The sequence below is a fragment of the Mesocricetus auratus genome, unplaced genomic scaffold (assembly GCF_017639785.1).
Source record: "Mesocricetus auratus isolate SY011 unplaced genomic scaffold, BCM_Maur_2.0 Super-Scaffold_100014, whole genome shotgun sequence".
Taxonomy (NCBI): domain Eukaryota; kingdom Metazoa; phylum Chordata; class Mammalia; order Rodentia; family Cricetidae; genus Mesocricetus; species Mesocricetus auratus.
The window spans coordinates 74,242,719-74,314,807 of NW_024429197.1; the positions used below are offsets into that span (position 1 = coordinate 74,242,719).

Here is a 72,089-nt window from a genome sequence, read left to right on the forward strand (position 1 = left end):
GACCAAAGAAAACCTTAAGTCCAACAAATCCTTAACACAAAATATCCAGGAAATATGGGACACCATAAAAAGACCAAACCTTAGAATAATAGGTATAGAAGGTGAAGAAAACCACCTCAAAAGGGCAGAAAGTATATTCAACAAAATCATAGAAGAAAACTTTCCCAACCTAAAGAAAGACATACCAATGAAGGTACAAGAAGCTTACAGAACACCAAATAGAGTGGACCACAAAAAAAGACCCCTTGGCACATAATAATCCAGACCCCAAATACACAGAATAAAGAAAGAATATTAAGAGCAGCTAAGGAAAAAGGTAAAGTAACATACAAAGGCAAACCTATCAGAATTACACCTGACTTCTCCATGGAAACTCTGAAAGCCAGAAGGTCCTGGATAGATATTCTACCAACACTAAGAGACCATGGATGCCAGACAAGACTACTATACCCAGGAAAGCTTTCAATCACTATAGATGGAGAAAACAAGATATTCCATGACAAAACTAGATTCAAACAATAGATATCCACTAAACCAGCCCTACTGAAAGTTCTGGAAGGAAAACTCCAATCCAAGGAAGGTTACTACAACCAGAAAAACATAGGAAATAGATAATCCCACCTTACCAACAGACAAAATAAAAAACAGGTGGAATTCCACGTATAATTCCAACAACAACAACCATTACAAATCAAAGAAGAATAAGCAATCAATGGTCATTAACATCCCTCAATATTAATGGTCTTAACTCACCCATAAAAAGACACAGGCTAACAGAATGGATTGGAAGACAGAATCCATCCTTCTGCTGCATATAAGAAACACACCACAGCCTCAAAGACAGACATTACCTCAGAGTTAAAGGTTGGCTTATGATTGTCCAATCAAATGGACCCAAGAAACAAGTGGGGGTAGCAATCCTAATATCTAACAAATTAGAATTCAAAATAAAATCAATCAAAAGAGATGAAGGAGGTCATTTCATACTCATCACAGGAGAAATCCACCAAGATGAAATTTCAATTGTGAACGACTCTGCCACAAATACAAAGGCATCCATGTTCATAAAATAAACATTACTAAAACTCAAATCACATATAAAACCCCACACACTTATAATGGGAAACTTCAAGACCCAACTTTCACCACTAGACAGGAATACCAGACAGAAACTTAACAATGAAGCAAAGGAGCTAATAGAAGTTATGACCCAACTGGGATTAACAGACATCTGTAGAACATCCATACAAATAAAAAAGAATATACCTTCTACTCAGCGCCACATGGAAACTTCTCAAAAAATTGACCACATACTTGGCAGCATATCAAAACTCAACAGGTACAAAAAATGGAATAACTCCATGCAGCTTATCAGACCACCATGCATTATAATTAGAATTTAACAACAACAAAAACTGCAGAAACTCTACAAACTCATGGAAATTGAGTAATGCACAATTGCACCATTCCTGGGTCAAAGAAGAAATAAAAAAGAAATTAAAGACTTCCTGGAATTCAATGAGAATGAAGACACAACATACCCAAACCTATGGGACACTTTGAAAGCAGTGCTAAGAAGAATTTTTATAGCACTAAGTGCCCACATGAAGAAACTGGAAAATAGTTATACTAAAGAAGTAACAGCACAACTGAAAGCTCTAGAACACAAAGAAGCAAACTAATCCAGGAGGAGTAGAAGCCAGGAAATAATCAAACTGAGGGCTGAAATCAATAAAGTAGAAACTAGGAAAACAACACAAAGAATCAATGAAATAAAGAGTTGGTTCTTTGAGAAAGTCAACAAGATAGACAAACCTTTGTCCAAACTTACCAAACGGCAGTGTGAACATGCAAATTAACAAAACCAGAAATGAAAAGGGGGATATAACAATGGACTCAGAGGAAATTCAGAGAATCATCAGATCATACTTTGAAAATCTGTACTCCACAAAATTGAAAATTTTAAAGGAAATAGACAATTTCCTGGACAACTATCACTTGCCAAAATTAAATCAAGAACAGATAAGCAATTTAAATAGACCTATAACCCCAAAGGAAATAGAAGCAGTCATCAAAAGTCTCCCAACCAAAAAAAGTCCAAGTCCAGATGGCCTCAGTGCAGAATTCTACCAGAAATTGAAAGAACAGCTTATACCAATTTTTCTCAAAGTATTCCACGCAATAGAAGCAGAAGGGTCTTTGCCAAACTCTTTCTACAAGGCTTCAATAACCTTGATACCGAAGCCACAGAAAGACACAATTAATAAAGAGAACTTCAGACCAATATTCCTCATGAACATTGATGCAAAAATACTCAATAAAATACTGGCAAATCAGATCCAAGAACACATCAAAACAATCACCCACCATGATCAAGTAGGCTTCTTCCCAGATATGCAGGGATAGTTAATCATAGGAAAATCCATCAATGTAATCCACCATATAAACAAGCTGAGAAACAAAAATCATATGATCATCTCACTAGATACAGAAATAGCCTTTGACAAAATCCAACACTCCTTCATGATAAAGGTCTTGGAAAGATCTGGGATAACAGGAACATACATAAACATAATGAAAGCTATACACAGCAAACCAACAGCCAACATCAAATTAAATGGACAGAAACTCAATGCGATTCAGCTAAAATCAAGAAGAAGACCAGACTGTCCACTCTCTCCATATCTTTTCAATATTGTACTTGAAGTTCTAGCTAGAGCAATATGACAACAAAAGGAGATCAAGGGGATACAAGTTGGAAAGGAAGAAGTCAAACTTTCACTATTTACAGATGATATGATAGTTTACATAAGTAACCCAAAAAACTCTACCAGTGAACTCCTACAGCTGATAAACACTTCCAGCAAAGTGGCAGGATACAAGATCAACTCAAGGAAATCAGTAGCCCTACTATATACAGATGCTAAAAGGGCTGAGAGAGAAATCAGAGAAACACTTTTTACAATTGCCACAAACAACATAAAATACCTTGGGATAATGCTAACTAAACAAGTGAAATACCTGTATCACAAGAACTTTGGGTCTTTAAAGAGAGAAATTAAAGAAGACATCAGAAAATGGAAAGGTCTCCCATGCTCTTGGATAAGTAGGATCAATGTAGTAAAAATGGCAATCCTGCCAAAAGCAATCTACAGATTCAATGCAATCCCCATTAAATTCCCAGCACAATTCTTCACAGATCTTGAAAGAACAATAATCAATTTTGTATGGAAAAACAAAAGACCCAGGATAGCCAAAACAACCTTATTCAACAAAGAAACATCTGGAGGCATCACCATCCCTAACTTCAAGCTCTATTATAGAGCTGTAGTCCTGAAAACACCTTGGTATTGGCACAAAAATAGACATGTAGACCAATGGAATCGAATAGAACACCCTGATATTAACCCATACATGTATGAACATCTGATCTTCAACAAAGAAGCTAAAAATATCCAATGGAAAAAAGAAAGCATCTTCAACAAATGCTGCTGGCATAACTGGATGCTGGCATGTGGAAGACTGCAGATAGATCCGTGTCTATTGCCATGCACAAAACTTAAGTCCAAATGGATCAAAGACCTCAACACAAATCCAGCCACACTGAAACACTTAGAAGAGAAAGTGGGTGCTACTCTTGAATGAACTGGTACAGGAGACTGCTTCCTAAACATAACACCTGTAGCACAGACAATGAGTTAATTAATTAATTAATTAATTAATTAATTAATACATGGGGCCTCCTGAAACTGAGAGGCTTCTGTAAGGCAAAGGACACAGTCAACAAGACAAAAAGGGAGCCCACAGAATGGGAAAAGATATTCACTAACCCCACATCTGATACAGGGCTGATCTTCAAAACTTACAAAGGACTCAAGAAGCAAGTCTCCAAAACACCAAAGGATCCAATTAAAAAGTGGACTACAGTACTAAATAGAGAATTCTCTATAGAGGAGTCTAAAATGTCTTAGAGGCACTTGAAAAAAATGCTCATCCATCCCTAGCCATCAGGGAAATGCAAATCAAAACAACTCTGAGATACCATCTTACTCCTGTCAGAATGGCTAAAATAAAAGACACCAATGACAGTTTATCCTGGATAGATTGTGGAGAAAGGGAAACACTCCTCTACTGCTGGTGGGAGTGCCAACTCATACAGCCACTTTGGAAATCAGTACAGAGATTCCTCAGAAAAATGGGAATAAGCCTACCACAAGACCCAGCAATTCCACTCTTAGGCATATATCCAAATGATGCATATTCATACAAACAAAGAGATCTGTTCCACTATGTTCAAAACAGCATTATTTGTAATAACCAGAACTTGGAAGCAACATAGATGCCCCTCAACTGAAGAGTGGATAGAGAAATTGTGGTACATTTACACAATGGAGTACTATTCAGCAGAAAAAAAAACAATGGTATCCTGAAATTTGCAGGCAACTGGATGGCACTAGAAGAAACCATCCTGAGTGAGGTAACCCAGTCACAAAAAGACAAACATGGTATGTACTCTCTCATATATGGATTTTAGACAATCCCACAGCCAGAGAATCTGTGGAACAGAATCTTCATCCAATGGCTGATGGAAGCAGAGGCAGACTCCCACAGCTAAACACTGAGCTGAACTCAAGGAGCCCAGTGACAGACAGGGAGGACTGATGAGCAAAGGGGTTATGACTGGGATGGTTTAACCCCCAGAAACAGCTGACCTGACAAGGGTTAGCTCTTGAATCCCAGACTGATGGCTGGAATCCAACATGGGACTGATCAAGCCCCCTGAATGTGGGTGTCAGTGAGGAGGCCTAGGCAATCTATTGGGCCTTGGGTAGTAGATCAGTATTTATCCCTGGTATACAAATGGACTTTGGACTCCCATCCAACAGTGAGAGATGCACTCTCTGCCTGGACTCTTTGGGGAGGGTCTAGGCCCTGCCCTGAATGAAATGACAGACTATGGACACCTCCTTGGAGGACCTCACCCTCCCTGGGGAAATGAGGGAGGTATTGGGGGGGGTTGGTAAGAGGGCATCGGGGGAGGGGAGGGAAAGGGAGAGGGACCTGGGATTGACATGTGAAGAAACCTAAATTTCTAATTTAAATTTAAAAATTAAAAAAAAAGAAAAAGAAAAGGAAAACAATGACTCTGGCGACACATTGGATAATAGAAAAAAAGTCTGCTGAATTAAATCAGCCTATATACTTTAAAGATGTGTTGACCTCAGAATGGAAACCAGGACATGTGTTACATTGGAGAAGAGGTTTTGATTTTGTTTCCACAGGAGAAAAAAAAGCTATGGATATCATCAAACCTGATAAAGACAAGATTTGAACAGGTGCGACCTCTTGATAGATAAAGCAATAGTTCCAACATGTGGCATTCAATCTAAACTTACTTGTAAGACTAACAAATTCCTTTCATTTGATCAGATATACCCTGCCAAGAAGGGAGACTCCACAAAGCAAGGATGGGGCAGGCTTTTGTTTTTGTCTTTCCAGGAAAATAAAGGCATCCAGCTAAGGAATGTGAAGACCACTGGACACATCTGAAGAAGGAAGGAATCATCCAGAGAAAATGTCCCAAGAAAAAGAGTAAATTGACCTATTGGTGTATCATTTCCAACCGGATAAATTTTAATAAATCTTCCCTAATGTTTTTTATACTGTTCTCTAGAGAAATAAAAGACAACTGATATTTTATAATCCCACTTCAATTAAAAATTAAAGGTGGTTATGTAGTTGGAGCATAACTCTCTCCTCTAAACCCAAGCCTGCTAGTTAGAGGAAAATCCAAAATATCTCTCATGTCAGAAAAGCCACCTGATATGGGACAGAAGAAAAACCAAAATTAAGGGACTATTCTGGTGTCACTTATCTCATAATCCTTTGGTTTTACTTTGACTCTTTAAGACTTTTCTTAAGGTATAAATATTATCTCAAATACTGTAAAATTAATGTATGAGAATGTATATATTTAAACTTTTTTGTGATATTAATGTACATATAGCATACCAACTAATTCTAGAAAAAAAGCTTCATCTAACTTCCTGTACATGACTTCTAACTTGAGTCTAAATCAGTAACTGGGAACTGAGTTTGTGTACCCTGGATGTACTTAACAGGTTATAGTCCTTTAACCTCTCTGAAATCTGCTGCATATGACATTTAAAATATCTAAGCTTTCTGCAGTGAACCATGACCATTCCTAACAGTGACCTTTGAAGTCTCCAAAAGAATGACTGGGCCCTGCAATGACAATTCCACCTGATTTGTGGTAATGCCACTGTGCCAACAAACACCACCAAAAGGCCAGCTTTGGACTCTAAACTTTTCAAGGCAGTTTCAAGGCTGAGACGGTGCAGCCTCTATGACTGCACACAGAGACTGGACAACAGCTGGCTCTCCAGACCTTAACCACCACCTTAGTTTTCTCAGGGTCCCCTAAAGGTGCTGCTGCACCCAGAAAGCAGGTAGCAGTCTAGAAAACATGACACCCACATTCCCAATAGTGGGGATGGATGGTCTGTGGTTGTTCAGTGGATTATGGACACATCATTGTTTAGGTGTGTTGATTGCAAGTTGCTATTGGTTATAGGCAGGTAAAAAAACCAAGCAACCGAGATTAGATTTAGGGATCTGATTCTGAAAAGAAAAAGGATGATATAGGAATCACAGGATAAAAGGGAAGGTTATTGAATCTACTTTCAAACTTAAAAAGCAACTGGTAATCTTAAATATTTTACACTGGTATGGATTTTTATATAGGGATACAAATTTAAGGTTGTTTTTGTCATATTGTATACATGTTTCTACTCTTGTTTAAGGTATTTTTGTATATTGATATAAATTTAGGGTTATTTTTGTTAGAACATACGTTTTTACTATTGGTTAAGATATTATACCTATTCAGCTCATTTAACAATGTAATGTAAATTTCTAGTCCTTGAAAGTTATTATTACAAATTATTTAGGATAATAAAGAAATGAGTGTTACTAGTTAGGCACCTATTACCATCAAACTTGTAGTCATGTTAAGTATGTTTTCAAAGTCAAGCAGATATATTTTAGATAGATAAATAGTCTTCAAACACTTCAGAGACTTACAGAATATGGCATTTAAGATGTTATAATGGCATAAGGCTTTTCATGACAATGACACATGTCTGCTCCTGGCAGCAACAGTCTACCTCAGAGAAGAAGATGGGCATTGAAGAACTACCATATGGAGTTTGCTTTCTTTGTGGCAAAAGTTAGACACTGGTAAGAAACTGACCTTGCCTCAACTACTGGCAGTATGCTGTCCAAACAGTATAAGCAGAACACACACACACACACACACACACACACACACACACACACACACACACACAAAAGTGGTTCCCAAACTTTTCCAAGGCAAGGCAGGACAGCTCTTCAAAATTCCTGCATCACATAAAAGTCTGTCAGATATTCTAGGCCTGTAGGCCGAAGATGGACACCCCAACGTTACAGACGGGATGTCAAAGCAGCCATCTGTTTCTGTCCTTTCTATAGCTTTGGAAGGTGTTTGCTTTGCATTTCCTTTTTACTCAGGTAATATTGTATCCTTCTCAGGTCTCTGATGGAGTTAAAGACTAGATAGTTTAGTTAAGTTCTCCTTGTTACTAAACTAAGAAAAGACACTCACAAAAGAGGTATAAATGTGTAAGGTTGAAAGACATAAAAGCTTAAATTATTTATCTAAGAAAATGTTTTACTGTCTTAAAAAATAGTTTTGGGTTGGTAATACAAGTTAGGATAAAAAAGTGAATTAGGTACGCAACTTTGGACCCGCCAAGATAGGATAAATATTGGAGTATTTTCTCTGAATTTGCCAAATCCAAATGCTTTGGACATTGTGAATGTGAGTCTTACCTGGTAATTGTTCTTGTTGTGTATTGCTTTATGTGTTAGAGTTAAACTTCCCTTTTCATTTAGACTAAAAGGGGAAATGATGTGGTATGTTTTGACCACATTCTGTATGCTCTTGAGACTGACAATAAAGGGTGTTTTGAATCAGAGGGCAAAGCTAGCAGCTACCTGACCAAAATTGTCATAGAGGTTCTGCAAGGCCAAGGATAGGTAGAGAGTCACACACTGGAAGGCAAAAACAAATGAAAACTGTCTTCTGGTGATCAACAAACAGACTTTAAAACCAAAGAAGAGGTATGAAACCCTGGGTTAAACTGCTTGCAAACATTAATGCTCCAAACAATTAACAGATCGTCTGTCAAGAGAACTCAAGGCAAATAAGCTTATCTGCTAGCTGAGGCAAGCCTGAGCGTCAGGTGGAGAGGGGATGCTGGGCTGAGATACAGGGCCATGAAAATCAAAAAAGGCAGGAATGTCCAGTGGGTAAAGCTCTTGTTGCATAAACTTGAGGACCCATGTGTGGATTTCCAGCAACCACATAAAATGCCAAGTAGGGGTGGTGGTTGTCTGCGATCCCAGTGCTCAAGAGTCAGGAATGTGATGCTGGGCAATCTAGTCACCTGGACTATCTGAATCAGGAGTTCAAATTTCAGCAAAAACCTTTGCCTTGGTAAATGAAGAACAGCTGTCAAGGAAGACAGCTTCCAGTCTCCATGCACACATGCACCCACACCTGTGCACACACCACACAAACACACAAACACACACCTGTGCACACACCACACAAACATGCACACACCTGTGCACACACCATACAAGCACACACACACCTGTGCACACACCACACAAACACACACACACCTATACACACACCACCCCCACACACACACCTGTGCACACACCACACACACACACACATACCTGTGCACACACCACACAAACACACACACACCGGTGCACACACCACACAAACACACACCTGTGCCCACACCACACAAACATGCACACACCTGTGCACACACCACACAAACATGCACACACCTGTGCACACACCACACAAAAACATACACACACATGCAAAATAAAAGAAAGAAAAAATAGACACAACCCTCAACAAATGCCTTATTTCCTGCCTAAAATGTCCACTGCGTGGACTTCACTGAGATCAGGCAGAATAGTGAGGATCATCACGACTTTTCCAAAGCCAAATGAGGAAAGATGTCTGTAGTTGGTCCCTGTACCTCTCCTCCAGCCAATCACTACTGAAGAAACAATGACTTGGTAAGAGATTCCTGGCACCCAAATTCTGAACCCCCAAAATCACAAAGAGACCCATTCCAATGCAAAAGCAAAGTCTTTTATTGTTTAATGAGCTAACCCCACTAGCTTGGGGCCCTTTATCCCATTCATTGCAGAGGGTGACTGGAGAAGGACCCAGGGGAACCATGAGGTGGGGGTGGGGAGGGACTATATTGGATAGAGCAAGGGGAGTGTCTAGGGATATGCAACTGTCTCAGGATTGGTGTGCTTCCTGGGCTTGGACGACCTGTGTTGTGTTGATTGGTCAACTGGTTGTTATGGCTTGTAGGCCCTCCCAGGGTGGTTGCTATGCTCTGTACCTCACTGTTGTGCACTTATAGCATAAAGCACACCCAGAGCCATAAAGCACAGCCCTGCCAGCTAACTTCTGATTGGTTCCTTGCCACGTGGGTATCTGACCTCCTAGTGACTGGGAGGAGGGGCAAGGTCAGGCAAGCACACGTTGAGTCTTTTCTGTAGCCTGTCACACTGCTAAAGTAGGGGTCCCTTCTTTCAGAGTCAGTCTGGATTCTAAAAACACCATGGAAGAAAGGACTGTCTGAAATTCCATATTGAGGGATGTTTGTTTACACTGCGTGAAGCTGTATCTATGTTTTGCCTTACCAGCCTAAGACACCTGATTGGTTTAATAAAGAGCTGAATGGCCAATAGCTAGGCAGGAGAGGAGAGGTGGGACTTCTGGGCAGAGAGGAACTCAGGGTTAGAATCTAGGTGTAAGGGAGACGCCAATAAGACATAGGGGAAGTCGGACATACAGAATGGGGGAGAGGTTAAAAAAAATCACATGACAGAGCATAGATTAATAGAAATGGGTTAATTTAAGTTATAAGAGCTAGTATATAAGCAAAGGCCAAGCTTTCTTAATTAATAATAAGTCTTCCATGCTGTTATTTGGGGACTAGAAGTCCAAAATGAAGTCCTACAAGAGTACCAGCCAGATGCAGCGTCTTCACTCTGTATCTCTTCCTTGCTGTGAGACGCAGGCTGCCCAGGAGACTGAGTCTGCAAACGGAGTTCCTTCAGTTTAATTTAGAATTCTATGTTGCCATTTCCTAAGCATGTGACTATTACTTAGAGTCGAAGTAGAATAACATCTGACAGCTACTTGGTGTGTTTGTTGGTAGCTCAGCGTCAGCAAGAAGGCAAGGGTGGATTGCCACATAACAGAGAAAGAGAACAGACCTCCACGCGAATGCCATGGCACTCCTGAACAAGTGTGCAGACAAACAAATGTAAAGAAATTCCAGCATCAAGAACAAGACTTCAAAGCCACTTTCACTTGAGTAAACACGAGGTGGGGTGGGGGGTGCTATGGGGGTGGGGGGCACTATGGGGGTGGGGGGAAACTATGGGGGTTGCACTCCCAGCAGCAAGAAGGAGGGTGCAGAGGGTCAGGTTCTTGCTCTCTTCTACCAATGAGGCAAGAAGCAGAGAGGTAGGAAAGTCAAGATTTCCAGCCTTTAGGTCCCCCTGAAACCTAGGGCCTTCTCCATCCTGCAAGTAGATTCTTCTGTACTCCTGCCCCCATCAGCTCTGGTCAGCTGCTCCCAAATCTGCAGGGTCAAAAGTGATTCTTTGATCAACATCCACCAAATGTTTGACTCCATCTGCCTGAGAGTTTGAACCGCACCCCACCGCCACCCTGCCTGGAAACATTCGTTTATTTGCTGCAAATAAGCAAAGCACACTCCTTCCTTACATTCTGCATGCTCAGCAGGATATTTTGGGCACTGAGGTGGATTGTAATGCAAATGGCCTTGATTTTCTTGGGATTCTCTTTTTCCTGTGAATCTCAGTGACTGGCAGGCCTCCATGAAATAAAGGCACTCCTGACTGAGGACCATTCCTCTCTGGTCAGATGTGCTCAGTGGCGGGATTTGTTTAATAAGCCCGCCTGCTGCAGTGCTCTGAAGAGCAGGGCACCTGGGCAGGATTCAGACCAGGCCAGGGTCAGGCTCAAGATGCAGAGAGTGGAAACTAGGGCCACCAAACAGAGGACCAAAGGTCTCCAGGCTGGACTGGTGTCGCTCCAGAGCTGGTGATGAAAAGAACGGAGGCTGCTTCAGGCGGGAGGAAGAGCATGAGTGCTCTGCTCCCCAGAGGGACCTGGGCACACAGGCTGTCTGGGACAATGAGCCCCTCTCGCCTCCAGCAGGGCTTCTTGTGCAGAGTGGAGTTGAACCCACCGGGTCACTGGTGAGGTCCCCCCTGAACGCTATGACTCAGTGCTTGCCCCCGGCACTCCGCAGGGAAGTACTCCTTCGTGATACCTAGGTGTCAGGGCTCCACTCCTGGCCCAGCCTCATTGGCCCAGCTCTTGCCGCCTCTTGTGCCATCCCAGCATACTGCCCTCTCTCCCAGAGTACTGCCCTCTCTCCCAGAGTACTGCCCTCTCTCCCAGAGTACTGCCCTCTCTCCCAGAGTACTGCCCTCTCTCCCAGCGTACTGCCAGCTCTCAGGTTCCGATTGGAGCTCTGTAGCATCTTACTATGCTCTGCTCCCTTCTTTGACCCCAGGCCTGTTACCTGACCTTCATTTGTTCAACTCCTGCCCATCTTTCCAGGGGACCAACTGTTGTTGTTTTGTTTACGGTTGCTACGGCGAGATGGAACATGAGAGATGTGAGAGATACATCAACCATAGAGTTTACTACAGGGGGGAGGGGGAGGGGGGAGAGACAAGAAGAGAAGAAGAGGGGAAGAGGAGAGGAGAGGAGGGAAGGGAAGGGGAGGGGAGGGGATGAGAGGAGAGGAGAGGAAGGGAAGGGGAGGGGAAGGGATGAGAGGAGAGGAGAGGAAGGGAGGGGAGGGGAGGGAAGGAGAGGAGAAGAGAAGAGAGAGTATAAGTGGACGGGGTCTGTCCTTTGCACCTGCATGCAGACGAGTACTCATGGAACCCTGGGTTGACCACAGTGCTGCCTGAGTGCATTCTGCCAGGTGAGGGGGGGGGGAGTGGGGGAAAGGCCAGCCTAATGCCTGAACCTTTCATTCTCACCTTTACTTATTGTTAAAAAGGTGGGGAGTTAGGCATGACGAGTTAGGGAATAAGGGCAATGAGTTCTCAAGACTGCTTCCTGCTGACCTGGGGGCGTCAACTGTCTTTGGGGGACCTGAGAAAGCTGGGGTGTGGCCACATCCTGGGGTAGCTGATTGCTCCATCTCAGTCCTGACTGTTTGGAACTGGGGCATCTCTGTAGATCTGGCAAGATGTGAGCAGAACAGAGGACAAGGCTAAGGTTAAATTTTTTTCCGTAGATCCTGGTACGTGAGGGGAGGATTGTAAGGTGAGGGAGGGGTTCCTGAGGGATCCCAAGATGAGGAAAGGGAGTCTGGGACCAGGGAAAAGTTGAATAATATCTGGAGTGAATCTGACCTGTTTGGGTGGGTCCAATTTGGCTCCCTGGAACTTACAAGAATCCTGTGAGGTTGTTTAAACATAAATATTAGACACATTAGCAGCATATTTATATTAGAAGCAACTTGGCTGAAGGCATTAACATTTTTAAACTGACAGATATTTTGTAGCATAATAAGAAGTACCTTAATCTTGACCTTGCATTTATGATCGTATAGTGGTATAGTTTGGTGTTTTTTACTCTGTGAGAGTTTTGGCTGAAAGCATTAACATTTTTAAAACTGACAGACACTTTTAGGACAATAAAAGTTACCTTAATTTTGGCTTTGCCGTTATCATATAGTGGTATATGTTGTTTAGGACTCTGTCGGAATTGGATTAGTATCTTATCAGAACTTTATTGACTATGAACAGTAGCATAATGAAAGAGAGAAATCTAGAACATGTTTCATTCTTTTTAATGTATCAACTCACTTTATTTGTCATAATTTGAGTCTTTTTATCCTCAGACCTTCATAACTTAATTCATATACCTTACATTACCATCTTATATGGATAACCCTTACAGTACCTGTTCCTGAAATCCGTTTTGTGACAGTTGGAGCTTTGCCTGTGGCTTTAAGCTGGCAAAAGTACCAGTCATCAAAAGCATCAAAGTCCTTGAGAAGGATAAAATTTTATCTGAGTTAATGATTAGAGAATGAGAGAGACTTGCAAGCTGGCTACATGGACAGCCACCCAGCTGACCGCGTGGACAGCCACCCCCAAGGTCCTCCACAGTTGAGGCAGCAGCTTTAGGGACACCCGCCCTCTGCTGATAGTATAGGTCCTGTGGATCAGGAACTCTAGGAAGACTTGCCTGCCGCTGGCCCACGCAACATGGAGAAAAGTCGATTCCATGGTCCTTGTCCACAGTCTGAAGTGTCCTTTGCAGCAGTTGAGGTGAAGGGCAGGATTGCTAAGTGGTTAGTATTGTCACTCTTGTGGGTGGAGTTTCTTCAGTGCCCACCAGTCTTCCTGAAGGAAATGCGGTGGGGTCAGCAGCTGGTCTGTCTCTCTGTTATAAATGCTATAATGTTTTAATAAAACATTTTAAATGTCATATCCTTTAGATCTCTGAGCATTTGAGGGCTGTCTGTCTGTTTAGTATATCTCAGCAGACAAAATTTGTCTTTAGTTGTTTGCTCTAAGCACATAGGTGGCTACAGATTGGTGTAGGATCTGCCTGGAGAACTGGATTGAAACTGAGAGACTGAAGGGATGTAAGGGATGTTTTACTCAGAATCCTTTGCCTGACTGTGACTGGCTCTAATTTAGGAGATTAGACCTATACCTATAAAGGACAAAGTAGAGAAAAATTCCCTTTGGTAATAGAAGCTTTACCTTTGTAAACAGTTTACAGGAAGGACTGGGTGATATAAATATTTTGTTAATTTAAAATAGACCTTTATGACTTTAAATGTTTACCATCATTGAAAGATACATAACAATTTAGAAGTATTTGAGACAACAGAGTTGAATTTAAGTTGCATGGAGTTAGCTTACATTCACATATATAAAGCTAAATTTAAATCACATATACAGAGACAGGCAGATATATCAAACAGGACTGGATAAAAGTAAAAGGGAGAACCAGAGTGTAATCTCTGACTCGCATGTTGTAGCGGACAGGAGATTTAAAGAGACAGAGTAGACTTAAAACTCCCAGTGACAAGAAAGCAGATTTGATGAAGAAATTAGAGACAAAAAATAGAAGGCAATAAAAGTAAATGAATTGTATCAGTCAGCAAGGTTTGTCGGCAGCAGCTGGCTAGACTGAATGGGCATGCCTACAGCCAGGTCATGGGGTCAAGATGGCTGTTTCTATAAACACGTTCCCAAGCTAGGCCACATGGCCAAGATGGCAGCTGCCATAAGCACATTCCTGTCTGCCGGCAGAAGTGGCTCTTTTTCTCCACAACTGAGGCAGAGAGATGTGTGACCACTGCAGGTCTAAGAAATGAATGCACCAGTCTACGCATCCAAAAAAGACCACCGCAGGTCTGAGAAACGGATGCACCGGTCTACAGACAATGCTAGGGTACAGAGCTAGAGAGACCCCTCGGGGTCTGGGAAACAAATGCACAAAACCCGAAAACCTCATTCGGGGGGGGGGGGAATGAAAACTCTCAGCATCCCTAACAGACGCTGCCCAGGCCAGCTCACTGGGAGCCCCAGTGCCTGCATGGAGAAGACACATGCAGAAGAGAGGTAGAAACTCAGGAAAACAGTGACTCCTTTCATTTACCTGTCCCCTGGCAGTGACCGGAAAAGTCCCGTAAAATGCACTCCCAGTCTGAAGTGGCTTAGTCAGGTCAAAGATGGCTCAGTAAGATCTCAGAACTGAGAACTCGGCCAAGGGCTGGAAACGTGCCAAAGGCTTAAAGATGAAACACACTGCTCAGTGAATGCGGGGATGGGCCTCATCTGGGGAAAATGTATCCACCAGGAGAAGGGGTGTCTTATAGGGTCACAGCGAACTGGTGGATGGAAAAAAAGTGGGTTGTCGGTTCGAGAGAAGGATCCCGTGTGTCCGGCCGGTGATGACGTGATGATGGGAGAGACCATGGGGAGAGCCTCCCGGATTTCACAGCATCCAAGTTGTTCTTTTGTTTAAGATTATGACACAAGAGGGATCACGAGAGATATGAGAGATACATTAAGCATAGAGTTTATTACAGGGAGGGAGAGTGAGAGGGGAGAGATGAAGAGACAAAGAGGGGAAGAGGAGAGGAGAGGAGAGGAGAGGAGAGGAGAGGAGAGGAGAGGAGAGGAGAGGAGAGGAGAGGAGAGGAGAGGAGAGGAGAGGACAGGGGAGGAGAGGAGAGGAGAGGAGAGGAGAGGAGAGGAGAGGAGAGGAGAGGAGAGGAGAGGAGAGGAGAGGAGAGGAGAGGAGAGGAGAGGAGAGGAGAGGAGAGGAGAGGAGAGAAGAGAGCAAAGAGAGAGAGTAAGTAGGCAGGGTCTGTCTTCTAAAGGGTCCTTTGTACCTGCATGCAGAGGAGTACTCATGGAACCCTGGGCTGACCAGAGTGCTGCCTGAGTGCATTCTGCCAGGTAGCAGGGGCAGGTCAACATAATGCCAGTGTTGTGCCCAAATTCTGAACCCCAAAATCACTAAGAAGCCCATTTTGATACAAAAGCAAAGAGTCTTATTGCCGTTGTTTAACGAGCTAACCCCATTAGCTCGGGCCTCTCACTCCGGCACCATGGGGGATGGCTGGAGAAAGGCCCTGAGAAACCGTGAGGCGAGGATCTTAAAGGGCTGCGTAAGGTGTCTAGGGGTATTAAACAGTCTCAGGATTGGTGTGCTTCTAAGTTTTGATGACCTGCCCTGTGTTGATTGGTCAACTGTTGTTATGGCCCATAGGCCCTCCCAGGGCAATTGCTATGCTCTGCACATCACTGTTGTCCACTGTCTGTAAAGCACAGCCCTGCCAGCTAACTTCTGATTGGTTTCTTGATATGAGGAGGGCATCTGACCTTAGTGACCAGGACAGGAATGGTAAGGTCAGGCTGCCAAAATGGGGGACTGGTCACTACATCTGAACCTTTCACCAATTTCAGAAGGCCATGAAATAACAGACGCTTCAATGTTAGTCTCTTACATAAATTGGCACAGTGTCTACTTAATCTTCCTGTACACTTCAACTATCTCTAGGCTACTTGTAATACCCAATGCACTGTAGATGTAAAGGTACATGGAGCTAGGGATGTGTGTGAATTAGAATGTCTGCCCAGCATGTAGTGGGCCTTGCCTCGGGTGTGGTGATGCATGCCTGCATCCTGATACCTGGAAGACGGAGGGCCAGGGGATCAGAAGTTCAAGGTGATCTTTGGCTACGCATTTGAGTTTGAGGCCATCCTAGGCTACATGAGATCCTGTCCAAAAATAAAATAAAAAGGAGAAAAGGGAAACAACGGCACAAAAATCGGGTCTTTACATGTTTAGCATAGTCCCAATTCTTTTCCAATTAGAGTCCGTAGTTGCTTGAATCTAAAATGTAACTCTGTGGATTTGGAAGCCCACTCCACAACTGAGAACATGAAAAATTATGAGCCAAGAAAATAAAATCTAAGAAAAAGGTTGAGATGATTAAACAATAAATGACAGCAAGTGTTAATGACAAATGGCAGAGCTAAGGCTAGGCTTAAATTACACCAATACAGGTATACAGGATTGCCTTCTGGAAAAAGACTTTCTGATTGATTGACTCAGTCAACATAATCCAACTCCATTGTGTTTTAAAGACACATATTGAAAACTAGCAAACATTTATAAATATAAGACAGAGCTAAAGTATGGCAGGCAGAAAACTGACAGCTCGACCGATATATAACAAGGTAAAATTTGGGCCAGTGAACTTGAGACAAAATGATGGACTTGATGATCACAAGGTACAATTCATCTTAAAGGTGACAAAGACATAAATACCATTTGGGCTAGAGAGATGGCTCAGTGGCTAAGTGCTCACCATAGATCGTGAGGGCCTGAGTTGTAACCCTCCAAGTAAAGCTGGATGCAGTAGTTTGCATCTGCAATCCCAGTGCGCCAACAAAGGTAGGGGTGGCAGAGATAGAAGAATCCCTAGGAGGAGAGCTAGCCTGGCATACACAGCAGAGAAAAACCAAAGAGATCCTGTTGTCCCCTAACTTCCGTCTGTCTGACTCTCTCTCTCTCTCTCTCTCTCTCTCTCTCTCTCTCTCTCTCTCTCTCTCTGTCTTACACACACACACAAACATATCACATACACACACACACACACACACACTCAGACCCCACAATCTTTATGAAGCAGAAATAGCAACCAAGGCAAAAATTCAAGCCTCTAATCAAAGGTGGTAAGCTTTATATAATGCCCTCACTCCATGGAAAGTAGGGGAACTCAGGAAGCTGAGACAGAGGGACTGGGCCATGCTATGAAGTGAGATTGTCTCAATATCATCAATAATAACAAAAGGGATAAACCTTATGTATCCATCTAAATAGATGCCCTGATTATTGAAAATACATCTTTTTCTCAGTCATACATGAAACATTCACAAAAGTCAACAACATGTTAGGCCATACTGGAAACCTTAATAAATCTCAGGGAAAAAAATCAATAAAGCATACAAATAGAATAATATGAAAATAAGGATTACTGGGAGTATTCAAAGTCAGCCTCAGCTGGGCCTTCAAGTCCAACCTGGACTACTTCTCAAAGTCAAAGGCCAGTAAATGGCTTCAGAGCAAAAGCAGGAGCTGACAACCATGACAACTTGATTCAAACTCCAAATTTTTCAGCTTTGGGGCGGGTGGAAAGAGAAAACTGACTCCTGTAAGTTGTCCTCTGACCTAGCATGCCTCTCCCGCAGGCCCCATGGCTGCATCCTTCACAGCATGGTCCTGGGAACCTGACAAGGGCAACGAAGGAATGAAGAAAGACCGGGCACAGACCAAGCTGGGCTGGGAGGGCTGTGTACCCTCTCACGGAGATACAGGTATCACTCACAACCCTGAACCTCAGCACGCGGGTTACATGTAGGACAGGAACGGGAGAGCAGGCCAGTGCAGGCACCCAAGAGGAGGGAGCCGCGGCTGCTAGGTTTGCACACACCGTCAACAGCTGCGCACAGCTGCACACAGACCGGAGGAGGATTTCCCTGCCGTTGCCGTGGGTCTGAGGCACTGAGGCCCTTGTCGATAATATACACTCACTCAGAACCTCATCTACTCTTACACGTTCATTCAGGCCGCCTTCTGTTTCCCACACCCCGCAAAAAGAGAAGTAAAATGTTTTAAACGTAATTTTAAAAATTAAAAAATAGGGGGGAGGGCACGGGAGGAAGGGAGGGAATGGGAGAGGGACCTGGAACTGACTTGCGAAGCAACCTTGTTTCTTATCTAAATTTAAACTGGAAAATAAAATTTAAAAAAAAAATAAAGGTATTATGCACTTTTTAAAAAAATTAAAAAATAGTAATAAAAAGAGGAAACATAAAAGTGACAGGAAGGAAGTGTCCAGTGAAACAGAAGAAATGTGGAAAAATCCTTTGCATAATTATGAGCACAAATAATTTGAAAGCTTAGATAATGTGGCAGTTTGAATGTTAACTCCCCGCCCCCATAAGTTCATAGGGAGTGTCTCTACCGGGAGGCGTGGCCTTGTTGGAGGAAGTGGGGGCGGGCTTTGAGGTCTTAAGCTTTGCTCAGTGTCACAGGCCACTTCCTGTTGCCTGCAGCATGTGGGACACTCTGCTGCTTCTCCATCACCCTGTCTTCCCGTGTGCCACTATAGGCCACATGCTCCCTACCGTGATGATTATGGACTGAACCTCTGAAACTGTGAGCCACCAGGACTAAATGTGTCTCCCTTTGTAAGAGTTGCCATCTCGCCATGGTGCTTCTTCACAACAATAGAAATCCTAACAGACGGGTAGACAGTGTCCAAGGAGAAATACAACCAATGAGAACTGACACTATGGAAAGATCCATTTCCACAACAGAAAAAGTTATAGAACCTGCCATAAAAACCCAGAACCATATGACCTCAAAGGGTAATTAATCCTATGGTTTCAAAATCAGATAACTTCAGGGTTGCTTAATCTGTTTGAAGTAACAGAAAATAATATAGGCTTAGGAATCTGGAGGTAAAGCTATCATAAAATTGGTAGATAAGCCTACAAATATTGTGTAAAAAATAAAGTTCTTGGCCAATCTCCTGTCTTCTTAATTATACAAAAATCATAATGATATTTTATTAAGAAATCTAGTAGCATATTTAAAACATAACAATTCAAGGATGGTTCAATATTATGAAATTTATGCACCCTTAAATATTAATAAAATTAATAGTTAAATTTGTAATTACTTAATAATAAAAATGATATGATACTCTCCATAGGCATTTTTACATGACCTTTCTCAATATAGTTCTCAAATAATAAATTTAGTTTGATCACAGTAAAAATGCTCAGTTCTAATATAGAAACATGCGGGGACATTCAAGAAAAAGCAAAGGAAAACTTAAACCAATGCCCGGGAAAGCTAGTTCTCTTGGATATAAAAGAGATTAACATCACATAACTTGACAGATATACATCAATAGTCTGGAGTAAAGAGATCAGAAGCAGATTTGCTATACATGGAAATTTGGAAATATTCCATGTGTGCAAAAATATTAAAGTGGAAATGGCAAATTCTTGAAGAATTGTGAATTTGAAGATAAGCATATGTGCTATCTAGATAGTATACTAGGGATGGGGGTGGATCACCGGACCCTTCTGTCATCCCCTGACACTCTAGGGGTGGGGGTGGATCACTGGACCCTTCTGTCATCCCCTGACACTCTAGGGATGGGGGTGGATCACTGGACCCTTCTGTCATCCCCTGACACTCTAGGGATGGAGGTGGATCACTGGACCCTTCTGTCATCCCCTGACACTCTAGGGATGGGGGTGGATCACTGGACCCTTCTGTCATCCCCTGACACTCTAGGGGTGGGGGTGGATCACTGGACCCTTCTGTCATCCCCTGACACTCTAGGGGTGGGGGTGGATCACCGGACCCTTCTGTCATCCCCTGACACTCTAGGGATGGGGGTGGATCACCGGACCCTTCTGTCATCCCCTGACACTCTAGGGGTGGGGGTGGATCACTGGACCCTTCTGTCATCCCCTGACACTCTAGGGGTGGGGGTGGATCACTGGACCCTTCTGTCATCCCCTGACACTCTAGGGGTGGGGGTGGATCACTGGACCCTTCTGTCATCCCATGACACTCTAGGGGTGGGGGTGGATCACTGGACCCTTCTGTCATCCCCTGACACTCTAGAGGTGGGGGTGGATCACTGGATCGTTCTATAACCCCCTGACAATTCACGACTAAGTGAAACGATGGATGAATGGAATGACTTCAAAGCATGATTCATTAAAGATTTCCATTTTTATTTATTTTTAAATAAATTCATTTATTTTATATACTGACCACAAATAAAATTCCCCTCCCTCTTCTCCTCCTAGTCCCTCCTCTCCCTCATCTCAACTCTGTTCCCACCCTCCACCCCCCAATTCACTCCTTCTCTGTTTCTGTTCAGGAAAGGGCAGGTCTCCCATGAGCGTCAACAAAACATGGATATCAAGTTGCAGTAAGACTAAGCACCTCACCATATGCTAAGGCTGGGCAATGTGATCCATTATGAGGAGTAGGGTCCCAAAAGCCTGTAAAAGAGTCAGAGATAGCCCCTGCTCCCACTGTTAGGAATCCCACAAGGGGACCAAGCTACACAACTGTCACATACATGCAGAGGGCCTAGGTCAGGTCCATGCAGGCTTCCTGGTTGTCAGGTCAGTCTCTGTCAGCCCCTAAAAGCCCAGGTTAGTTGATTCTTTGATTTTTCTTGTGGTGTCCTTTATCCTTCTGGCTCCTACAATCCTTTCTCTTCCTCTTCTGCAGGATTCCCTGAACTTCACCTAATGTTTGGCTGTGGGTCTGCATCTGTTTCCATCAGTCACTGGATGATGTCTCTCTGAGGACAATTGGGCTTGGTGCCAATCTGGTCACAGGAAATGGCCAGGTCAGGCTACATATCTGCTATCGCTAGGAGTCTTAGCTGTGATCATCCTTGTAGATTATTCCTGGGAATCGTGTGTGTGTGTGTGTGTGTGTGTGTGTGTGTGTGTGTGTGTGTGTGTGTGTGTCTGTGTGTCTCTGTGTGTCTCTGTGTGTGTCTGTGTCTGTGTGTGTTCATATGCACTTGAGTACAGGTGCCAGAGGAGGCCAGAAGAGGGTGTTGGATCCCCTAGAGCTGAGGTTACAGGCAGCTGTGACCCACGGGACATGGATGCTGGGAACTAAACTTGGATTCCATGCAAGTGCAATGTGTGCTCTTAACCCCTGATCCGTTTCTCCAGACCCTAGAAGCAAAATTCATAATGGAGAGAGAAAGAGAATCCAGTCAGAAGACAACTTGAAAGAGTCACAGCTTCAACACTTTACTCTTAAACTTGGCGCTGAAGGGTAAAGCCTATACTTACCACTGTAGTGGGGTGTATCCTGTGCTAAGCATTTGATAAAAAATATAAAGAATAAAGGAAAATGTAATAATACAAAGAAATAATAAGAAACCACAAAATGTAAAGCATTTCATAAGACAGTAGCCTAGAATGTCCCCAAGTCAATAAAGATAAGGGATGTTCTAGATTTAAAAAGAGGCAGCAAACATGAAGTAGCTGAAACTTGATTGGATCTTGGTTGGGGTTAATGAAGGATAAATATTAGATGACTACAGTCGCAGTCAGATTTTCAGTATTATAGCAAAATGCTGGAGATAATCAACTTATAAAGGAAAAGGGTTTATTCTGTGGTTCACAGTCTCAGATGGTTCAGCCGTGAACGCAGGACCAATCGTCTTCATGGTTTTGGGTCCATATGACAGCACGTCTCTGTAGGAGTGAAGTCATCCAATAAATAGTCAAGATGTGATAGGAAAAGGGAGAGCCCAGGCCCCTCAATCCCTTTAAGGGTATATTCCTATTTGCTGAGGATTCTGCGACCTCTCAGCTTCACTAAGCCTTTAGGTCACAGGCCTTTGGGGACACTGCCAGCACAAACTGTACAATGATTACATGGAATCCTGGCTAATGTTCTTGGCAATTCTATTTGGTCATGTAAGAGAATGTTCTGATCCTCAGACACCAAGAGCTGAATCATTGTATCTGTTAACATCTTCCAAATGCCCTGGACAGAGACACACATACACACACACACACACACACACACACACACACACACATCCAAAGACTGTTAACACTGGCCATCTAGCTAATTCTCTCTGCCTAGCCAACTCTCTGTTGACCATTGGTCAGCCTGTGTATCTAAACCCAAATAATTCTTTCTCTTTCTTTCTCTCCCTGTCCCTCCCTCACTTTGGTGGATAAATGCATGGAACTTTTTTGAACAGTGATATGGAGTGTGATTCTCACACATCTATCTGATCTCAAGTCTAGCATTGACTAATGCAGCCACATCTACAAAGAAGCAATACACAATTTGTGACTCAGAAACTTAAACATAGCTCAGAAAGCACGCTAACTGAAGCAAAATCACCCTTCACCTTTCCTAAGTTCCCCAAATAGAGGTCATAGGCAAGCGGAGAGGGCAAGAGCAGGGAGCAGAGGAGGTGCTGGAGCAGGGTTGGCTCTGCCTTCCCAGGTGTACTAGAGAGAGTGCAGACACAGCTACGCTGAGAACAGGGGCTTCCTCTGCTTGGCCACGCCCAGCCATTAAAGTCTGTACATGAGGGAAGGACCAGCAGACAGTGACGTGTTTGCCACTTTCTTTCTTCCCAATAGGAGGCCATTTAAAAATAAACACAAATAAACAAAACCTTTGGGAAGAATTGGAGCAAAGTTTGATGTGTTATTTATGAACTGAGCATTGGTCAAGTGGAAAAATAAAACCTTAACAAGATTAAAAATTGATGTACAAAGAACCACTCGGTGGCTTGTAAAAGCCCTTAGTTGAGAGGGGAAAATGAAAAGCTGTTTCATAAAAGATTGAAGCTCCGGGGTAAACGGGCTTGGAGACCAAGCAGCAGGTTCTCTGGGCACTGAGACTGTTCAACACATTGGAGTGTGGTGGGAAGGCCTCGTGGGGAGCAGGCCCTTTTTCTGCTAAGTGGGAGCATTGGCTGACACCCAATAGCCTAGAGGCCACCAAAGTGGGCCCCTCCTCCAGCACATCACTGATCAAGACGCCAGAGCTGAGAAGGACACAGGACCCGAGTCTCTCACATAGGAAGAAGCTGGCTACTGTGGCCTCCTCCACACCTTCAGAACCCTTGTCTTTCTCAACAAGGACTCACCTGTCTTCCTTCTAAAAAAATAAAGTAATGGCAGCATTTATTATTCTTTTATTTCTGACCAAAAAAAAGCAAAAACAAAAACAAAAACCATGCCACCATGCCGCGCCCGCTGCAAACAACTCCAAGGTATCAGGGAAAGAAAGACCAGACGTCTACTTGTTTGTACTAAGAGAATGAATGTGTTGCCTTTATTGCCAGGAGAAAGTGTGTGTGTATCTTCATTGCAAGTGCTAAGAGGTCTCTCCCTTGTAGGAGGGAGGAGATTTATATACAGGTTTACAGCATAGTGGAAAAACCCCAGGTAGAAGAGAGGTGTTTTCCTCCTGCTGAATGTTGATGTCAGAGGGTCAAGGCCAGGGCAGTAAGCCAGGACTAGAAAACAGAAAGCACTTGGACTGGAAAACAGGTTGCACTTGTAGGCTGACCAGCAACTCACAGAGACCCCATGGGGCTGGGGCCTAACACCACCACATCTAACCACATCCACTAGAATCTGGGAAATATTACAAAGAACAAAGGAGAAATAAAAAAATCCCTTGTCAGGTCAGCAGGCTGGTGGTGGAACACACTTTTAATCCCAGCACTGGGGAGGCAGAGGCAGGCAGATCCCTGAATTCAAAGCCAGCCTGGTCTACAGGACAGCTGGGGCTAAACAGAGAAACCCTGTCTTGAAAAACAAAATTAGTCATTTTGCCACATGGAAGTACTTATATACTTTTATAAAATGTAATAGTATTTCATACCGTATTTATACTGAGCTTTCCTTGTCTGATATGTGATAAAATTTTGCCTGTGTAAATTAACAATGTTCTATAGTATCATTTAAGAACAAACTTTGATCCCCTTTCATTAGATATTAAATTTGTTGCTGATTTTATTTCAGTTCTAGATAATATAATAAACAGCTTTGCATATTCTGGTTATTATATATATTTTCTCCTTGCCTTGTGGCTTCCCATTTATGAAACCAATACTCCTTTTTCCTTCTGAGAGACACATGGGTATCACTTAAGAGTCTAGTTCAAAAGGTTGTCATCCCACCTCTGATCAGACCAGAATTGTGGGACAAAGATGGTAGCAAAATGACAGCCTTGACAGAGGGGTTCTGTTGGGAGAGAGGCTCGCATGTCTTCAGATGCTGAACGACTCTTTACTTGCATTGGGAAGTTGTTTCATAATGCCCTGCTGCAGCCAGCCGTAATGAGTACTGATAAGGCACACTCTCAAGAAAGCCATGAGGAAAAACTACACAGAGCAAAGATGACAGTGTCCTGTTCGGGGTGCTGCGAAGGAACCGTGGGCAGAAGAGAGTGTGGATAACTATGTCAAGTACCGTCACATGCTTCTTCCAAGTCAAGGTCAGACACCTTCCTGGTGTCTGTGCCAACATGGGAAACCGAGATGTTTAGGTATATGTTAGGTATATGGAGGTTCCTATTGCTTCGATGAAACACCACAGCCAAAATATCATAGCCAAAAGCTCCTTGGGGACAAAGGGTTTACTTGGCTTACATATCCTAAATCACACTCCACTCAGGAAGGGCTGGAACTTGGAGACAGAAGCTGATGCAGAGGCTTTGGAGGGGTGCTGCTTACTGGCTGCCCCCCCAAGCTTGCTTAGCCTGCTGTCTCATAGAACCTAGGACCACCAGGCCAGAGGTGACTCTACCCACAGTGGGCTGGGCCCTTCCACATCACTAATTAAGAAAATGCCCTATAGGATTGCCTTTAGCCGGATCCTTTGGAGGCGTTTTCTCAGATGACTCTACCTTGTGTCAAGCTAACATAAAAAGTATCCAGTTCAGGTACTGAGTGTATGGTCATGTCAAAGCCCACAGTGAGGCAAAGGGGTCCCCTAGAACACGGAGGCTGTCAGAGGAAACACCGAATTAAAAGAGTAAATGGTTTCTTAATAATAAAAAAGCAACATAATGTCAATGAGACTTTGAGAAGCAGGAACCTAGTTTGCTGAAGAAAATGGCCAAACTTCCTGGCCCCACGCACAAACGTTCAGGTGTTGTATGCTGGGCTGATCAGTCAGTCAGCGTGCCTGTCCCTTCTCTTGAGAACCACTCACCCGCCCTAGCTGTTGAGGTGCCTGGTCAGATACAACTGTGGGTCCGAACTGTCAAGCTCAACACAACCAGTGTGGACTCGGGGGCTTTCCTTGTTCCTGGCCACCGTAAGAGAGGAGGGGACAGCAGCTTCCTCTTGAGCAGCCCCTATGCCAACTAGAAACTCGGGTCATTCTCACTTCCAATTAATATTTTGCTGTTCAGTTTTGAGACAAGTTCTGTGTATGCAGCCTAGGACAACCTCAATCCCATCAATCTCCAGGTTGTGTTCCCACCACACTTGATTATAAATTATTTCTTAATGCTCGTGGCTTTCAATCCATTATCTATTCCTGTGTTCTAGGGAAAGCCTGGTAATTCCATTTCTTCCATGAGGTTTCCTCCAGCAGGGGTGGAAAGTTGGGTTGTGTTGAATAGTATTCTGAGGTTTGGTCTGACATGGCAGGACCAGTCAGTGGCACTAACTGCTGGTCTGGAGTGAGGGAATGGGATGCCATCCCAGCTCTAAAGCCGCAGAGCAGTAAAAGGCATCCAGCAGATGCACACCAGTCCCGTGCATATGAAAGACTGGCCTGAGCTTATTCCTGCCTTCTGTGAACTTGGTGTGAGTATTCCCATTGTCCCTTGAGAGGTGTGATTTCTAGACTCCCTCCTGTGAGTGTACTTATTCATTCCTGGTCACCCGTCCCCCACACTGGGTTCCTCCCTTCATGCCAGTTCTGCATTCCTCAAATGCTGCATGTCCACCATGTGCCTGGCATGTAGATGGACCGTCACCATGCTAAGCCCATGGGGAGCTTACATTGGGGGGGGGAATGGAGGAGACAGAAGGACAAGACATTCAACATCATGCGGTGAATGATAAGATGTGGAGAGAGAAAGAGTGGCCTTGAGTGATGACGGAGAGGCTGCAGTTCTCAGTGTGGTGATCTGGGGTAGGGCAGGATTGAGGTTGTGACAGGTGAGGAAAGACTAAGAGAAGGTGGCAAGAAAGACAGAAAAAAAATGCAGAGTGGGTCTGAGGGACAGTCCAGCAGTGAGTGGTGACAACAGGCGCACGTGTGTGTGTGTGTGTGTGTGTGTGTGTGTGTGTGTGTGTGTTCAAATAGCAGTAAAGGTTCGTGCTATAGCGGTGAAACAGCCTGGAGGATGAAGGAAGCCGTGTGTGGTCCACGGACGGCACCGGGTACTTCTCTGGGGAGATGGGCAGCCGCTGCTGGGAGTGAGGTGAGCCGCCCTTTCTTCTGGACTGACGACAGAGACTAGGCTCTATAAATGGATGAGAATGGAAGCAGGGGACAAGTCAAGCAAATGGAGCCCAGGTATGACTAGGACAACAGCACCCAGGAAGTAGGGGACCGAAGCAGGAAGAGCCCAGTGTTGCTGCTGCCCTCCCCCAACCTGCCCTCAACACAGCCTGCAGTCCATTGGGTCAGAGGAAACTAAAGCCAATCTCCAAGCCCCCAAGTGAGGTTTCTCTGAAGAAACAACGAGAGCACCTCAATGATTACAGCCTTAATTTTGCTCTGATTCAACATAGGTCTCCCCTCTGGCGTGATTAGTCAGGTACCATTACCATTTTGTAATGAGATTAATGAGAGAATTCATTCAGAAGTCATTATCTTACCTAATAATGACCTTACTGATTACTGTATCTCCTTCAACTAGGTTACTGATTTTGATGAAAATATAATAAATATAGCTTGCTGCACCTGGAAATTTGTTCTCTGCCTGGAATAGTTCTGGGGTGAGGACTTATTTTTAAGAATTTCTTGAAAGTGATTAAATATTTTGGTTCTCCTGAGGCGGTATTTCTGTGTTTTCACAGATGACATTTTTGAAATGTATGAAATATTTGATGATAAAATATTTAATAAGCCCGGCGTTCATGTTTTCCAGACATCTGTTTCTACTTTGAATCTGTCTGAATGTGATTTTACATGAAATTTCTATTTGCATGTTGTGTTGGTTTAAGAAAGGGGCTTGTGCTTGGCATGACACATGCGGCTCATAAAATAATGAATGCCTGTGCCTCGCCATCCAGAAGACAGTGTACCGGCACTGCGGTCTGCATATTAAAATGCATCTAAGCAAGTCATTAAATAAAAGCAGAGCTGATTCCACAGGACTGGGCTGTGCAACTCGACTAATTGAATGCCTACTAGGTCCCACAGTGCTGCGACAACTATCCTGCAGCTTTGCCTTCAGAGAGCCTCACAAAGCACCTACTCTGTGCCTGATGCACTGGACTCACGTCTCATTTGGGAGATAAAGTGGCATGAAGACATCTGACACTACCTCAGCCTTCGGCAGCAATGCCACCTTGAGCAAACACCTTCACCTTTCTGGGCCTCAGTTTCCCTATCTGTAAAATGAGACAAAACCTGATCCTTCAGTTCGTTGGGAGAATGAAAAATGAAATCAGAAAACGGGATGGAGACTCAGTGGTATGTGTTGCTCTTGCAGAGGACCTGAGCTCAGTTTCCCAAAGCTCAGGGTATCCGATGCCCTCTTCTGGACTCTGTGGACAACTGTACTCACATGTGTCACTCCGCCCCATTCATAATTAAAATACATGTTTAGTTTCAGAATGACAAAAGGAATCCTGCAGGTAAAAGGACTTGTCTGCCAACACAAGCTGTGGAGGCAGTCGGTGAAGGGGGAGTCCCAGCCCCTTTGACTTCAAGCCCAAGGCTGTTGTATTGTGACAACCTGGTTCTTATCAGTGCCATTTCAACTGTCTGTACTAAGAACACAGAGTCAGCTTCCATTTGGGGACTTGATATAAACTCTTAAGCAATTTTCATAAATCTAAATAGCTTTTCTACAGTTATTCTTCTCTCCAAGTTCATCTTAATCCATGTGTCACCTGCAAAGATGGATGAGTAATTTAGGGTCTTGATTGATGTGGGTTTTGCCTTATGCCTTTCCTGGAAGTTAATGGGAGCCATGCGGCCCCAGATCCATGAATCAGCCCAGCTGGAAGCATGCCACTGGAGGGAACGGAGAACAAAAGCCCGGCGGGGTGCCGGGAGGCTGTCCCACTCACTGTTGGCAAGGGTAATAAAACCCCAGTGCAGGGCTGGCAGCACTGAGGTTGGAGTCACAGCTGCTTCCCGTTGGGCCACCTTTCTACTGGGGGCTCTAGACAGCTCACTTCTCTGGCCTTAGAGTCTTCATCTTTAAAATAGGGCTGAGGAGCCTAGGAGATGGTTGCCTGGAAAACGTGAGAGCCTGAGTTCAGATCCCCAAACCTATGACACACCCAGAATCCCAGAGTTGTGAGATGGGAGCCCAGACAGAAGGAGCTCACCGGCCAGCCCACGGCTCACGGGCCAGTCCACGGTTCACGGGCCAGCCCACGGGCCAGCTAGCCTGGATTTCATGAAGAAGCTCCCAGCCAGCAAGAGGCCCTTGCTCAAAACAAAGAGGACGGAAGAGACAAGAAGGAAGCTCGACCCCCTAAGCTTGTCCTCTGACCGCCCCGTGGGTCTCGTGTGTGTACACCCACACCCACTCGTGTACCCATCTGTATTGTCACAAGAAGCTCGGGCCGTTCTTGGTGCTAAATCCATGTGCTGACAGCATGGGAGAAAGTACAGTAATGGATCCAAGCAAAAGTGAGGATGGAGGAAGCCAGCCTGTGGGAAAGACACCCGATACCCGGCTCATCTATATCAACGGGCAACGCGAGCAGTGGTGGAATGACGTCACAGACGGCATGGACAGTGTAGAAGAGGCGCACATACGGGAGAGGCCAGGCAGAGCCTAGTGCTGGAAGTGAAAAAAATAACTAAAAACCAATGAAGGGTGGCAAGAACCCTCTAAAGGTGTGGGCTTAGCCCAGTAGAAATTAGACTGAGCAGAGTCTTGTCTGAACCCTGGCACAAATGCATTGTGGGACTTGGAGAAAAGCCAAGTACCAGCAGACAGTGGGTCAACTGCCCAGGGCACGGGTTCATGTGGGAAGCTGAGAGGTTGCTGGAATTGGTGAAATGAACATAGTTTTGCTTCCTTCAAAGCAGACAGCGCCCCCCAGTGGAAACTAAAAAGTACACACTTGGATTCGGTTTTCTGCACAATATCTATTAACCCAGTCGCTCTCCACTCTCTTGAAATGCTTTGGACACAATGATTTAAGGACAATCATTTGAAAGGTTACTAATTAAAACAGCACCCAGAACCAAAGAGAAAAAGAGAGAGGAAGGGAGGGAGGGAGGGAGGGAGGGAGGGAGGGAGGGAGGGAGGGAGGGAGGGAGGGAGGGAGGGCACTAAGTATCTCACATGCACACCAAATAATGGCATGTCCTGCAGCATGTGGGAAGTCTCTGGCAGTACCTATCGCTCCTGCTGTCAGGTACACCGTCTAAATAAGGAAATGAGCTTATGGCCCTGTGTGATGGTACACCCCTATAATCCAAGCACTGGGGAAGCTGAGGCAGGAGGATCACGAGTTGAAGGTCAACTTGCATGACCTAGTGAGAGCAAGCCTCAAAAACGAACGAGACAGAGTTGGGGATGAAGGTAAATGTGGAAGGGATGGCGGGCAGACTTAGGGGTGGGGAGGTAGGAGAGAGGGAAACTGATTGTCAACAGGAGACAATGACAAGGCAAGGTCAGTGGCCCAGAGCCTGGGGCCTCTGCGCTGCAGTCCTCTGCGGATGAATGGGCCACTGCTAGTGCTGCCGTCTAAGGAGTCTAGAGCTAGCGATGAGAGGCAAGCTTTCAGCGCTAAATAGATTCAGTTCTGGAATTCCCTGCCACCGGCTATCTGAGTGACCTCTCTAGGGATGTCTCAGAGGCTGTCTTCCTCTGTTATCGCACAGCCAAAATAATTCCCTTCATCATGGCTTGCTGGCAGAGTCTCAGTTCCTCTTGCCTTTTGTTCCTGCCTAGCCGGCACTTGAAGAGCAAACACTCCTGGGTCTCCAGCCACATCACTTCCTCTTCCTCTTGAAAGACCCCGAATTTATAGAAATAAAATGTAAGCTTAAACAGGGAGGGCACCCCACTAGAGAACTTGGGAAGTGAACAAAGGACCCCATCCCAGGAACTGGCCAAACCACAGAATGGAATGTATGGTTTAGCAACCTTAATTGCAGAAGGGCTGTAAACCCACAAAAGGCCAATTCCGGGCTGCTGACCACCTGTGAAGAACTGACCAGGGCGTCAGAGATGGGCAAACAAGATTCGTGGGAAACAAGATGATAACCACCATTTACTTAGGGAGAGATGATTAACTCATACCAAGGTTTGAGGAATTTACAACATGTAGGTCAGGAAGACATCTACTTCCCCTGGTCAGTAATCACGTACCCCCCCCAACCCCCCACCCCCGTAACAAGATAGGGACCCCTCACAAAGCTTGTGGTTTTTGTCTTTAAAAGCTGATTGTAACTGAACCTCGGGGCCAATTGGTCTAAAAGCTGACCGAGAGGCCCATCTGCAGATGCCTAATTAAAGCCTCTTGCGTGTTGCATCAATTGGCGCGTGGACTCTTGATTCTTGGGGTGACGAATCCAGCTTGGGGACCCCTCCTCAATTTGGGGTACCCCAACACTCTGAGGTCTGGAGGGAGGGAAATTAACTTAACCTCATTAACCTTGGTTACCAGTAAGAGAGGAAGTATTTAACTGACGATTACCTAAAAGTCTGTGAGGCTTGGGATATCCCACCTTGCCTCTCTGATTCAGATGAGGGGACTCTGAAAAAGGAGATTCCTCCGGTGGGCTGTCCCAGGTCGTCACTCACTCAGGAAGTATAGAAAGGATTGTTAGCTTGGTGCTTGACCACAAATAGAGAGCTGGTCTCTCCAAATGTTTTATCAATAAAAAGTGGATGCCCATCTCTATTCACTAGTCTCCTGGGTCTTATTTCTCAGCTGGTCCTCATTTTAGATGAGAGAAAGACAGACTTTTGTCAAACCCTTAAAACTCCAGTATGGGCAGGGCTGGAAGAAAATTGTTGTCCTGGTTCTCGTTGGGATACCCAAATATGCAGCTGATCAAGTCCCTTATACAAAACTATGCTGCATTTGCATATATCCTACACATATCCTCCAGTAAACTTTAAATCGTCTCTAGGTTACTTATCATCCCTAATACAATGTAAATGCTATGCAAATCATTGTTCTACTGTATTACTCAGGGACTAATGACAGGAAGTCTATTCACACTCAACACAGGAGTAATTTTCTTTTTAGAGGAATTTCAATCCTTGATTGGTTGAATTTTCAAATGCATAACTCCCAGATAGGGAAGGTGTCCTGCATATGTGTTAGCTGCCTGCTTTACATCAAAACTGGACGTGGTGTTGGTGGTACACATACATCTAAAACTTCAGTCTTGAGAGGCAAGAGCATCAAGACATGCTCGGCTACATGGTGAGCTCAAGTCCTACCCAGGCTTCATGACACACTGTCTCAAACAAACATAATGGCCACCAACAAAAGACTGTGGTAGTACTCAGGAGGCAAAGGAGGGCAGATCTCTGAGTTTGGGGCCAGCCTGGTTCACATAGTGTGTTCCAAGCCAGGGCTGCACAGTATCTCAAAAGAAGAGTTGAGATGAGGAAAGAGACGGGAGGGTGTTCCAAACAGGAGCATGTTCAGGGGTGAAGCTGGCCTGGGGATGGTTCCTAGCCCCTTGCACCCTGATTCCTGCTCCACGCCCTTAGCACAACTTGTCGTGCATCCATCTTTGATGTCACTTCCTGTCATCAGGGTGTTTAAGTCTTCCCCTTCATGTGTCTGGACTGCTCTTTCTGAGGTCCCAGCTGGATCCACACCCGTATCCCCATGTAGTCCCCTCTCTCCCATCGTCAGGAAAGAGTCTACTGTTCCTCCTCCTCTGTGGGTGCCACCAGGTGAGTCTGTCGTGTGCCACAGCAAGGAAGTACAGGGGTTCCTCCATCTGTATTCAGGCTGAGGTCACTTTCAGTTTAAGTAGAATTTGATGTCGTTGGTGGAGAATCCCATGGAAAACATCTCTCAGGTCAAGATTCCCCAGCTAACTTAGCTTCTGCCAAACTGCTTACTTGTGTGGTCCTTCCCCATTGCCCACAGTCGCTGAGAGAGAGATGCCAGGATGCTCTTACCTTCAAAGAACCTTTCCTCTGGACACTCAGTGCTACGATTGGGTCGCTGAATCCCTGAGTGTAGTCCCAGCTGACTGGGTGAGACTTTCAATTGGCTGCTAACTGTCTGAGTGGTCATCTGGGGGACTCCCTGGTGCTGGGTTTGACTACAAAAAACAGAACAAAACACAAATAAAGTTTTAAAAAGTAAGTTTGCATGCAAGTTTGTTCTCCCCTCCCCCAATCTAGATCTCAACGCTAAAATAATGGACTTCCTGGAAAGTTCAGATCACTGACCCTAGATGATTGGCCAATAGCATTTCTGCTTCTAGAATACTTACCTAATCCATAAAGATCCAAAGAGAACTTTTTAAATGCAGACACTAATTATGTTATGATCTCTGGGTCTTCAACATCATGGTGAAGTTTGTGTCTAACCATCCAGGTGCCCTGATCTTCAGCCTGGCGCTCAGAAAAATTCACTGGAAGACATCAGGCCAAGTGGACTATACCGTCTACTCCCAATCTCTGTTAATCCCCTCGCCACTCTTAGAGGACAGAATGGTTGAGATTTGCTAATCCTCAATGCCTAGCGTTATGTTGTGTCTTCTAAAGGTTCAGTTAATCCTAATCATACTGGATCAAGCCAGTTTAGTCCATAAACTTCTTGTTAGGAGAGTTTTACTCAGCTGGGAATTACAGCTTTTCATCCCAGATCATAATATGCATTCAAGTATTGTAATTCAGTGGAATTGTGGGTTTTCTGGGAATTGTGTCTATCCTCCACAGAGCCACTTCTCCCTCATAAAACATGCTTGACAAAAGAAAAGGGGAAATTCCTTGTTACAGTGATTGGTGCCTTATATCTGTGTTTTCCAGGGAAGCCAAATCATGATAAATGTTTGGTGTGTTTATATAAATTTGAAAGCAGCAGAAATCTCTTGAAAGAGAAATACACTCAGGAGTGCAGCCCCCAGAGCACCCATGAGTTGCAGATATGCAGCCTTCAGAGTTCCCTTCAGCCATAGACATGGGTTGTCACTTTTTAATCACCTCAGTAAATCCGCATCTATCAGAGCAGAGCATCAACAGATACCATCTCCAGTTAAGAACCAGTTTCAATCTGAGTGATGTCAGAGCTTACCCAGTGTGTAGTCAAGACGGCATTGTTTCTCTGTGTTGCCTACTCCTAAGACCCCATTCCTCTTCATCCAAACATCAACAGTAAATAATAGACTCTGAGTGTCTGTTAGTTTTCCTGTTGCTGTGACAAAATGCTTAGCATCCTGTGCTAGAGAAGGTTTATTTAGGCTCACAATTTGAGGGTACAGTCTGTCGTGGCCAGGAAGTTGTAGAATTAAGTTTTAAGAATTCTTGCAGCGGTCTAGAAGTTTAAATTCAAAAGAAAGAGCAAGTGTTGTGTTTTTGTCTGCCCCAACCCTGTCTCATGTTCTCCAGCTTCATGGCCTTGAAAATCAACAGCACATATCCACATCAAACAAACAAAGAAAAAACCAGCCACGGGTGAGACACAACAGGATTGCACTTCCTCTAGAGTCTCACTCCCAGAGAACCGTCACCATTGTCCTGTCTAGTACCCCGCCAGAAGACCCCTTGCAAAGGCCATCACTATCTGACTCAGCTCAAAATGCCAAAGCCTTTGCCCTAGATCAGCAATTCTCAACCTGTGCATCGAGACCCTGATGGGGGGAGTGTCGAATGACCCTTTCACAGGAGTATCATATCAGGTACCTTATGTATCAAATATTTACATTATGATTCGTAACATGAATTTAGGTATGAAGTAGCTACAAAAATAATTTTATGGTTAGGAGGTCACCACAACATGAAGAACTGTATGAAAGGGTTGCAGCATTAGGAAGGTTGAGAACCACTGACCTAGATGTTTGTTGGAAACATTTAGAGGCAACTAGTTAAACCTGTGGCTGTCTGGGGGTGGTTGGTCACTGGAGCAAACAAGAGGCTGAACAAAGGCTTGAAAGAAAAGACGGTACACAAGGCCACAGGGGTTTACAGGTCTGAGATCATCTTGGGAATGTAGAGGCTGTGCCTGTGTCTGGGCTGCACCATTGCTCAGACTCCACACAAGTGAGGAGTGAAGGCTTAAGGTATGCTTGTCAGCCCCTGTCTGAGTCTGGAAAGCGTGTTCCAACACACACAGCTGAGTCCCACGAAGAACAAACTTACTAAAGTGACCGAGCTGAGACTTTAAAACCACACACAGTGAGGGACACAAGCCTTAAAGAAGTTCCACAGCTGTGAAGCTACATTATTTAAATTTCAAGTATTTAGCAAAATATTACAACTCCTGAAAAAAAAAAGAAATAAAATGAAACATAAAAGTATGGTCCATATCCAGAGAGAAGCACTTGGCACACACTCCCTGAGAAGGTCACTCAGGCCTTTTGAGATAATTATTTATATGATGACTGCAAGTATGTCCAGCGAGCTAAAGGGAACCATATCAAAGAACCAAAGAAAAATACGGTAATGATGTCTCACTAGGTAGAGAAATGTACCAATTTATACTCATGTAAACTATATTAGCTTATATCACTTTCAGTAAAATGTAGAAATTATTTTTTTAAAAAAAGAACCTGGTAGATATCCTGTAGTTTAAGAACATAACCACTAAAATAAAAATTATCAGGCAGAAGGAAGAAAACATGTCTACATCAAGCTAGCAGGATAGCTCAGTATGGAATGGTGCTGGCCACTGAGGTGGATGACCCGAGTTTGATCCCAGGGATAGACAGAAGGAACTGACCCCAGAAAGTTGTCCTCTGACCTCCTCAGGTGTGGTGTGGCATGTGGGTATGAACTCATGTATCCGCAAACACACAAAAATGCTCCTCATGTAAATAACTAACTCCACACAAAAACCTGTACCCAAATGTTCATAGTAGCACTCATAATACCCAAAAAGTACAAGCAATTTAATTTGTAAGCTAATGAATGAATGAGTACCATGTGACCAAACTACACCATGGAACGCTCTTTTGCCACGAAAAGGAATGAAGAAACAAACCTGTAATCTAAGATGAAACATGGGTGAAAATTCCAGTCACGTTCTGTATGATTGTATGGCATTTGTTCAGAGCAGCTGCCTTAGCTACTTTTCTGTCACTGTGATGAGACACTATGGCAACACCATGGCCAAGGCAACTTAGGGAAGAGAGAATTTATTTGGGGCTCACAGTTCCAGAGGGTTAGAGACACCATGACCAAAGGCAAGTTGGGGAGGGTTTATTTGTCTTACCCTTCAGCACTGCTGTTCATCACTGAAGGAAGTCAGGACAGGAAATCAAACAGGGCAGGATCCTGAAGGCAAGAGCTGACGCTCTGCAGAGGCCATGGAGGGGGCTGCTTACTGGCTTCCCCTGCTTACTGCTTCCCCCGGCTTGCTCAGCCCCCCTTCTCATAGAACCCAGAACCACCAGCCCAGGGAGGACTCCACCCACCATGGGCTTGGCCCTTCCCCCATCGATCACTAAATGAGAAAACGCCTTATATCTGGATCTCACGGAGGCATTTCCTCAGCTGGGGCTCCTTCCCCTGGTGACTCTAGCTTGTATCAAGTTGACACAAAGCCAGCCAGTACAATCTGTGACCATCATGGTGGGAACATGGCAGCAGGCAGGCAGGCATGGTGCTGGAGCCACAGCTGACAGCTTATATCTTGAGACACCCAGGAAGCAGAGAGCACATTGGGAATGATGTGGGCTTTTGGAAACCTCAAAGCCTGCCCCCAAGTGACACATCTCTTCCAACAAGGCCACCTAACTCTTCTCAAAGAGTTTCACCAACAGGGGACTGAGCATGTAAATATGTTCACCTATGGGACCATTCTTATTCAATCCACCACAGTAGGCAAGTCCATACGGACAGAACTCAAATGAGCGATTGCTGGGTAAGGAGGAGGGTAATGATTGGAAAGGACTGCTGGCAGTAATGGGGCTGGACATGTTCTACAGTTAGTCAGTTATGACAGCTTCACAGCCTCGTGAGTTTGTTAAACACTGTGGAATCGTTCACTGTAATGAGTCTTTCTCTGTTCCTCCAGCCAGCTCCCAAATAATGACACAGAGACTTATTAATGATGGAAGCTAGGTCTTCACTTAGGCTTGTCCCATTAGTTCTTACAACTTAAGTTAATCCACTTACATTAATCTGTGTTTTGCCTCGTGGCTTTTAACCTTTTTCATCCTGTGTGTCTGACTCCCTCCATGTCCTCTTGGCATCTCCCCGTGCCTCAATTGTCTTCTTTCTATCCCCAGAAATACCACCTATACCTCCTGTCTAGATATTGACCATTCAGGGTTTTTATATATATATATATATATATATATATATATATATATATATATAATTTTTATTTCACTTTTTACATATGGCCATCAGTTTTTTATTACACCAATAACAGTGACACATTTTTACACCTTGTACAAATATCCCACAACAATTCACTCTAAAGGGCGAGTTTTATGGTATATGAATTAAAAAAAAACAAAGACAAGCACGTGGAGGAAACTAATCAAAGCCAGAAATAAAATCAGTAATCACATATACTAACTTCGTTAAATTGACGAAATGGATCAACTGGGAAAAAAAGCAGTATCTTTGGGGTACTCAGGAGAAACTTAAACCACCAACTGTCAAAAAGGAACAATACTTTGTGAACCTAGTTATGATGGAACTGGAACAAGAACAATTGGATATGGGAAGACACAAGTGTAAATCTTAGAAGCAAAAGTACATAGTAACTTCAATTGTCAACCTGAGAACCCAGTGGAGATTGCCCCAGCAGGGAGTGACTTGCCACACAAGCACAAAGACCTGAGTTTGATCCCCAGACCCATGTTACTTAACTGGATGCGGTGGCGCCTGCTTGTGGTTCCAGTGCTGGGGAGGCAGAGGCAAGAGGATTCCTGCAGCTCAGCCAGAGCAGTGGATGTCAAAAAAACAACTGACAGCCACTGCTGGAGGGGATGCAGAGAAAAGGGAACTCCCAATCACTTGGCAGAACTGCGAACTGGTGAAGCCACCATGGAAATCAGTGTGGAGAATTCTCAAAAGGCTAGAAAGACGCCTACTACATGGCCCAGCTTCACCACACCTTGTCATGGGCCCAGATGGCTCGACATCTTAGTCCATAGACACTTGACAAGCCATATTTATTACTGCTTCATTCACAATAGCTAGGAAATGTAAATAATCTGAATGTCTTTCAGCTGGTGAATAGATCAAGAGAATGTTATACATGTACACTATGAAATGCTATTCAGCTGTAAGAAAAATGAAATCACGAACTTTGCAGGTAAATGGATGGAACTAGGAAAAATTGTATTGAGTGAGATAACTTAGATTCAGAAAGACAAATGTCCCACGTTCTTTCTCAGTGAGGCTCCTGTTTGCAAATTGTCAGATATGAATATCTATCCTGGAGTAACTGCAGAAACCAGGACAGTAAAAACAGACAACTCCCAGGGTATGGGCGCGGGGTGGAAGCAATGAAGAGGGAATAGCAGGCTGCAAATGACCTGCTAGGGGACATGGGAGAAGGGAACCTCTTTAGAGAGGGAGCTAAACACAGGAGGAGGGTAAAATAGCAATACAGGTGTGTGAAAAGTCCACGAGGAATCACACTACTAACTATTTACCTTAAAATCTATGATACACATAGATTCTGTGTATAACTCTATATATATGGTCTTAATAAACTGTTTCCATGAGACTTGCCAATAGTCCTTCCAAGAACCAAAGACTACCTAACAAATACCCCCATACCAGGCATGAAAGGCCCTCCTTTGAATGGTTGGCCAGGGTTATCAAAGAGACATCCAGAACATACTTTCTGTTGCCCTTGGTTACCTCCCAGACGTGGAAGGTAAGTTCCTCTGGTTAAAGACATCATGCCCTTCAGAAATAGGGCCCAGAGGCCCCCAAGCCGGAACTGGCCTGAACACTCCCCCCCACTGAGGACCAGCCTTTATGTACTGAAAGGTACCATGCAAGCTTCCAAAGAGGGAGGCAGCCACCAGTTCTCCCCAGCCGTGATGCCTACCAACCACATCAGTGGCCAGCGTGGCACAACAGCCCTAAGGTTCAATGGCGGCACACATACCTTCGCCGTAACCAGTCACTCTCTAACCATGCTTCAAGACCTAGGCAGCAAGAAGGAAAGCACACCTGGTTCTGGCCAGCCACTCAGTGCTAGCGAGTTCGTGGTTATCAAAGAAGGATCTATAGCCATTACTTTACCAAACCGACATAACCCCTAACAACAGTCTAAACATTTGTCCTCATACCCACAGTAAGTGTAGTCACCTAAAATTCAACCCTGTGTTGAATTCACATCTGCTTCTCATGCTTTCTTGCATCTTTCTGGAATTTCATGTTGATTAAACTGCTACTATTTCATAAAAGTGGGGTTTTGTTTTGTTTTATTTTGTTTAGCCCTCCATCCATGTCTTACTTGGCCATAAGGAAGGGTCTTAATTTTTTTCTTTGAAAAAGGGTTAACATTGCCATGAATGGTCCCCATAGTGTTCAGACGCCACAGAAATGTGTGTTTGAAATATTAAATTCTAACTAAACAATTTTAACAAACAACCCAATGGATCCTTAAGTTATTCAAAAGTAGATTAAAAAGAAACAATTGCACATGCAGAGATTAAAAACTATCTTAGGACTTCAGAATAGAGCCAATTTGACTCCTAGGACTAGAACATTAAGAAGTAACTTCAGACAGTGGGGCAAAAATGGTTAGCATGTCATAAGATGGCAAAGTGAGAAAGAATTCACTAATTGAATAGACAAAAAATTTTAAAGAAACCTGAAGGCCGTGTGCATATGAATTTATAGACAACTGGTTATTAGATGAATTGACAATTAGGCAAAGTGACTTTGCATTTCAGATAGCCACAGTATGAATATTTGCTTCTCATCTCACGTATGACTTAAGCTTTTTCTCATTTGTTGCACATTGCTTATAGAATTAATTGCTGTTTCAGTGACATTTGGGCTTTTTTTTCTTTTGCTGATTATTAAAGCAATATGTGTTCATTATAGAAAAATAAAAAAAATTGTAAGAGCAGAGAGAAGGAAACAAAACTTCCCTGCAGCCCCATCTCTTGGATAACACCATGGTTTCATTTTAACAAGTCATTCCTATCTGGGGGGCATGGAGGGAAAGGTGCACTCACGCCTACAACCATATTAAATGCCAACGGATAGTCCATGAACGGTGCCATGATTCTATCTAATTATCAGAATATTTCTGTTGATTTGCCCTTTTCTTTAATGGATAACACTGAATTAAATGGATTTTTAATTGTACTACATTTTACTTATTTTACGAGCTTGTGTGTGTAGATGTGTGGTCAGGCACATGTCATGGCACCAGATTTTAGACGATAAAAGGGCTGAGAAAGAAATCAGAGAAACATCAGCCTTTACAATTGCCACAAACAACATAAAATACCTTGAGGTAACGCTAACCAAACAAGTGAAAGACCTGTATTGCAAGAACGTTGAATCTTTAAAGAAAGAAATTAAAGAAGAAACCAGAAAATGCAAAGATCTCCCATGCTCTTGGATAGGTAGGGTCAACGTAGTAAAAATGGCAATCCTGCCAAAAGCAATCTACAGATTCAATGCTATCCCCATTAAAATCCCAGCACAATTCTTCACAGACCTTGAAAGAACAATAATCAATTTTGTATGGTAAAACAAAAGACCCAGGATAACCAAAACAACCCTGTTCAACAAGGCAACATCTGGAGACATCACCATCCCTGACTTCAAGCTCTATTATAGAGCTATAGTCCTGAAAACAGCTTAGTATTGGCACAAAAATAGACAGGTAGACCAATGGAATCGAATTGAAAACACTTATAGTAACCCACACACGTATGAACATCTGATCTTTGACAAAGAAGCTAAAAATATACAATGGAAAAAAGAAAGCATCTTCAACAAATGGTGCTGGCATAACTGGAGGCTGGCATGTAGAAGAATGCAGATCAATTCATGTTTATCGCCATGCACAAAACTTAAGTCCAAATGGATCAAAGACCTCAACATAAATCCAGCCACACTGAACCTCTTAGAAGAGAAAGTGGGTGGTATCCTTGAACAAATTGGTACAGGAGACAGCTTCCTGAACATAACACCAGTAGCATAGCCCTATTGTTTATAAACAGTAAAGGGGACAAGCTACTGATTTTCTTAAGTTGATCTTGTAGCCTGCCACTTTGCTGAAGGTGTTAATCAGCTGTAAGAGTTCCCTGGCAGAGTTCTTTGGGTCATTTATGTAAACTATCATATCATCTGCAAATAGTGAAAGTTTGACCTCTTCCTTTCCAATGTGTATCCCCTTGATCTCCTTTTATTGTCATATGGTTCTGGCTAGAACTTCAAGTACAATGTTGAAAAGGTATGGAGAGAGTGGACAGCCTTATCTTGTTCCTGATTTTAGAGGAATTGCCTTGAGTTTCTGTCCATTTAGTTTGATGTTTGCTGTATATAGCTTTTATTATGTTTAGGTATGTTCCTGTTATCCCAGATCTCTCCAAAACCTTCATCATGAAGGGGTGTTGGATTTTGTCAAAGGCTTTTTCAGCATCTAGTGAGATGATCATGTGACTTTTGTTCCTCAGCTTGTTTATATGGTGATTACATTGATGGATTTTTGAATGTTGGACCATCCCTGCATCCCTGGGATGAAACCTACTTGATCGTGGTGAATGAGAACACTGATGTCTAGTGAGGAGGAAGGAATTACATGAGGCCATACAGCCTCTGTGTAACCAAGACCTAGCTCTCCCATTTCCCCGGAACTCCCCCACCCGGTGTTTTGAGGATCCTGTAGGATGACAAGCCATCCCAGACATCAGGAGTCCTCTGCTCTCTGAGGCCACTCGGTTTGCCACTATTTTTCATTAAATTAAAGATCCTATAGGAGTTGTCCAATAACCAAATCCTTCAAAAGGACCTGTTAAGAAGTTCTGAAGCCCCACCCTGGGGCAAAACATTTACTAGGCTGAAGTAAAACTCTGCAGAGCCTTTGTAGGCTCCTAAAAGTCCAGACTTGCAATGGAATGATTGTTTTTATTATAAATTAAGAGTTTTTAAATAATAAAATTAAATACAATAAGATAAAACAAAGCCTAACACATCTAAATAGAGCAAAAACAATAGAACAAGAGGCCAGGAAAAGGCACATGAAACAGATATAGATGCAGAGAGCCACCTGCTCACACTCAGGAATCCCTAAAATCACTAAGCTGGGAGCCATAAGACATGTTCAACAGACTTACAGGGTAAAAAGAAACGCACGCTCACATGCGCACGCACACACACACAAGCACACACACACATATAAAATAAGGTAAAATTTAAAACAAAGTCCTGACATGAGACAGAGAACTTCCAGTATGCCATCCGGTGCTGGGCATGCAGCCTACCCTTAGGATTAATTTGTTTCCCCAGTGAGACTCTCGAGAAAACTAAATCTTCGTTGGTGGGCATTTATTAGTCAGAGGTGGCCTCTGGGTTGGGGATGGGGACAAGTTTACCCTTCTTTCGGCTCTAGGACCTCATCTTGTACCATGTAGACCCTACCTCAGTCTCTGTGAGTTCATATGCGCAGCAGTCATGCTGACTTACAGACCCGTTTTCCTTGCTGTCCTCTGTCCTCTCTGCTTCTTTCGGCCTCCTCTTCTGGCCCATGAGTGGAGGTATTTGAGGGAGACGATTTTTATTGCCAGCAAACAGAGCCACTAGCAGCTGGACAGACGAGCATGCAGCACAGGACTCCTCATGAATGCCCACACACTAGTGCAGCCAGTCACTCTGTCCAGCTTCTGATGGGCAAGGAACTTCAAAACGTGAGGCATGCTCTGTGGCCTTCGGGAGTGGAACACATCTGTGGCAGGTGCAGGATACTGTATTGTGAGAAACATGAAGGACTGATAAAGTGAGAATCCATCTACAAAGGACTCCTGCACAGGTACAAAATGAGATGTGGATATGGGCGTGGCCAGGTGAGATGGCTTGGACCTGAAATTTTTCCCGTGGACTCAGGCGTTCACACACTGGATCTTCAGCTGGGCGCTGTTTAGAGGGTTATATACATAGCACAAGGTAAGGCTCAACTTCGTTGCTTTTTCTCTTTTTGACATTTTGGAACAGTTGTCCCCCACCATTGTGTTACTGAAGAGACTCTTCTTTGCCTCCTCATTTAAAATTGGTTGACTAAAGACTCGGGATACAGCTCAGTGGTAAAACACTTGCCTGTCATGCATGAGGCCTGATGCATGCTTGTGTGCACACACGAACACACACACACACACACACACACACACACACACACACACACAAAATCAACTGCCCAAAGTTTGAGTTTATTTCTAAGTCTTTAATTCTATTCCATAATCTATTCTGTTAAGAGAAGACTTTTCCTTGAGAGAAGCCTTCCTGCCAGCCTGGTTCTAGAGCCGCATCAGTCCCAAATAAACACACAGGAGGCTATATTAGTTATGAGGCTGTTGGCCTTGCTTGTCTCTTACTGGCTAGCTCTGCTTTAAGTAATTACCCCATAATTGTTAATCTAAGTATGTCTCTTACCTGAGAATAGTTCCGGGCTCCTACCCCATGGCGTTACATGTTGACTCCCCTGTGTTTCTCCTTCCCAGAATCCTCTTGGACTCCTAGTCCCACCTATCTAGATTCCTATTGGCCAGACAGTGCTTTATTAACATAAGACTTCCCCAACAATCTATATTGCCATCCCTTTTTTCTTTTTATTTAGATTAGAAACAATATTATTTTATATATCAGTCCCAGTTCCCTCTCTTTCCCATGCTCCCATGCCCCCCTGCTGCCCCACATTCCATCCCAAAGTCTGTCACATCATTTGAGGCAGGGCCTAGGCCCATGTGTCTAGGTTGCAAGAGAATCCCTCTATGTGGAACGGTCTCCCAAAGTCCATTTGTACATTAGGGATAAATACTGTTCCACTACCCCATAAACTGCCCAGGGCTCCTAACTTACACCCACTTTCAGGAGGCCTGGTTCGGTCCTATGCTGGTTTCCCAGCTGTCAGCCTGGGGTTCATGTGCTCCCCCTTGCTCAGGTCAGCTGTTTTTGTGAGTTTTTCTCCAGCATGGTCTTGACCCCTTTGCTCATCACTCCTCCCTCTCTATAACTAGATCCCAGGAGGTCAGCTCAGTGCTTATGTGTGGGTGTCTGCCTCTGCTTTCATCAGTTACTGGATGAAGGCTCTAGGATGATAGTCATGCTTTTTTAAATTTTTGAAACTATAGTTACATTTCTTCCTCCCCTTTCCTCCTTTTTTTACATTTTTTACATGGCTTCTTTTTACATTAATTGTTATTGCACACATTTATGTTATTGTATACACACACATATAGGTTCTGAAGAAAAATGAAAAGGAGCCCACTGAGATATAAATAGGGATGACATTGGACCTGTAGTCTTGTTCAGAGTGTTGACATCTTTCCAACCCATGAACACTGGCTGCCTTTCCATTACTTTAGATGTCTTTTACGTCATAATATTTTGTAGTTTTCAGCGTCTTACCTCCTCAATTACACTTATTTCTAAGTACTCTGTTCTCTCTTGATATCTCCAATGGGGTTTTTTCCTTGTTTCCCATTTTGGATTGTTCTTTGCTAGTATGAGGAAATTCAATTGATTTTTGTAACTTACTTTTCGCCATGTAACTTTGCCAAATTTACTTGCTACTTTTCATAGTTTTTGTCAAGTCTATAGAATCAATCTCTGGCTTCATATCAATTGAGTACAAACAATTTTGTGTCTTCCTAATCTGACTACTTTTAATTTTATTTTTAAGAATTTGTTTTTTCAAGAGATCAATCACATAGCATAGTAACTATGGATAATAATAATGTATACTTGAAACTATGGATAATAATAATGTACACTTGAAAATTACAAGATTAGTTTTCATTTATACTTAAAATAATTTCATACATGAGCATTGTGCTGGATAATTTTATGTCAACTTGACACAAGCTAAAGTCATCTGAGAAGAGGGAGCCTCAGCTGAGGAAATGTCTCCGTAAGCTTGGGCTGTAGGCAAACCTGTAGCATTTTCTTGATTAGATATTGAGGAGGGAGGGCTGGGCCCATTGTGGGTGGTTGCATCCCTGGGCTGGTGGTCCTGAGGTCGATAAGAAAGCAGACAGAACAAGCCATGAGGAGAAAGCTAGTGAGCTGTATCCTTCCATGACCTGTGCATCAGCTCCCGCCTCCAGGCTCCTCTCTGTGTGAGTTCCTGTCCTGACTTCCTTCAGTGACAGACTGCAATGTGGAAATGTAAGACAAATAGATACTTCCATCCCCAAGGTGCTTTGCTCATGGTTTTTTATTATAGCAACAGTAACCCTGACCAAGCCAGGTACCGTATTTTACATCATTCCCACTGTTCCTTCTCCTGCCTCCAACTCTTGCCACGACCTCTGCCGCCTCTCAGAAAGACTGTCCTCTTGTTCCTCTCATTCCTTAATCACTATTACCACAAGTAAGTACAACCTGTTGAGTTCCCCTAGTGTTTCTCATATGTGCATTTATTTAGGGCTGACCACTGGACTTGGATAACCTGTCAGGAACGCATCCCTGGAGAAGACTGGTCCTCCCCCTCTCTGCAGCCATTAGCTGCCTGTAGCTATTCATGTAAGGGTGGGGCCTTGTGAGATTTTCTGCCATCCACATTGGCATGTTGCTGAGTGTTGCCATTGTCCACGTCGTGTTTAGGAGGCCTTATTATAGAAATTTCATGGGTGCAACACATGCCACACAGAGGGGCACTGTCTCACAGCAGATGTCTTCGTCCTCTTGCTCCTGCCATCTTTCTGCCTGTTGGAGTTATGTTGGAGATGTATCGATTCAGACTGGACACCCCACAGTCTGTTGTTTGCATTTGGACCAGGTGTGGTTTCCTGTAATGGTCTCCATCAAAGAGGTGGCTTCTTTAACGAGAGCTACACTTAATATGTAAAGATGCAGAACACTGTATACTTGGACTGTGCTAAGAATAGATGTAAGCCATTCCTACCACAGATAAATGCTAAGGAAGTGAAGTAAGGTGGTCACAAATTTGATTTGGGCATTCCAACATATGTGCATATTTCAAAGCAGCATGCTGTATACCACAAATATATATAATTTTTGTCAATTCAAAAATAAATAATTGATCCTTTTCACACAAGAATAAAAATTGCTCTGATTCTCTGACTATAACTTTTGGCTTAGTGCTGAAAAGAAACAGCAAGAGGAATCATTCTGGGCACTTTCCTGACCACGGGTGGGGGAAGCTTCTGGCAGGTCAACACTGGGTTTGATGGGACTATGGTTTTTCTGTTGTTGCTTTTATACATGCCCTTTATAAGATTGAAAATACCCATTTGTTGGGTGTATTTATAGCAAGCACCTTGCTTCTGTTCATTTAATTCACAACACTGATGGAGGACCTGCTGCATATGCCAAGTTAAGTATAGTCTCGGGGACATGACAGGTCCCTACTGTTTCCTAGATGATAATGGGGTGGAGGAGGTGGGCGCTGTCCTGGTGTCCTTTCTGCATCTATCATGAAACATTCTCACCAAAGCAACTTGGGAGAGGAAAGGGTTTACCCTTTCAGGTCATAGTCTGTCACTGAAGGGAGCCAACGCAGGGCCTGGAGACAGGCACAGTGGAGGAGTACTGCCGGCTAGTTTGCTCTCTGCCTTGCTCACGGACTCAGGCTTAGTTCCTATAGTGCCAGAACGACCTTTCTAGGATGGGCTCTTTCACATCAGTTAATTAAGATAATCCCCCACAGACGGGCCCACAGGTCAATATACTCTGTGCAGTTCCTCAGTGGAGTCTATCTGTCACATAATTCTAGGCTGTGTCATTAGTAGTTAAAGCTAACTAGGAGAAGTACCTAGGCTGGCCTTCACAACACCGAATGATGAGTGACTTAGGGAAAAGGAATAGAAGAATCTACTTCTCTGTGGAGAAAAAAGGAGGTGTCTTGGTTTGGGTCAGACGTAAGTGTGGACACTGAGGGCGTCCCCTGATGGGCGGGGTGGGGAGGGTGTGGACACTCAGGGTATCCTCTGCTGGGGGTCAGCACCAACAAGTCTTCCAAGAGGATCTGTAGTGTCATCTCTTCAAGTCTAAAGTTCAAGGCTCACAGTGCAGGAGCCTTGTTGTATAGCAGCCTCCAAATTGAAACATCCCATCCTGGATGAGGAGGGAGTCTTATGTGACTCCAGAAATAAAGTTCACGTATCCCTTCCTCACCGTTATAAAAGCAGTAATTACTGCTGAGGAGAGGGGACTCTCCAAATTGTCATGCAGGATATTTCTGGAGTGCAGCCATCCTGAGTTATGGTCCATGCTGGGGTGGACTTCTCAGTGATGATCATCCTCCCATGAGGAACTGCACAGAACTCACTGGATTTGCCAAGGTGAACTCAGGTGGGATGACTGCTTTGGCTTGTTCTCAGTGCCCCGCCTGGGGTAAAAAGACATTTGTTCGCATTGAGAGCAGATGGCAGGTGCGTTCTTTTCCTGCCCATTAGATTTACAAAATAGAAATGGCACAGTGTAAAATGGGAATGTCTGTTGGCAAGTGTTACAGGCTTCTCAGATGGAGAGGGACCCCAGAGTCCTTCTCTACCGCTCTAAGGGGCCTAGGGTGCCTTACCTCATGATCACTCTCACTCCCTCTGTCTAGAGGTTAAGGATATCCCTGTGCCCCTTCTACAGCAGTAGCTGAGTCTGTCTCTGTAATTGTCAAGTGAGTGAGAGGAGACTCCCACCCTCCTCTGCTCTCTGTGGTATGACAGGCACAGAGAGACTTGTTGTATGTGAGGGGAAATGAGCTGATTTCAGGAAAACAAAAGCTTACTGATGGGGGGAAGCCACAGAGAAATGGAAACTGTCCATTGGTAGGGATTAAAAAGCCATTTTAAAAAACCCTCAAACTGGGATTATGACCCCTTCTCTTGTCCCAGGGCTCTGAAGTCTCAATGTCTGTCTCCCTAGGGAAAGTCACACAAAAAGCTTCTTGCTGTGTCCTCAAATGGCAGAGAACTCACCAGTGTCTCCTCTTACAAGGACACCAGTCCCTTTGGGTTAGGGCTCTGCCCCTAAGGTGTCACCTCCAAGAGCTCCTAAGGGCCACTTTCCAATGGTCAAATCACAGGCGGCAGATTCAGCAGAGGCGTTGGAGACACACATATCAGTGCTCACCACAGAGTTTTGGCCCTTTGCTGGAGGCAGTGGGGAAACCTGGGAGGGCTCTTAAGGCTGGAAGTAGCCATCACCATGGGGAGGCCAGGGACACTTTCTGGCTGACCACTTGGATTCTTCCTAGTAATGCTCGTGGGGACAGGGAATCCAAAAAGAGAAGATGACCCTGATGAGGTCAGTTTGGTCACGTAGAGGAGGAGGGATGTCCTAAGGAATAAGGTCTCACAAGATGGCCCTGCCAGTGTTTGTCACTCCTTAAAGCCAAGCAGATACACCTTCCTTGAACACTATGCGAGGTACTCAAGAAGTGTTTGATTGAACGACAGAGAGATAGACTGTTGGGTCACATGGAATACCTTGCTGGTGTCCTTTTGCCTGGGTTAGGGCTTATCTGGAGAAAAGACAAAGCATTCTTCCTGGGTGTATCTGAGGGACTGCTTCTGGAACAAATGGACACATACATCAATAGGATAAATGGGTATGACTGTCCACTTGATTTAAAAAAAATGATGCTTAGGGTGTTAGTGAGGCTCACTCATGGGTCTGTCTAAAAAGGCATTTCCAGAGATGACTAACTTAAGAGGGAAAACCCCTCCCGGGTATGGAGAGATCCACTCCATGGGCTGGGGTTCCAGATGGAATAAGAGAAAAAGGAGGAAGGCACAGCCACACTCCCTTCTCTGTCTCCTGGCCCACTGAGATGCCAACAAGCAGCCGCCTCAAGGCTCCCTCAGCCTCAGGCTATCCCCACAGCTGTTTCCCCAGCAGAGCAGGCCCTGAAGGAACCTCAATGTCGGGGCCAGGCCTTCTTTGTGGGAGCGCACCGAGCTCCCTGGCAGATGGCTTCCTGTCTGGCTGCCCAGAGAAAGCAGCATGAAGGAATGGGCGGGGAGGCAGACAGAGAATGCAGCTGCTTGTGAAGTGGATCAGTGGGTCAAATCCCGAAGGCCAGGAAGGAGCCAAGTGGGAGGGCTCACTCTTGTCTGCTCCCAGAGGGAAGGAGCAGGCACGGGCAGCTCTATGGGAGCTGCTGGGAAAGTCTCCAGCTCTGCGCCTCCTCTCCATGGACTCAGGGTGAAGCTGTGCCTTCAGCCCCCTCTATTGCCTTGGTTTGACAGCCAGTTGCTCTCATCTGCCAGGCACATTCTCCCCATGTTCCACCTCTGAATAAAAGGAGCTCCCCCACCCACTTTAGAGGCTGCTTTCTCTAAGTTCCACTCCCTCCCTCTCTCCACTGAGCACCGGTCATTCCTCACCAGAAGCAGACAGCAGAGCCTAGAGGATTCCACACCCAGACTCAGGACTCTTCCAGAGTCTTGGAATTCTGTCATCTTTTGATTTCCCCTGATGAAGGTCTTTTGACAGCAGTTGGTAAAACACAAGTTATCTTTACAGAGCCATTCCCACCACACACACACACACACACACACACACACACACACACACACACACACACACACACACTGTTCTGCTCCACTGGAGAACCCTGACTAATCCACCCAGCACACCAGCTGCTACGGTTTGGATGAGTCCCCAACACTTCAGTGAAGTGACCAGTCCCCCATTTTAGCAGCCATGACAGGCTAACATGTGCCCACATGACCTTGCTGCTCCTGTCCTGGTCACTAGGAGGTCAGATGTCCTCCTCATGGCAAGGAACCAATCAGAAGTTAGCTGGCGGGGCTGTGCTTTACGACTCTGGGTGTGCTTTACAGACAGTGCACAACAGTGACATACAGAGCATAGCAACTGCCCTGGGCCATAACAACCAGTTGACCAGTCAACACAGGGCAGGTCGTCCAAACTTAGAAACACACCAATCCTGAGACTGTTGTGTACCCCTAGACACTCCCCTTATGCTACCCTTTAAGATCCCCGACTCATGGTTTCTCAGGGTCTTTCTCCAGCCATCTGTCGTGGTGAATGGATGAAAGGCCCAAGCTAATGGGGTTTGCTCGTTAAACCACTACAATAAAAGACTATTTGCTTTTGCATCGAAATCTGTCTCTTAATGATTTGGGCATTCAGAATTTGGGCACAACATCAGCTAGAAGCTTGGTCCTCACTGTATGGACTTTGAGAAGTGATAGAATGTAAAGAAGTGTTTTTTTGTTCAATGGGAACATTGCCTTAGAAAGGGGCCAATGTAGTCACAATGAGACCCTGGTTAGTTCCCATGAAGATTAACATGATTGTCATCTTATCAGGATCTAGAATCACCCAGGAGATACATGATTTAGGGCATGTCTTTGTGGGATTCTAGATTAACTTAATTAAAGAGGAAAGACCCACCTGAATTAGGCAGCACCACTCCTTGTGTTGAATATAAAGGAGAAAGTGGACTGAACATCAATATTCATGGCTCTCAGCTTCCTGGTTGTAGATGCAATGTAACCCATCCCCCACACACACATTAAACTGTCACTATGGCTTCCCTGCTATAACGGTCTACTCCCTCAAAGTGTGAGCCCAGATAAACCCTTTCTTCTCTAAGTTGTTTTTGTTAGGAATTCTGTCACTACAAAAAAAAGGGTAACAGGATTTTACAGAAGTCTTTATTATGGGAACTCAACAGAAATGGGGAAATAGAGACTCACAGATACAGGACAAAGTGGAAGCCACAGCGGGTCCAACTGCCATGTCCTGCCAGTCTTAACCACGGGAGATGTGAACAACCACAAGGCTTACTTCTGCTCCAACACCCCAAAAGAGAAAGTGAGACCCCTCCTCTTCCTTATAAGAAATCATATCCAAACACAGAAGCTACACCTGAAGACCAGTATCCCCAAAACTATTGGTGGAATAAATTCCCACAACACTTCCCCTTTAGTCTAAATAAGAGAAGGTTCTAAACCTAATACAAAACTATATAGTAAGAACAAATATTGAGTATTGTCCAAAAGAAAGAAAGGGTAATAACACACCCAAAAATAGAACTACAACCAACAAGAACACCAAGCAAGAAACACATACAGGTGACAGGTAATTGGCAAAGAACAAAAATTATTCCAATAGCTGTCTTATCCTAAAACATCTGAGCTAAGATGTGACTATCTAGCCTTCAATCCCATTAAAGACCCCAGAAGGAAAATAACATTACCAGAGCAAGCAGGAAGTGCAAGCAGGTGACTTCCAAAAGATGAAAGAAATGACAGAAACAGCTGGTTGTCTGGACAGTCACCCAGAGTCTCTCTGCAGCGTTGGTGCAGTCAACTGTGGCCGAAGGCCTGGAACATCTCACAGACCATTTTCAGAAGCAGCAGACTTGTCTTGGCAAGGTTCAGCAGTCATTTATCTTTGTAACCTGCTTGTCCAGACTGGACAGCATGCTTACTGATAGCAATGAAGGCAAGGGCAGTTCTTTGCCCAATAGACCAGTTTTGCAAAGAAGAAGACAAGCTCATGTGGGGTGTCTCCAGTGCCCGTCATTTGCTCTGGAATAGCTTGGTGCTTCCAGGAGCAGTCACATCTCATGTCAGCAGAATCCTAGATTATTAAAACATTTCAATGCCATGTTCTGTAGATCTTTGAAGTGTTTGAAGATTATCCATCTATGGGGGAACATCTCTATGCATCTAGAGAACCAAACATAACTAGGAATGACAAACATGGATGACTATAACCTGTACTTCTCAATAACCTACATAGCTTACAGACTAGAGCATCACATAGAAAACTGAGCAATCTTTAAACATATGTGCAACATGAGGACAATGACCTCTAAATTGTGGCAATACATGTATAAAAATATCTTGATCAGAGGTAGTATAGTAAAATATGACAAAAAGTCCTTAAATTGTAACAATATACAAAATATCTTAAGCATATATAGAAACATTCATACATGTAGTACAACAAAAATATTTTTACATATATAATATGGAACATGTATAATATGGCGTATATAATTTTGAGTTTGTATCAATATACACATTATCTTAGAAGGAATACAAAAATAATTCTACATATGCAACAATATACAAGAGTCTACAACAATGTAAATTGCCAATAATTAATAGTTGCTAAAATAGTTTAAAAGTAGATTATATTAATGTACCTTATTAGCCTAGCCTATTTACTCTTTTTTCTATATCAAACTAGATTCTTGAGTCTATTATTAATATGTTCCCAACCCTAATAATAAATTAAAAGCAACCCCGAGAAAAATCCAAAAATCGTCCATCACAACTGTTGGGAGAGTGGGCATCATTTTTTTTTTGAGAATTACTTCCAGCTGTTTTGGGGGCAACAATATCTCTATGGGATCCTGTAAAAAAACAAAAATGATGGCTAAGTCTCAAGAGTACTGTCTGTAACAATCAGTCTATGAATAGTGGATAGGGTTATCTGGAGTTCTTATAAGAAATTCTGGCTAGAGAGTTGTTAAGAAGGTGGACTAACTCAGCGAGCCAATTTGGAGTTGTAGAATTGTCTTGAGCAGGTTTATTTTTATTTTTGTTTTTGTTTTTGTCCAAAGTCAATCTTTGAGTGGTGTTTATCAGCTCCATGGAATCATTATAAACCAGGTGGAGTCATTGTTGTGGGCCCCATCTTCTTTCTGGAGATTTTAGAGATTGCTGTTGGGAAAACGTATTGTTTTCTGTGGAAAACTTAAACATTGTTAACATCAAAATGGAGAGTTTAAATATTTTATAGATATGCATCCAAAGAAAGGCACTACAGAGATGAAAATAAATATGGGGAGAAGTAGAATTTGGGGGAGGAAACAGAGTTTTGACAACAATAGTCCCTAGATTTTTGGTTTTCTTCTGTCCCACACTAGGTGACTCTTCTGATGCGAAACAGAAACTCTGAATTTTTCTTTTAGCAACATGCTTGAATTTAGAGAAGAAGAGAACTATGTTCCAACTCCAAAGCCAGCTTTGATTTTTAACTGAGTCAGGACTCCACTGAGAGGTATAGATGTTTAGGTAGTGAGATTTTACCCTGCAGAGAATATAAGTACCATAGGGCAGATTTCTCTTTGCTCAGTAATTTTTTCTGGATAATTTTTAGATGTCTAGATGTCCAAGGTCTTTTGATTGTTTTGAAGACAGCTAATTCTATTTTCCTGTAAAGGCAAGAACATAACCCTGTCCTGACCCTAGTGAGTTTTTCTTACAACATGTAGGATTGTCACACCAGGGGATGAGCTATCCTTCCTCCTTATCAAGAGGTTTCTCCTGTTTGAATTGAATCTTAATTAATTTTGATAGTATCCATAGATTTTCTTCTCCTGTGGAAACGAAAGGGAAACCCTTTCGCCAACATAGCATATATCCTGGTTTTCTTTCTGAGTTCAAGATTTAACTCAGAAGTGTTTTCTATTGTACAATGTCTCTCTATAGCTGTTGTTCCTTTCTTATTAGCATTAAGAAAATTTAAGGTTAATAGGGCATTATGCAACTTATCTGGTGGTGGGTCTTGGTTCCCCCTACCTGCTTATTAAGCATTTTTAAAAGCGTGATTCAATCTCTCAACAATTGCTTGTCCTGTAGAATTGTGTGGTATGCCTGTAATATGCTTTATATTATAGTATTTTAAAACTGTTTCATTTTAATAGAGACATGTGCTGGAAAATTGTCAGTTTTAATTTGTGCAGGTATACCCATGATGGACATAACTTCTAATAGCTGTGTAGTTACAGAATCAGCCTTTTTAGAACTCAAAGTACTTGCTCATTGAAATCATGTAAGCATGTCTATTGTATGGTGTACATATTTTAATTTTACAAATTTTGTAAAATGAAATACATCAATTTGCCAAATTTCATTTCTTTGTATATTTTTAGGCTTACTTTTTGCAGGTAAAGGAGTTTGGTTTTAGAAGGAACATTTTTCTATGATTTCCTTGACTTGTTGCCAAGTAATAAAAAAAATCATGTTTTTTAAACCTTTGCTATTGACAAGGTGTTTTTTATGAAAATTTGAGACCTGCAGCACACTCCCTATTAATAACTGATTAATTTCCTCATTACCTTGAGCTAGAGGACCTGGCAGACTCATATAGGATCTGATGGGTGATATATGTATGTGTATATATATATATCTGATGATTCATATTCCTGACTATTTCCTGTGATTGTATAAATAATGAAGTTAATTTTGTTTCATTAGGAATAAATCCAGAAGTTTCAATGTGTAAAACAATTCTTTCTGCATATTGAGAACCATAACTGTATTGAGAGAGGTTCTGTAAAGTTCATTAGTACCATAAGAATGACATACAATTCTGCCTTTTGCACAGAGTTATAAGGGTTTTGAACCACTTTACTTATATTTCCTGATTTATATCCTGCCTTTCCTGATTTATTTGCATCATTATAGAATGTAGGGACTCCAGAGATTGGTGTTTTCCTTACAATGCATGGAAGGATACAAATGATTCTTTTTATGAGTTTATTTCTCTCATTTGGGGGATAATTGTTGTTAATCTTTCACAAAAATTACTGCAAGCTCTTTGTCAATATTTATTATCTCTCCATAAAGAGGAAATTTCCTTGTTAGTTAAAGGCACTATTTTTTTCTGCTGGGTCCATTCCTGTCAGTTGATGAAGTCTTTATTTCCCTTCTAAAATTAAATCAGAAATATTTTCCATATAAGTCTTTCATTTCTGATTCTGTTTATGTGGTAGGAATATCCATTCCAATATAATATCTTCCCTCTGCATCAAAACCCCTGAAGGGGGTCCCTAGGGAATACTGTAGCCAGAATGCAGGTAAAGCTTCGGATCCACAAGATCCACACGTGCCTCTCACATTCTCTTTCCACCAAAGCTAATTCTTTATCAGCTTCAACTGATAATTCTCTCAGACTATTTAAGTTCTTCTCCTCTTCTAGGGTCTTGGCCAAATTATTCAGTTCATAAGTTTCTAATCCAACAGTGGTCTTTAAGATAGGAAATCTCTCCTAGCCATCTTTGAAAACCATTAAGAAGCCACAATAGATCTCTCCTGGTCTGTACCTGCTGTGGTCTAATATTATATAGACCTATTTTATATCCTAAGTCATTAACAGAATCTCCTTTCTGTATTTTTTTCAGTAGCAATTTATAATCCCTAGCAAGGCAAAAACTTTCTTTACTTCTTAGAACATTTGTCTCTAAGGTTTTGACCTTTGAATCAGCCAATAAAATATCATCCATATAATGGTAAATTATATATTGTAGAAAATGCACATGAATTAATTACAATTTTTTTCCACAAAATATTGGCACAGGGTGAGGCTGTTTAACATTCCCTATGGGAAAAACCTTCCATTGATATCTCTTGACCAGCTGAAACTTATTATAAGTAGGCACTGTGAAAGCAAATTTTTCGCTATATTTTTCTTGTAAAGTTATAGTGAAGAAATAGTCTTTTAAGTCAATAACTGTAATAGACCATCTTTAGGTAACAGAGAAAGCAAAGGCATTCCAGGATGTAAAGAGCCCATCGGCTGAATTACCTTATTTAAGTCTCTCAGGTCTATCAGCATTCTACATTTTTACAGACTTCTTTTTAATAACAAATGCAGGAGAATTCCAAAGGCTGGTAGATTCTTCAATATACCCAGCATTTATCGGCTTCTGAACCAGATGTTCTAAAACCTGTAGCTTCTGTGATGTCACAGGCCATTGCCTAACCCAGACAGGTTTGTCAGTTAACCATTTTAAGGGTAAGGTCATTGGTACCACTGAGAGTTCGACAGCTACTGTTTCCTATTTCTGTACAGCTTGAATGGCTGGTGACTGTTTTTTATAGTTTGTATAGTTCCAAGAAGCATGAGTTGGTTTATGGTCTGTTTCTGAGACTGGAGGAGTGTTAATCTAGGTATTCCATTGCTGCAACAGATCATGACCCCACAGATTCACTTCTATATTAGCTACATATGGCCTCAGCCTTCCTCTCTGTCCTATGCATTAAACCCATCTTGTGCTTCATTTTACCTAAGATAGGGTTTCAGTCCCTAGGAATTAAACATCTACCTCCTGAAGAGGCCAATTCTACAGTATTAATAGTCACGTCTTTACCTGTGTCAAATAATCTCTTAATTATAATGTCATTTATTTGTATTCTTAGCTTTGGCCGTTTACAGAAGTCTATCAAAATATATGTTTTCTGTTTACTCCTGGAATTTTTGATTCATCCTCCAAAGCTATTCTATCATCCAGAGCAGTGTTTTGTTTGTTTGTTTGTTTGTTTGTTTTGTTTTTACAGTAAGTACAGGATTTGCTACTTGTCCTGGAAATGACCATACCACGTTTGACACAGGGGCCTCCAAGAGGCCCCCCAAGGAGTTTCCTGATGGTAAAGTGTTGCCTTGCTTGTCTCTTGTTGATCTACATTTCATTGATTCAATGTCAGCCTTCTGCATGACCCAGAAGGCTGGGCCTTCTACTTGGATCATTCCCAGAAGAAACATTATTTCTAGGAACACTCTGCTTACAATTCCTTCTCAGATGACCTATTCTACCACAATTGAAACATTTGGTATTTCGATGTCTCTTAATACTTTAGGAAATCACTTCTCCTACCTAAGCCTCATTATTATAGTCAAGAAACTCAACATTGTGCAAGGTTGGGTGCCAGGTGTAACAGGATTTTACAAAAGTCTTTATTATGGGGATTCAGCAAGAAATACAGACTCAGAGAGCCGCTGCCTGAGGCGTCTCACCCATCCCGCCCCCTCCCGGCACCTCAGACGCAAGACCATTCATCAAAGAGTGTGCATCCAAGAGCTGAAAGTCTGTTACCCAAGATGATGAATGCTGACATGGATGCAGTTGATGCTGAGACTCAGGTGGAACTGGAAGAAAAGATGAGACTTATTAATCAAGTGTTGGAACTGCAGCACACACTTGAAGATCTTTCTGCAAGAGTAGATGCAGTTAAGGAAGAAAATCTGAAGCTAAAATCAGAAAATCAAGTTCTTGGACAATATATAGAAAACCTCATGTCTGCTTCTAGTGTTTTTCAAACAACTGATACAAAAAGCAAAAGGAAGTAAAGGCTTCACTTCCCTCTCATCTGTGGAGTTGCTGCTTTTTTTTTCTTAAAGCTTGGATATGATCCAAAAGTTACAGTATCCTTTGCTTCCTTGAGTATTTATAAAGAGAATGCCAGATCTAGGTAATATTAACTGCTTAACAGGAAACGTCCCTGAGTTAATGTTATATGTATTACATTAGTCTATGAAAATGTGCAAATGTAGAGACTTTATAATTAGAATGATAGATATTTATGAAACTTGAAGATAAATGTTTTGCCAATGCTTATATATCTATAGGCTTAGCACTGTCTTTTATCATATGCCTAACTAGTAAACTATACAAGAGAATAACCATGTGAACAGTGACCAAACCATGTACTGAATGCACAGCTTCTGTACCCTGTCCACCATCGTGTGCCTCTCCCCCATCTCCCTGACGGTAACTTCAGTAGTTGTCACCTACCAGAGTAACCTGAACTGTAACCAAAATAAGATACTTTCTTAGCTAAGGCTTGCCATTTGTAATAGTTAGTAATAAGATAGGATCGATGGTTTCTCTTTAATCAATTGAAGATAGATTGAAGCTATAAAAATGAAGGGTTTTCTTTGAAATGTAAATTGTCCCAATGAGAAGCTAAAAGTCCCTTTTACACAAAATAGCCCGTTTGGTGTTAAAAAGATAAGAGTGCTGGCCACATGTATGTGAGAAATAGAAAATCTTGAGGAAAGATACAAATAGGGAGGAAAACTGGATAACAGAAGTAACCAACTCCAAATGTTTTCTCTCCAGATGTGTGTTACCTCTGGGCCACAGCTGCAACTTTGGGACAGTATGAAATCAGACTAAGTCTGATGTAAGCAGGTTAAGTAAGTCACATGTCAGAGGACCAGTTAAGAGTTTGGTCTCAAGGTTTGTACCCAGGAAATAAACTTTTACAAAATTAATTGAGAGTATATTAGTATATGAATCATGAATATAAGAGTTTTGTATATGCGATGATTGTTAACATTAGTATTTTATCTCAGTTGTTTTTCCCAGAATTTCTGTAAGTGCAACCACTTTGCAGAATTTCAGTAATTTCTTTTAACAATTTTAAAATTGTTTGGTTTGTAGCTTCCATTTGATAAAGGAGTTGATATCAAGAATAATGTTAAAATGTTACAACAGGAAAGACCCACTAGTGCAGCTGATGGCTCTCAGGTTGGGCTGTGTTGACTTGTGGGATCATCAAATGTATTAGTGACAGTAGCTACATGGACATGTAATCCTCACATTGCAGATATTTTGCAACCCTTTTGTGACTGCATTACAAATATTTAAAATTGTGTTCTGCTTTGCTGTTTAATAAAAAGCTGTTTCAGAGAAAAAAAAAAGAAATATAGACTCACAAATACAGGACAAAGTGGAAGCCACCATGAGTCCAACTGTCATGTCCCACAGTTCTGCCCAAGAGAGATGTGAACAACCATAAGGCTTGCTTCTGCTCCAACCTCCCAAGATATAAGTGAGATCCCTCCTCTTCCTTATAAGAAATCATCTCCACGCACAGATGCCACACCCAAAGACTGGTACCCCAAAAACTATTGGTGTAGTGAATTCCCACAAGTAACAAACACAGTTCCCAAAAGAGTCTGCATTATAGAAAGAGCCTCACTTCTCAGTTTATCCTGCTTCATCTCATTACATGATCTCATCTTCATCCAATACTGCTGCCACTGTAGGACCTCACCAGACAACAGAGGCTACCAGATCTTGGAACTTCATCCTACAAATTAAAACTGTTTTTTATAAAGTACCCAGCCTTTGGTATTTTATTATAGCACCAGAACCTAGGTTAACATATCAAACCAAGACCTGAAAATGTCCATGGGAAGATTTCCCAAGAGAATGGCTTAAAGGGCTGAGGGGATTCTATCATCTCATCTGTGTGACAGAGATTTACACCCACAGATTCCACCTCCACAGTCTCCTCTTTCAGGTGCCATGCCCCAGACTGTCCCGCGCTACCGTCTCGCCAGCAAGAACGACGCAGAACACTCGGATCCTTCTGCAGTAAAGCTTTAATGCATCTTGAGAGATAGATGATCAGCTTCTTAGAGGGAGACCCCAAGCTAAGAAACCCAGCCCCTTATATAAGCCTAGGAGCTCCGAGTGAGACGTGTAGAGCCGGGATTGGTGGTTTGCACATCACCCCAGATGACGCCACGGGAGAGGCACAGCTTAAACGGTTAACTCCAACTGACAGCAGATGTCAGCGCCATCTTCTAACGGCAATAGCGATAGCGAGGGCGGCTCCTCACACCAGACTATGCTGAAATCTGGGGATAGAAAAAGACCCAAGATCCTTAACTCAGATGGAGATGTAAGGCCTGAGCCTCCAACTCATTTCCCTCTTTGGTTTCCTTTATGGTACTGTGTTTTGAAGTGAATTGTTGTGAAATAAAATTATTTGGTAAATGACAAACTATTACTTCTCTCATGACAAGTGTGGGGCGGTAGGCAGTACTCACACATTCAGCTAACATCTGAGCACTGAGTTTGGGTGTCTACAATGGTTTCCTAATGCAGCTGTAGAAAAATATATACTTGGAAACTCAAGCCACAGTTACCATTGGGAACATCTATTTTTGTTTACAGAAGACTCCAAGTTAGGAACTGTCAGAGCACAGACTGCTCAAGGAGTGCCCTCAGCCTTCTGTTTTGACATCTCCACTGGAAACAACACTCAAGGCACAAATTCATCATTCTTCCAGCACATAGCTGAGGAGCCCTCTGTGTAGAACTTCTCAGAAAGAGATTCCCCAAGAAGAAAGTCCAGTTTGAAAGGCTGGATCTGCATCAGAACTTTAGAGTGTTTGGTGCATAGATGTCTCTAAGAAACACACTCTGAGATCTCAGGCCTAGTCAAGCAGAAGAGACTGCATGTGGCCTAGGAGACCACTGATGGCCAAGACAGTGTGTAGATCCTCTGCCAAGTGATATCATCTCATCTAGTAGTCTGGCATATCTTAGTAAGAGTTTGAAGCCAGCTTCATCCCTGAAGGAGCTCCTGGCAGAATTTGTCACTGTTATTTAACCCATTGTATTTCACCAGGAGGGAACACAATGACAAGAAGGAGTTGAAGCTGCCTGGGTGCCATGGGGATGATTTTTGTCACATGAACAAGGAGTACATTTGGGGGGCCCATGATAGAGATTTTGATAAATTAACCGTTTTAATTCAGACGTTTCTATGACTGAATGGGTCCTTCATATGTTGCAGGGACCCCTCTTCCTCATTTTGATTCCATGTTCTTTTTCCTTGGGCAGAATTTTCCAGAAGTGGGTATATTTTTACTAGTCCCTTTGAAGAGCATGACCTTGGCCTTATTTGACAGCTCTGTTTGGGGATGCATTTGCTTGGTGTTTTTGTTTTTGTTTTTGTTTTTGTTTTTGTTTTGTTTTGTTTTGTTTTGCTGTGGTGGTAGTCTCTAACATAGTCACCTCAGTTTAATCTATATAAAAATAGCATTCTTCCCTTTTCCTTTCGGGTCACATTTGCTCCTTTTCTATGCTTTATAAAGTTGCCTGCCTTTCTCTTTTCAATGATAAATAACACTGTCTAAAGTTGTGACCTTCTCTGTGAATATGATTACATCTGCATCCTGAAAATTCATACCATGTAGTTTTTTTATTTAATTAAAATATATTTACATCATTTTCCTCTTCCCTTTCCTACCTCCAGCCTCTCGTGTGTTTCTCCCCTCCCCCTCTTTCTTTAATATTATTGTCACATCTATATAAGCTAATAAATATATTGTAAAAGGCAAAGGAGATCTTTTAGAAAAACAATCTTTTAATTACACCATTAATTTTATGACAGACACATTAGGGAGTTTTATCATTATGAGTCTACCACTAAAAATCTTGATATTAACAAATACTTTGAAATTACCACAGCATCGTAACCTATGATGATCTATATGTTTTCATCCATGGTCAACTCCTGAGAGGCAGTTACTTCCATATGAATGGATTGCATTGCTAGCAAAGCTGAATGTCTTACGTACTTGGTGGCCACTGTTTGGACTGTTTTTTTTTCTTGCCTTTACCTTTTCATCCTTATTCTTTGCTCTTTTCCATGTATATTGCAACTATTTTGGCCACTGTATTATTAGATTTTTTAATTTGCTTATTTTTTCTTGTAAGATTTTCAAAAATTTGTTCCATCCAATATAGCAATCTTTTTCTCTCTCGTGGTTTTAGGAAGATCTTACACAGTGAAGGTTGTACTATTTAACATTTGTTACTATTTGTTTACATTTGAATCTTCGAAGCATCCGTATCCCCCTGGGTATCCGAAGCACTCAGGCCCAATCCCTGGATGCTGTGCTGTCTGTCATTCTCCTATTTGCTCACTCTCCCTCTGCCTCCAGCCTCAGCACCCACTGTCAGCAAGACAGACACGATTGTCCCAAAAACAGCAGCTCCCTCTGACCTGATGGCAGACACACTGGACAACACGTATTTACAGGTGTGTCAAGCGTTGAAAGAAGACCCCAGACCCCCAGCTCCTGCATCCAAAAGCCTTGTGAAAAGCAGCAAGCTCAACCTCCTCCCCAGCCCAGAGCCCTTTACCTGCTACTCCTGTGTCCCTTCCAGACTGTGACTCCATGAATGCTTGCTCAAAATGTCTGTGAATGCCCAAGTGGCCATGGAGGCTGCTGAGAAAGAGGATGACAGAAGTCCTTGAGTCTGAGAGGAGTTTGGGAGGAAGAACTTTCAGCCCTGCACTCTCTGGAGTTGGGGCTCAGCGGGGCCTCCCCCACGTCCTTCACTCACCCTGTGTTTTGGCCAGGGTGCCCTGGTTCTGCAGGAGCAAACAATCTCTGTATCTTTATAGCACTCAAAAAGCTGACTTCTTGTTGGTGGGCATCTACTGTGGCCCCAGTGAACTGACTGTCGTTCCTATCTCAGCACGAGTCCCTTGGTGACTTCTGTGGCAAGGGAAGAGAGGCAGCTGGCAGTGCCCTGAATATTATTATTGCCGCCATCTGAGAGGGTCCTATAGCAGTAATGGTTACCTGTCCCTCACTAACATAAGAAGGCAGGAAATTTTCTCATATATCAAAAGAGAGAGGGGACCTGAGCACCAGTAATGTCTTGTCAGTGACCCCAATGTTGCCTCATTTCATGCTCGTCCACTTAGGACATTTTAAAGCTATTCATTTAGAGAAGTGTATTCGTCTGTAATTGTAACACGAGTGCTGCCTAACAAAGCACTCTAAACTCAGTACTTTATGATCTTCAGCATTCGTGTTCCCCTGTACCTCGAGGCTCTGCCTACTAGCTGTCTTGGCTGTGCTCTGCATGCAGGTCAGTCTGGATTGGCTTTGGAGCTGGAGTTGGATCAAGTTCAGTCCATGAACTAGGTATTCTAAAGAGAGATCAGAGGGACCAAGGATCCCTTTCAGATCTTGGTTGTGCATGGAAATCCTCCTCCACACAAATTATATCCATTAACTCCCTTGGCCAAAACAAGTCACCTGATCATATCCAAAGGCACGGGAAAGGTGAGTGTCACTATCCATGGAGCATAAAGATGCACATTTCTATTAAAAGGGTAAGCAAGGACCTGAGCACAATGACCCCATCTATGAGGGCCTTTCAGGAAGCATGAGGCTTAGAGGACAGTTTGAGTTACAGTTCTGCCATTCATGTTATGATGCCTATGTGATCTATACAAACACGTATATTTATAGGCCATGACTTGTCAGGGAGAGGTGCACTGTGCACACCCCTGACAGCTTAAGCTGTCTCAATGCCCAGATCCCACACAGCAGCAGGACAGTACCGTCTCCCAAGAGTCGTCCTCTGACCTGCACACACAAGCTGCAGCGTGTGCATGCCTGCATGTCAGTGAACACACCCATGGCCTGAGCGGCAGCCGAGTGTAAGGGTGAGAGCTCCCGTCTGGAGGCCATAGGCCAGGGTTTCTCAACCTGTGGGTTGCCACCCCTTGGGCACCAAACAACCCTTTCACAGGGGTCACCTAAGATCATCAGAAAAAGCATATTTCCAATGATCTTATGAACGGAGACACCCTCCTCTATGGCCTCCAGGCGGGTCCACCCACGTGACAAGATGCCCACATACAAGTCCCTGGACTTGTGTCAAAGGGTCACGGCACTGGGAAAGGTGAGAACCACTGTCATAGGATCAGGACTCGGGAAGGCTGAGTATTCAGATGAAGACTGTAGTCAGGGAAAGACCAGCATCCCGGCTCAACCCGGCCAGGCTGCAGGAGATCCCCTCACCTCTGGAAAGGTCAGCCTTCCACCCTGAGAGAACAGCCTGCTTACTCACCCACTCAGATTCCAGTATCATCGGAAACTGTCTGGAGCGCACACAGAGTAGCGTTTGATTTGGTACCTCGTAGCCTAGGCGGGTTGGCACAGGCCGTGAGCCGAGCAGGGAAGGCCGAAGCTCGTGGGTAGCAGTGGAATGAAGTTCAGCAGAGGAGCGGAACGGGTTCCTGTAAGGATGCCACACAGCATCGTTCTGTGGGGCTGAAAGGCAGTCACGGCTTTCGAAGGGGAGGGAAGGGGATGCTGAGGGCCGTTTCCAGAGCTGTGAGAGGTGAAAGGGCAGTTAGAGGGCTAGGGGACTTTCCTTGGCCCTCAGATGGTGTGGTGACACTCCAGGCTATCAGTCTCCCACCCCCACCCCAGGCATGGGATCAGAGAAGCAATCCTGATTTCCCATGAAGTTAACATTTATTGCCAGCAGAAGAATTTGACTTGGTGTGACCCTGTATGCTAATAGTCACTGAGAGCAGGAATAAGTCACCTCAGGAAAAAGGTCCCTAGTATGGGTTTTATTTGTCGAAAGATGCTAGCTGTCTTTCAAGTGAATTCATTTACTCATAACAGCATGGTCAGGGGCCTCATATTATTTCCTTCCTCTTTTGCAGCTTAAGATACACAGGAGTCTTGTTGTTGTTGCTGTTGTAGTAACACAGGTCAGATTTATACCATTGGTCATTATCAGAGGCCAGCTCAAAAGCCACATGGCCTGGTCTATAACCAAGATGGCTCCCATGCCACTTGGTTTTACCAAGCAGATTTCCAATGCTGATTTCTAGACAGCCGCTAAATCATCTGTATGTTAAGCATCTGAAGGCACTCTGTCCTTCATGTGCCTATATAGTCAGCCCAGAATTGAACACATGCCTTCCAGAACTCCCAAGACCACTGCAATGCCACAGCTCCCGGTGCCTTCTTTAGTGAAGAATTGTCCAGTGAAAAGGCCACTTGGTGTATTTATTTTTAGTGTGCTTGTGTGTGTGTGTGTGTGTGTGTGTGTGTGTGTGTAGGTGGGAAAACAGCCGTAGATTTCATCCCCCAGGTACCTTCTCCTTCTCTGTTGGAGACGAGTTCCCTCACAGGCCTGTAACTCAGCATGGAGGTCACTTAGGCAAGCTGGCCCTGCGATCTGCCTGCCTTAGTCACTCCAACACTGGGATTACAAATCTGTGTCACCACACCCTGCTTTTTCACATGGGTTCTGGGATGCAAAATCAACACACACACACACACACACACACACACACACACACGAACACATGCACACACATACGCACACCAGGCTACAGGGCAATCGCCACACACACTCACACACACGCACGAACACATGCACACACATACGCACACCAGGCTACAGGGCAATCGCTGTACCTACTGGACCATCTTCCCAGGCTCCAAAAGGACCACACTAAGTGGAATGTTCATTTTTCCCAGCTGGCTGCACAATAAGAAGCACCCAAATTGCACACTTAACTGTGGCTACACTTTGCCTTTGAGTGACTCTGCCATTTTACACCAACAAAAAAATGGGCCTGAGGTCATCTTGGTTAAGGATAAACAAATATTCCCTCTTGATTTTGAGAAGGGGAGGGGGTGAAAGTCTCCCTTCCTGGCCTTGCCTACTGGAACTTGTGCGGAGCTCTCCATTAAAACTCGCTCTTGTTTTATGGATTTCTAAAGAGGCACAATCTGAACTTAATTCTTCCTCACTTTAAGACAAGAACCCCAAAGTTAGTATTTAAAATGTCACATGCAGCCAGAGGCCTCAGTAGGTCACAGAGGGCTGGGCAACCCATAGTGGGAAGTGATAAAATTGACACTGAATGGCTTCAGGACTCGGGCCTTGCCCTGAGAGTTCAAGAAGAGAAAAACTGAAATGAAGCCATGAAAGTTGATAGCTGAGCTTTAAAGGTACTCAGCACTTGGGCTGAGCTGAGCTGTGTCCTATTCTGAGGGCGTCTTAGAGGAAGTGGACATTGAGAGATAGTGAACTGTGTGCGTGGAGGGCCCTCAGCAGGGTGGCATCCTTTACAGCAGAGCCCTTCCCTACCCCTTACTCACCAACTGAGACTCTGTGCAGGGAGCGATCCCAGGGGGTGGGGGCAGGGGCAGAGAGCAGGGAGTGGTAACAGGTAGCTCATTTGAACTTGACCCTGTCTGAAAGCATTGAACAAAGGAGTTGGGGGAAAGCCAGGTTGTTCTTGCCATGACGTGAATTCTTACTCTTGCTATCATTGTGTGTCTGAGCTCAAAAACAAGCACAGATTTCTTTAATGTGGTCTCACAACGTGTTTTTAATCCAAGACTCTCTGTGATGTCTCCAGAAAGGGGCCTCGGTTCCTCTGGAAATTAACGCGCTGCCAAGTGGATCAAGGCGTACTGACCTGTCCTCCTAGCCCACTGTGTGCAGTGATCACTCACTTTAAGTGAGGACCGTCTTTCTGCCTGCTGCCATCCTGCTCACTGGACAGTCAATGGTCGATTGTTAGATCGGAGGTTCTCAACCTGTGGATCACGACCCTTTTGAGAAGGGGTCAAACAGTTTCATGAGAGTTGCCTATCGGATATCCTGCACATCAGATATTTACATTACAATTCATAACAGTAGCAAAATTACAGTTACGAAGTAGCAATGGAAATAATTGTATGGTTGGGGTCACCACAGCATGAGGAACTGTATTAAAGGGTCACCGTATCAGGAAGGGTGAGAACCACTGGGTTTGATGCTCTGGATCCCTCCACAGGGGCTGCTGAGATGACTTAGTGGGTAAAGGAGCTTGCCTTGCTAGCCTGGCAACCTGAGTTCGTCAATCCCGGGGTCCCACATGCAGGCAGGAAAGATGAGCGACCTGGCCCAGAGTCACTGCACAGGCATTGGCATTTCTTCTTACTTCTCTGTTGCTGTAATGAACAGTGTGACAGAAGAAAGGGTGTGTCTAGCTTATGGTTCCTGAGGTGTAAGAGTCCATGATGGCCCACCAGAGGCGCAGGCGGCAGGCAGGCCGCTGGAGTGGCAGCCGAGAGCTCACATCTCAAATGGCAAGCAGGAAGCAGAGAGCACCCTGGAAATGGCACAAGGCTTTTGAAACCTCAAAGACCCCAGTGACGTACTTCCTCCAGCAAGGCCACATGTCCTAAACCTACCTCAACAGTCACCAACTGGGGACCAAGTATTCAGATGTCTGAGTTCAGGCAACCGCAGCGGGACAGATTGTAGGGCACCAGAGCAACTGGTGCATTTTACATTTTCATGTTTTCTCCAAGTTGGCACCCACCGGTGACAGCTGGCACCTATCCTTTCCCCTCATCTTCCCTAACTTTTCATTTTTTGCCAAGTAGGTTAAAAATATGCATTGTTTCTCATCCTCTTATTCAGTCATTTGTGAAATCGAGCATCTTCTGGCATATGTATTAGCATTGTATCAATATATTCCCGTATACCTTCTTCTGGAAATTGTTGTTCAGCATCATTAGTCTGTTTTTATTACGTGTGTGTGTGTGTGTGTGAACACATGTGTCACGCATGTGTGGAGGTCAGAGGTCAGAGGACAATTCTCTGTAGTAATTTTTCTCCTTCTAGCATGTGGGTCTCAGGGACTGAGCTCAGGTCATCAGATGTGGCTGGTGGCAGTCGCTTTCACCCACTGTGCCATCTCACCAGCCTGTTTATATTGAGATTTTGTGCCCCCTCTGGCTCTCTGGCTCTCTCTCTGGTTTCCCCATGTAACAGCCCTGATTGTTCTGGAACTCGATCAGTAAATCAGGCTGGCCTCGAACTCACAGAGATCCTCCTGCCTCTGCCTCCCCAGTGATGGGATTAAAGGTCTGCGGCACCACAACCATGCAAGTCCTTCTCTTGTTTATTGTAAGTTAATATCTATTTTAGTAACCTTTGATTTATTATAAGTTGCAAGTGTTTTCTTCTTATATTTCATGTGTCTTTTGCCTTTGTGGTTTATTTACTGAACAGTATCCTAAATTTAAAGGCAGCCAGTCTGCCAATCATTTTCTTTCGTGGCTTCTGGGATTTGTGTCATGCTTGAAAAAGTCCTTCCCCCCCCCCCATTATGGAAATAGTTCTCTATATGTCAGTTTTGTTATTTTGTCCTTTATGCCTATGTATTCATCCATCTGAAATGGATTATTGTTTGTGACCTGAGGAAAGATCTGACTATATTTATTTCCAGGTGTATTGCTGTTGACCTAGCCTTGTGTCTGCAAATTCACAACTCCCTGCCTATTTTAAAGTTTTACCTCTGTCAGTGCTGAGTTCTAACCTGTGCCAAAGTCTGGTTCTACACTCCCTGACCCAGGGGCTCTCAGGCTTTGCTTCACATTAATATCACCTGACTGGGGTGTGTGTGTGTGTGTGTGTGTGTGTGTGCACGCGTGTGCACATGTGTCTGCATATGTGTGTATGCATTCATGTGTGTGTATGTGATACGTGGTATATGCATACATACATGTGTGTGAGAGTGCCTGTGCCTGTGATTGCATGTGCAGAGACAGGAAATGATACATTCGTGTGTGTGTGTGTGTGTGTGTGTGTGTGAATGCATTCGTGTGTGTAGGTGTGCACGCGTGCGTGCACGCGCGCGTGTGTGTGATACATGGTATATCCATACATACATACATGTGTGTGGGAGTGCCTGTGCCTGTGACTGCATGTGCAGAGGCAGGAGAGGATGCATCCGTGCGTGTGTGTGTGTATGTGTGTGTGTGTGTGTGTGTGATACGTGGTATATGCATACATACATGTGTGCGGGAGTGCCTGTGCCTGTGACTGCATGTGCAGAGGCAGGAGAGGAGGCAGAGGATTCTGCTCTATAACTGTCCACCCTCTTCTCCCAACTCAGGGTCCCCCATGCTGTGGGGAGCTGTGTACCTCGATTGTTTCTTTCAGCTACCCAACTTAATTACTACCCGCCTTCAAAGCTGCTCCTCCTTGGAGGGATCAATTCAGCCAGAAGGGCTGGGCCTTTCCGAGTCAACCCCAGAAACATGGGGACCACCGGGCACAGAAAGCTGAACGCCTCTGTTCCCTTTTGTTCCTCTTCATTCCGTGTGGTTTGAGCGTCAACACCTCCAAAGTCACTCTTTCTCACGCTTGCCACAAGTCATCCACTTCAGCCTCGCTCGGGCTGTGCCTGAGCTGAGGCCATTTTGTTCCCTCCCCAGCTGTCTCCTAGCGGACTCCTACCCGGCCCACTGCTGTGTTTAGCCGTAGAGCTTTGTCAAGATCCCTGATATTGAAGCCACACCCCAGGCCAATTACAACAGCCTCTGTGGGCGGGGCCAGGCTTCAAAGCTTCTGAAAGCTCCACAGGCAGCTGTGGAGTGTGGCTTCTAGGGGTGGGAGCCACCAAACCCTAAACCAAACCCCAATACCACTATTCTGGGAAATTACCTCTAATTCCACCTGTGCCCACTGGGACATACACAGGTGTCACAATTATTTTTTGTAAATAAAATGTGAAAACACTTATTTGCTCATTTTGGAATAGCTACAGTCAACATTTAAAAGGTATAGAGAGGAGAGAAAGTCTTCTTCCCACTCCTGGTCCCCAGCAGAGCCAGAAGGTCCTGACAGCATCAAAGTCTCGTCTCTCAGCTCTCTAAAGGCACTGGGCTTCTCTATGAGGCTTGGCCACTGGTGGGTTCTCCAACCGTATCTTCCAACTCAAAGTCTATGCTTGTCATCAAGAAACAATTTCAATGCCACCCTGTCCCTGAAGCCTGCCTCGGTCTTCCAAGGAGGAAGACAAAACACCTAAGTGAGAATTCAGGCTGTGTGACTAGCACGAAGCCAGGAGCGCATTGTGAACGGGGAGAAGTGGCAGGTCCAGGGAGACAGCAGAGACAAGGTCAGGGCGGGTGGCGGAGGCAGGACAATCAAGCCAAGTCACCTCGGGGCAGGGTGTCCCCTAAGCAGCCCATAGAGTGAGTCAGAGCCCAGCACAGGAACCAGCCGGGCTCTCCAAACCCGGAAGCAAGCACAGGCTCCACCCTCCAGGAAAAACATGCTGCCTTAAAGGCCGCTTAGGACAGGAGACAATCTGTGTGGCCCGCTGGGTGACTCCCGAGAGACCCGCAGCAATGACACCTTGTCATGCACTATCTCCATGCTCAGAAATCTGAAGTATGGTCATCCCAGCAATGCATCTGCACATCTTACCCACTGTAGCCTGTAGTGGGAGCTGATGTTGAACTATGTCAACCCCAAACCTGGTTATTTAACTGTCTATATGTGCCTGTGCATGACAGAGACAGAGAGAGGAGAGAGAGAAGACACGGAGAGACAGACAGACAGACACACAGAGAATCTGTACATCTAAACAGCTTGAATGGGAGTGCCCACAGAAATCAGAAGAGGGTGTCTGGTTCCCTGGAGCTGAAGTGACAGGAGGTTGTGAGGCACCAGGAAGGACCCTGGGGACCTTTGTTGTGGCCTCTGGAAGAACAGCTCTCTTAACTGCTGAGTCAGCTCATCTCTAGCCCTTGCTTTGTTTGTTTGTTTTTCTGTTGTTGTTTTTATATTTTATTTTATTTTAGAAGCACTTTTATTTATATATCCATCCCCCATTCCCTCTCCCTCCCATTCTCCCATGCTTCCCAATGATCCCCCAACCCCCTCCCCAGGGATAGTGAGACCCTCCACGGGTAGCCCCTGGTTTTTAATTATGACCAAGTGCAATGTATTTGGTTGTGGGTTTATCACAGCAGTCGAAACCTAATTAATCCATGCAGTTAAGTGTTACCAGTGCTGCCCAAAGTCGAATGGCTGGGCCAAGGGACTTTCTAAGTGGAACTGGCTTATTTCCTGTGTTACTTATTTCAATATCAGCTTTACTACACAGTTATGATCTGAAGAATTGATATTGCTGGTGCTCATGGTGCCATTCTAAAGTTTCTCCTTACTGTGGGATGGTACCATGTGTACTCACTCACAGGCCCTGGCAGACATAACAATCACGTCTCCAGACAGTCACGACAATCCATTCACGTTCTCACGAGAGCTGAGACTCTTTTGCTTCCCTGGTCATCTGTTCTCCTAACAGTGTGTGCCGATAAGATAATTTGAAAGACTTGAGGGGCAAAGGAGGCCCCCAAGGGCCTGATGCTCTCCCTCTGCTCCAAGCCAGCTGTGACTGAAGAACACAGTTTGGGTCCTCCCCACCCCACACCCCAACACACAGAAAGGTTTGGTTCCACGCTAGCCTGACATGAAAGACAGCAAGCAGGGTGTGCTGTGATGGTACCTGACCTGGCCTGGGTGGCAGGTACTGAACCCTGCTAAGTGAGATAATCCACGGGGCAATTTTCCTGGCCACCCCCACTGTGCCCCCAGGAGATTCTCTCTGCCCTCAGGGTTGGTGTGCACATCTCACCTAAGTGAGCTCCCTGACAGGCTCTCCTGAAAGGTCTCCCTCACCTTTATCCCTCCCCACAAGGTGGTTTAGCTGGGTTGTCACTGAACTGCTCCCTTAGGGCCTCCCCAGGGCTCTAAGCGGAAAAGACTCAGAGCCTGGCCTAGGTGAGCTCCAGGTCGGTTGTTACCCACATCACAGGGCTCCTGGGTTACCAAGTCAAGGGGAAATCCCACCCTCTAGGGAGGTGGCTGGAAAGGGGATGCCTGCTCTGCAGGGACCAGGGGAGAAAAACAACATTCAACAATTAACCTATCACAAAGGTGCCTGGAATGTGTGTTTCTGAATTTTAGCAGAAGTTAGACTGTCTATGTCTCAAACTGCAGGCAGGGCTCAGCTTACAGGCTACCTCTGACTCTGTCCCCACAAGAGGGTCACTTGCCCTGCTGTTTAGGGATAAAGGTGAGACACCTCCATAGCAATCAGAGAACTAAGTCACGCATCATGGAGCAAGTCATGACACTGCCTCTGGCTCTCAGTTAGCTCTAGATTTTGATATTTTAAAAATTATGGAGGAAGAGCAGAGGTCAAAGTTACTCTCCACTTTACTTTAAAAAAGTTTTGATATGTGTGTGTGAACATGGAACACATATGCTCAAGTACCGTGTGAAAGCGTGGATTCATGTACTTCAGTGTGTGCACGGTGGTCAGAAAACAACTTCTTGGAGTCAGTTCTCTCCTTCTGCTCTGAATGAGTTCTGGGAATTCAACTTGGGCCCTCACATTTGCATAGAAAACGCTTTTGCCTGTTGAGCCTCCTGGAGGCTGTGCTGGCTGGTTTTATGTCCACTTTACACAAGCTTGAATCATTTGGGAGAGAACCTCAATTGGGAAAATAACCCCACCAGGTTGGTCTGTGGGCAAGCCTGTGCTACATTTTCTTGTCTAATGATTAGCTCTGGGCTGGCCGTCCCGCATGGTGCAGAAAGCAGGCTGAGCATACCACGAGTGGGCCAGCCAGTGAGCAGCACTCCTCCACGGCCTGTGCTTAGGTTCCTGCCTGCTTAAGTTCCTGCCCTGACTCCTCTCAGCGATGGACTGTTACCTGGAAGTGTAAGCAAAATAAGCCCTTTCCTCCCTGACTTGTTTGGATCATGGTGTTTACAGAGTTACCCTAACTAAGACACTAGCCTCAACTTATGTTTGAGACAGGGTCTCTCACTGAACCGACGCACTAGAGTGAGCCTCAGCCATCTTCCTGTCTCCCCAGCGCTGCTGTGACAAACATGCACTGCCGCACCTCGTGTCTATCTGTCCTGGAATCCAAGCTCAGAGAAGAGGTGAAGCTGAGTCACTGTGAGGGTCAAGGCAGAAAGGGTCTTACGCTTTCAGGGTAGCACCTTGCTGTGTGAGCTGCCTCTCCAGCCCCACTAGATTTTTTTATGGCAGAATCAGCCTGATGAATCTCCAAAGCTGCCCGAGACCTCAGCTGGCTTCAAAGT

At 44.0% G+C, this 72,089-nt stretch overlaps 1 protein-coding gene and 1 long non-coding RNA gene across 2 annotated transcripts; one reads left to right on the forward strand and one right to left on the reverse strand.

Moving 5' to 3' along the window:
* Window positions 1–21,923: 21,923 nt before the first annotated feature.
* Window positions 21,924–55,465, reverse strand: LOC121144146. The gene is made up of 3 exons (XR_005881453.1): window positions 55,352–55,465; window positions 32,618–32,763; window positions 21,924–22,026 (listed from the first exon to the last, which is right to left on the reverse strand). It is a non-coding gene; the product is annotated as an uncharacterized LOC121144146 (long non-coding RNA).
* Window positions 55,466–56,540: 1,075 nt separating this feature from the next.
* LOC101826190 (short coiled-coil protein) lies at window positions 56,541–56,912 on the forward strand. The gene has a single exon (XM_040757355.1). It carries the CDS (start codon window positions 56,645–56,647, stop codon window positions 56,891–56,893), a length of 249 nt encoding a protein of 82 aa, XP_040613289.1. The 5' UTR covers window positions 56,541–56,644; the 3' UTR covers window positions 56,894–56,912.
* Window positions 56,913–72,089: the final 15,177 nt, after the last annotated feature.

What these genes read in the sequence shown, in the direction of transcription:
- LOC101826190 (XM_040757355.1), top strand. Translation starts at nt 56,645, where the DNA reads ATGATGAATGCTGACATGGATGCAGTTGATGCTGAGACTCAGGTGGAA.